At 44.3% G+C, this 71,804-nt stretch overlaps 2 protein-coding genes across 3 annotated transcripts; both read right to left on the bottom strand.

Annotated features, from left to right (window-relative positions):
- Positions 1 to 13,815: 13,815 nt before the first annotated feature.
- LOC100737730 (integrator complex subunit 4-like) lies at positions 13,816 to 31,668 on the bottom strand. Its single transcript, XM_003482571.4, has 5 exons — positions 31,392 to 31,668; positions 28,534 to 28,728; positions 21,117 to 21,234; positions 14,465 to 14,571; positions 13,816 to 14,242 (listed from the first exon to the last, which is right to left on the bottom strand). The coding sequence occupies exons 1-5, from the start codon at positions 31,443 to 31,445 to the stop codon at positions 14,186 to 14,188; spliced, it is 531 nt and encodes a 176-aa protein (XP_003482619.1). The 5' UTR covers positions 31,446 to 31,668; the 3' UTR covers positions 13,816 to 14,185.
- Positions 31,669 to 42,019: 10,351 nt separating this feature from the next.
- LOC100512181 (BTB/POZ domain-containing protein KCTD14) lies at positions 42,020 to 51,677 on the bottom strand. Of its 2 annotated transcripts, none has more exons than XM_005667166.3 (2): positions 50,897 to 51,677; positions 42,020 to 45,821 (listed from the first exon to the last, which is right to left on the bottom strand). In XM_005667166.3, exons 1-2 carry the CDS (start codon positions 50,966 to 50,968, stop codon positions 45,168 to 45,170), a joined length of 726 nt encoding a protein of 241 aa, XP_005667223.1. In that variant the 5' UTR covers positions 50,969 to 51,677; the 3' UTR covers positions 42,020 to 45,167. The 2 variants fall into 2 exon arrangements, with proteins under 2 accessions (XP_005667223.1, XP_020937435.1); XM_021081776.1 differs by lacking the exon at positions 50,897 to 51,677 and adding an exon at positions 50,119 to 50,889.
- Positions 51,678 to 71,804: the final 20,127 nt, after the last annotated feature.

Raw genomic sequence — 71,804 nt, 5'->3', positions numbered from 1 at the left:
TAAATACTACAGGAGTTCCCATCATGGCACAGTGGTTAACGAATCTGACTAGGAACCATGAGGTTACGGGTTCGATCCCTGGCCCTTGCTAGCGGGTTAAGGATCCAGCATTGCCGTGAGCTGTGGTGTAGGTTGCAGATGCAGTTCGGATCCCACATTATTGTGGCTCTGGCGTAGGCTAGTGGCTACAACTCCAATTAGACCCCTAGCCTGGGAACCTCCATACACTGCAGGAGCGGCCCTAGAAAAGCCAAAACAAATAACAAACAAACAAACAAACAAAAACCTACAGTACTACACAGTTCACGGCCAGTTGAATCTTCAGAGGTAGAAGCATGGCTATGGAAGACCGGGTATACAAAGGAATTGCATGTACAGAGGGTCAACTATAAATTAAACGTAAGTTTTGAGTGAGCAAAGGGTCACTGTGTCTAACCTGCAAGCTTTTTTTTTTTTTTTTCTTATGGCCACACCTGCAGCATATGTAAGTTTCCAGCCAGGGGCTGAATGATAGCTGCAGCTGAAACCTACGCCATAGCCACAGAAACACTAGATCTAAGCAATATCTGCAACCTACACCACAGCTACGGCAATGCAGATCCTTACCCACTGGCCAAGCCAGAGATCGAACCCACATCCTCAAAGGAATAATGTCACGTCCTTAACCAGCTGAGCCACAACAGGAATTCCCCAACCTGTAAGTTATTAAAGGAGCAAATGCAGAAAAAGTCAAAAGGACCTGAAAGCCAGCTTCCACTTGGCCAAATCAGAGATATGAACATCAAGAAAAATAATGATAGAGTAATTATAATCCACTGAATAAACAAGAACCTTAGTCCCAAACTTACATAAATAAATATCTGAAAGTCTAAGGACAGACTATTTACAGAGTTTCAAAATAAAGAGACCATCCCACAAAATACTTAATCATTTTAAGGAAAGAGTAACTTCACAGTGAAGAAATCTGACAAACACTAACTTAACCAAATGATCAAAGTAACAGCATCAGTAAAGGGACAAATCAAAACAGCGTACCACCTCAGAGGATGCATTAGAAGAGAATACATCACGTCACGACATTCTTGCCAAAGGTGAGTAACTTGAATCTAATTATAAGACAATATCAGACAAACCAAGCTCAGGGATATTCTACAAAATTATTGTCCTATAATTTTCAAAAGTATCAAGTTCATAAAATGAAGGACTAAAGAATTATTCAAAATTGAAGAAGGCTGATGAGATACGGCAACTAAAATGCAAGGTGGGATGAGGCGCTGGATCCTTTTCCTATAAAGACATGACTGGGATAATACTGAAAGTTGAATGAGGTTTGAGGATTAAATGGTAATAATATGATGATGTTCGTGTCCAGATTTTGATGGCAGGAAATACAAACTGAAGTACTGAAGAGGAATGGGGCACCGTATTAGTAACTCACTCGGAAATGGTTCACAAGAAAGAAAGTTCTTTATTATCGTACTTGCAATTTTTCTTCAAGTTTTGAGATTTTCAGAAAATAAAGTCTAAATACACACCAAAAACCATACTGTTTCATAACCATTAGACTAAGTGTACTTTAAGATCATAAAAGAGGCAGCTAGAGCAGACTCACACCCACACAGGTGCACAGAATGCCTCCAGGAGATGTAGAAGGCTTTGTGAAGAAAGAGGATTTCATAAAGCGTTTCCCCTCTTGTTTGAAAGGCAAAGTAGCACAGTGGAATGAGCAGACACTGGAATCTGACAAACCTAGGTTTGATTGCTGGCGCCACCACTTAATATCCATGTCACCTCCACCAAGTCCCTTAAGTTTTTAGAAATCCTTACTTTGTAAAAATAGGAATACTATCTCCTACCATGAAGTTTTATGGTGAGTGAATTCATTTAATAATTATTGCATGTAGGAGTTCCTGTCGTGGCTCAGTAGTTAACAAATCTGACTAGGAACCAGGAGTTGTGGGTTCGATCCCTGGCCTTGCTCAGTGGGTTAAGGATCCAGTGTTGCCATGAGCTGTGTGTAGATCGCAGACGCAGCTCGGATGGGGCCTTGCTGTGGCTGTGGTGTAGGCCGGCAGCTGCAGTTCCGATTAGACCCCTAGCCTGGAAACCTCCATATGCCACAGGTACAGCCCTAGAAAAGACAACAACAACAAAAAAACAGAAAACAGAGGAGTTCCCATCATGGCTCAGTGGAAGCGAATCTGACTTGTATCCATGAGAACACAGGCTCGATCCCTGGCCTCGCTCAGTGGGTTAAGAATCCAGCGCTGCCATGAGCTGTGGTGTAGGTCGCAGACACAGCTTGGATCTGGCATTGCTGTGGCTGTGATGTAGGCTTGGCAGCTGCAGCTCCAATTAGACCCCTAGCCTGGGAACCTGCATATGCTGCGGGTGCAGCCCTAAAAAAGACCCCAAAAAACCACCAAAAACAAACCAAAAAGCAAAACAGAGAAGGGTCAGAGGTAGAAGTGGACCACCTGGACGAAAGAGGCCTGCTCATCTGGAACAAACAAGCATGAGCTTTCTAATGACAGCTGTCTAACACGAGAGCAGTCTGTCATAAAAGGTACTGAGCACTTGTTAATGGTTCATATCAAAACGCTCCAGAGGGAAGCTTCTGAACTAAATGGGAGCTAGATTTTCCATGAGAAGCTATGTCCTATGCAAAGGCGGCTGGGCAGGCAGGCTTGCTTAGATGAGAGGACAGAGGAGACCTATCGAGAAAGCTCAGGTACAGAGGGTGGGGGCTCTCAGAGAGGGTATGTCTCATAAAAAAATGTCTCAAACATTTTAGATCAGAGTTAATTCGTGCCTCTAAGTTACTCAGGCTACAGAACTGTGAAATATATACTTTTAAGTATTCCTAATGCCTTAGGTATAATAAGGGCTCAAATTGTCCAGGAAATGATACAATGAAACCGAGAAGTTAAGAGAAACTTCGAGATATGAGGTTGACAATGACTATGTCACAGTTAAAGAGCAGGGTTTTTTCTTTTTTTAAATTTTCTGTTTGTTTGCTTGCTTTTTAGGGCTGCACCGGCAGCATATGGAGGTTCCCGGGCTAGGGGTCAAATCAGAGCTGCAGCTGCCAGTCTACACCACATTCATAGCAACACGGGATCCAAGCCGCATCTGCAACCTACACCACAGCTCATGGCAACGCTGGATCCTTAACCCACTGAGCAAGGCCAGGGATCGAACCCATGTCCTCATGGATACTGGTCGGGTTTGTTACTGCTAAGCCACAATGGAACTCCCTTTTCTTTTTTAATAAATTATTTTTTAGTATGAAAGCATCATTTGTCATAACTAAACTGTTAACTGAACCATCAGTCCCCGGAAGGTTGCTACCACTGTTATTCATTTGATTTTCAAACAACAAACTAAAACCTTCTAGTTTCTATAAAGGTAACCAAGGCAACAGTGACGCATCACTGGCCTATTACTGCACCAAACGTTAAAGCAAAAGAGATCGTACGTCTAAATCATACCCTCGGGGCAGCAATTACAGTTTTATGATGTCCTTCCCTACAGGTCACTACTTACATCACAGCCATCATCACTGACAGCTGCCTAGTGCTCTGCAGACGATGCTATTTCGGTGTTACCGTCAGGCCATTCAGGTGCCATCATTTCTATATTAATGAAGTGAGTAAGCAAACCACATCCCCTATAATAAGAGCAATCCACGTCAAAAATAAAATAAGCTAAACCCACCCATTTAGAACTATCGTTATAGAAAAAAAAAATCAATGACTAAGTATATGAAGAAAATCCGAGAATGAGGTTAAGAAAGACAAAAATAACTTACTCATTCAGTTTCAACAGAGACTGTTTTTAAGCACCAATAAAAATTCAGTGTATTTATTTAGCATGGAAATGATTCTAACAAATAACCTCTCTTAACAAACAACATACAATATCTGTCTGGGTAGTATATGACAAAATGTTAAAATGCTGTATGTTTCTATCTGTGGCTTTAAGAGCTTAATGTACTTTTGCCACAGGATTAAAGCAACAGAAAAGAAACAGAGGGACTGGAAGAGAAGTGAGATGGAGAGAGAGAAACGAAGAAGAATTAAACTAGGCTCTAAGAGAGCCATGAAAGCAAAAATGACAAGATATTTACTCTTCTAGAAAAATCTTCATAAATGGGAAAGAAAGCAGAAGACCTCCAATTGCAGTTGTGCAGATTCTACACGAGAAAAGACCATTTATTTCCTGGCTAAATCTAAATCATTTCATCTCTCAAATGAGGATTAACTATATAATATACCTCAAAGGATTACTGACAGGACAAAATAAGATGAATTTTTGAAAGTTAAGAGTACCCAAAAGCATGACTTTCTTCCTACTGTGAAGCAAAAGGTATGACAGATTCACATCTTTTATTTTAAAAATACAAACAGGAAGAATTGGAACTTCAAAAAATAATAATGATAGGAATAGATCATAGTATTTTGAATAAAATAAGAAACAGAAAGAGGAAGGAAGGAGAGAGGGAGGGTAAACTTTCTTTGCAATAGAATGCCAACTAATAAACACAGAGGGAATAACAACATTAAGGTATCACCAAACTGCAACAATCAGAGAAATAAATGACTCAGCAATATTTATTTATAGTAGCTAAAATAATGAGGAAAAGTTCGATAGGGAAACGGATACTGTCATAATCTCAATGTACCTCCCCACAAATTACTTATTAATCACAGGGGGAAAGAGCAACTCTACAATGAAAAATGCAGCAGACACCGCCCTAACCAAGTATCAATGTTAATATCATTAATAAGTCAAACCTCATCTGTGCCGCCTCATTATATGAAGCCCTGAGAAGGGCACAATTTTATTTATGCACAAAAATGCATAACTTAAATCTAAACAGGAAATATCAGATAAGTCCAGATTAAAAGACATTCTATAAAGTAAAGAGCCTATACGCTTCAAGTCAAGGTCATGAAAGACAAAGGCTGAGAGACCTTTCCAGATTAAAGAAGAAAAGAGACACAAAAATTAAATGCAATACCTGATCCTGGAGCAGAAAAGAAGAAGTTATATCAGGAGTTCCCATTGTGGCACAGCGGAAATGAATCTGACTAGGAACGATGAGGTTGTGGGTTCGATCCCTGGACTCGCTCAGCGGGTCAAGGATCTGGCATTGCCATGAGCTGTGGTGTAGGCTGCAGATGCGGCTCGGATCCCACGTTGCTGTGGCTGTGGTGCAGGCCGGTGGCTACAGCTCTGATTTGACCCCTAGCCTGGGAACCTCCATATGCCACAGGCACGGCCCTAAAAAGACCAAAAAAAAAAAAGCTATATTAAGGATAATATTGGGGGGAAAAAGATAATATTGGGACAATAGGCAGAATTTGAATAAAGGCTACAGATTAGTATTAGTATTTTATCAAAAAGTATTACATCCTGATTTTGAGAATTGGGTTTATAAAAACGATCTCCTTCTTAAGAAATATACACTTAAGTATTTAGTGGAAAAGAAGCATAATGTCTGTAATTTACTCTTAAATGGTTCAGGAAAATATACAGAAAGAGAGAATGATAAAGCAAATGTGGGAAAACGTTAACTATTGGTGAAACAGAAAAAAGGGTATATGGAAATTTTCTTTTTCTTTTTTTTTTGTCTTTTTGCCTTTTCTAGGGCTGCTCCCGCGGCATATGGAGGTTCCCAGGCTAGGGGTCGAATCGGAGCTGTAGCCACCGGCCTACGCCAGAGCCACAGCAACATGGGATCCGAGCCACATCTGCAACCTACACCACAGCTCACGGCAACGCCAGATCCTTAACCCACTGAGCAAGGCCAGGGATGGAACCTGTAACCTCATGGTTCCTAGTTGGATTCACTAACCACTGAGCCACGACGGGAACTCCTGGAAATTTTTTATACTATGATTTTTTTAGTAAGTTAGAAATTGGTTTTTAGATATTGTCCCACACCCAACCAAATGCATTCCCAGAATTCTCATTCTGAGTGAAAGGCACCACCATCTAATCTGGTGCATAAATCAGAAACCTAGGAAACATCCTCAATGACTCCTTTACCCCTGCCCCATGCTTAATCGCTAAGTCCTGTCAGTTGTACTTTCTAAATATTTTTCAAATCTATCCATATTTTTTCGTCTTTCCATCACTTTAATCCAGACTACTATAATTTCTCAAGTAGGCTACTACAATAACATCCTAAGTGGCCTCTTCTACAATCAGTTCTCTAGAACAAAATTATAATCTTTACGAAATGCAAATCTGATATCACCTGTCTACCCAAAACACTTCAATGGCTTCTCAACAAGCCCTACAAGACCTTGCACCCAGCCTAATGGTTGTTATGTGGTTTTTGGTCTCAGGATTCCTTGACATTCTTAAAAACCATTAGGGACTCCTCCCTTAAGAGCTTCTGTTTATATGAGTTACATCTATTGATATTCACTATATTAGAAATTAAGACAGGAGTTCCCATCGTGGAGTAACTGTTAACGAATCCGACTAGGAACCATGAGGTTTCAGGTTCGATCCCTGGCCTTGCTCAGTGGGTTAAGGATCCAGCATTGCCATGAGCTGTGGTATAGGTCGCAGACGTGGCTTGGATCCCGTGTTGCCGTGGCTCTGGCATAGGCTGGTGGCCACAGCTCCGATTCGACCCCTAGCCTGGGAACCTCCACATGCCAAGAGAGCAGCCCTAGAAAAGGCAAAAAGACAAAACAAACAAACAAAAAAAAAGAGAAATTAAGACAAAGTTAAAAATATTTCCTTATTAATTCCTTTACAATAATTACTCATATCTGCTTCAATAATCTGTAACACAACAATATATTGTTTTGTCAGCAGTATATGAGGAAAATCTCGTTTCTTAGAGATAGAGAGTTGAAAAGGCAGGACCGCACAGACCCCCCCAAAGAGGGCCTGTGATCCCTAAGGGTTCTCAGACCACCCTCTGAAAACCACAATCCCAGAGTTACTGCCATTTTTAATTCTTCTAAAAAGTGTGCTCCTCTCTACCACTGGATCTTTGCATATGCTGTTCCCTTTGCCTAGAATACCTTTCCCACCCACTCCATCCATTCCCTTCGCTTAATTCTTACTACGACTTAAGATCTTAAAGTCTAAGCTCAACTATCATTTCTTCTAGAAAATTCTGATTTCTCAGTTAAACTAAGCCCAACCCCCCCACAAACATTATCTTCCTTTTCTGGAGCAATTAAAATACTTTTAATTAAGAAACCCTGCTCTGGAGTTCCCGTTGTAGCTTAGTGCTTAACGAATCTAACTAGCAACCATGAGGACGCAGGTTCGATCCCTGGCCTCGCTCAGTGGGTTAAGGATCCAGTCTTGCCATGAGCTGTGGTGTAGGTCACAGACACGCCTCGGAGATACTTATTCCAGAATGCTCCCCTTAATGCTTCTTCCACACCAAAAATGTTTGGCACTCCTTCCTCTGAACAACTTTTATACCTCATAGTTACTTCTGTTATTACAAGAAATATACTGTAATATACTGTATATCTTTTATAAGCCTGACTACTGGAGCATGAGTTCCTTAAAAGTTGGAATCTCATTTCAAAGAAGATATGCAAATAGCCAATAAGCACATGAAAAGATACTTAACATGACTAATCACCAAGCATTACAAAAGAGCAAATCAAAACCGCAATGAGATACCACTTCAGGAGTCCCTGTTGTGGCTCAGTGGGTTAAGAATCCAACATAGGAGTTCCCGTCGTGGCGCAGTGGTTAACGAATCCGACTAGGAACCATGAGGTTGCGGGTTCGGTCCCTGCCCTTGCTCAGTGGTTAACGATCCAGCGTTGCCGTGAGCTGTGGTGTAGGTTGCAGACGCGGCTCGGATCCTGCGTTGCTGTGGCTCTGGCGTAGGCCGGTGGCTACAGCTCCGATTCAACCCCTAGCCTGGGAACCTCCATATGCCGCAGGAGCAGCCCAAGAAATAGCAGCAACAACAACAAAAAGACAAAAAGACAAAAAAAAAAAAAAAAAAAAAAAAGAATCCAACATAGTATATCCATGAGGATGCAGGTTCCATCCCTGGTCTTGCTCAGTCAGTTAAGGATCCAGCGTTGCCATGGCTGTGGTGTAGACCTGCAGCTACAGCTCCAACTCAACCCCTAGCCTGGGAACCTCCACGTGATGTGGGTATGGCCTTAAAAAGACAAAAGACCAAAAAAAAAAAGAAAAAAGAAAAAAAAGAGAGAGAGAGGTACCACTTCATACCCATAAGGATGGTTACTGTCAAAAAAAGAAAATAAGGGGAGTTCCCGTCATGGCGCAGAGGTTAACGAATCCGACTAGGAACCATGAGCTTGCGGGTTCGGTCCCTGCCCTTGCTCAGTGGGTTAACGATCCGGCGTTGCCATGAGCTGTGGTGTAGGCTGTACACTTTAAAATAGTTACGATAGCAAATTTTTCTTTTTTTTTTGGCTACACCCACCGCATTCATAAATTACCAGGCCGAGGACTGAACCATGCCACAGCAGCAACCCAAAGCCAATCCAGTGACAATGCTGGACCCTTAACCCATTACACCACAAGGGAACTCCATAAATTTTGTTATCTATATTTTACTGCAACTTTAAAACCTTTTTTTTCTTTTCAGGCCCACAACTGCAGCATTATCAAAGTTTCCAGGCTAGGGGTTGAATCAGAGCTACAGCTGCCCACCTACGCCACAGCAACAGCAATGCCTGATTCGATCCTCATCTGCAACCTATACCACAGCTCATGGCAACGCTGGATCCTTAACCCACTGAGGGAGGCGAGGGGTCGAAACCGCATCCTCATGGATGTACTGTCAGGTTCGTAACACATTAAGCCACAATGGGAACACCCTAAAACGTTTTTTTAAAACAAAACAAAAACAAAGGTTAGGGTACTGGTATGAGATCTTTCTTCTTTTTCACTATCGGCACTAATCACTATGAATTTCCTTCTAAGCATGCTTTAGTACAGCCTTTAAGTTTTGGGATGCTGTACCTCTGTTTTCACTCATGTGAAAGTATTTTCTAGTTTCTCTTTTGATTTCTTCCTTGACCCATTGGTTAAACAGGAATATGTGGTTTAATCTCTACGTGTTTGTGGTCTTCCTAATATTTTTCTGTTAATAATCTAACTTCATTCCAATGTGGTTGGAAAACATACTTTGTATTATTTCTATCAAAAGGGTGAGTGTTACTGAATGCGAATCATATCTCAAGACAAGCTGTACGGCAAAAATCACAGACAAAATAGCATTAGGCATTAGAAACAGTAATTATAGTTATGAATCACAGATAGTCTTATTTACTTGAGTTTGCAAAAGGTTGTGACAAATCTGCCATTTCCAGATGGTTCAAATGTCTACCCTATAAGCCTCTACAAGTGGTGAAGAAACACACTAAAACTCCATGTGAGAAATTGCAAAAAACCATGAAAAGTTCATGAAAAGAATAAGAGAGGACACACAAACGAGGAACAAATATGCAGTCTCATTAGTAATCTAAAAGAAGAGTTGAGCTGCAGCGTTCCGTTGATTTCTTCCGTACAGCAGAGTAGCCCAGTCTACATACATACACAGTCTCTCACTATCTTTCACCATGTTCTGTCCCAAGAGATTGGATACAGTCCCCTGTGCAGTACAGTAGGACCTCATTTCTTACCATTCTAAATGCAATAGTTTACATCTATCAACTCCACACTCCCCGTCCATTCCACTCCCTTCCCCTTCTCCCTTGGCAACTACAAATCTAGAGTGGGATCACTGAATCATATGGTAGTTCTATGTTCAGTTTTCTGAGGCACCTCCATACTGTTTTCCATAGTGGTTGTACCAATTTACATTCCCATCAACAGTGTGGACGGGTTCTCCTTTTCTCCACACCCTTTCCAGCATTTGTTATTTGTAGACTTCTTAATGATGGCCATTCTGACTCATGTGAGGTGATACCTCATTGTAGTTTTGATTTGCATTTCTGTAATAATTAGTGATGCTGAGCATCTTTTCATGTGCCTCTTAGCTATCTGTATGTCTTCTTTGGAGAAATGTCTATTTAGGTCTTCTGCCCATCTGTCCATTTTTCAGTTGGGCTGTTTGTTTTTTCTTGTTGAGCTATATGAATTGTTTGTATATTTTGGAGACAGGCCCTTGTTGGTTGCATAGTTTGCAAAGATGTTCCACCATTCTGTGGGTTGTCTTTTCTTTTTTTTCTTTTTTTTTTTTTATGGTTTCCTTTGCTGCGCAAAAGCTTGGAGTTTAATTAGGCCCCGTTGGTTTGTTTTTGTTTTTATTGTCATTATTCTAGAAGATGGATCAAATAAGATGTTGCTGCAGTTTATGTCAAAATGTTCTGCCTATGTTTTCCTCTAGGAGTTTTCTACTACCTGGCCTTATGTTTAGGTCTTCTTTTTTTGTTGTGTTGTTGTCTTTTTAGGGCCACGCCCATGGTGTATGGAAGTTCTCAAGCTAGGATCAAATTGGAGCTGCAGCTGCTGGCCTACACCACAGCCACAGCAATGCCAGATCTGAGCTGTATCTGCAGCCTACACTGCAGCTCACAGCATCACAGGATCCTTAATCCACTGAGCGAGGCCAGAGATCAAACCTGTGTCCTCATGAATACTAGTCCAGTTCGTTACCTCTGAGGCACAACAGGAACTCTGTTTAGGTCTCTAATCCATTTTGAGTTTATTTTGGTATGTGGTGTTAAACAATGTTCTAATTCTATTCTTTTACATGTAGCTGTCGAGTTTCCCCAATTACTGAAGAGACTGTCTTTTCTTCACTGCATATTCTTGCCTCCTTTGTCATAGACTGGTTGACCATTGATGCTTGGGTTTAATTCCAGGCTTTCTATCCTATTCCATTGATTTATATTTCTGTTTTTGTGTCAGTACCATACTGTTTTGATGAGTGTGGCTTTGTAGTACAGTCTGAAGTCAGGGAACCTGATTCCTACAGTTTCATTTTTCTTTTTCAATACTGCTGTGGCTATTCAGGGCCTTATGTGTTTCCATACAAATTTTAAAATATTTTGCTCTAGTTCTGTGAAAAATGTCATTGGTAATTTGATAGGGATCGCTAGTAATCTTTTAAGAAGGAAATTTAAAAAAATAAAACACTATTTTCCTCCTGCCAAATTAACAACTTCACCTATTGTTTTTAAAAATTAATAATCAATGCTAGAGTGATACAGTAAATTAGGCACTCTCATATATTTTTTTTTGGCTACACCCATAGCATGTGGAAGTTCCTAGGCCAGGGATCAAACACACAAACAGCAGCAATGCAAACCACAGCAGTGACACCACCAGATCCTTAACCTGCTCAGTCACAAGTGGACTCCTCATTCACTGCTGATGGGCACATAAACTGGAACACTTTGGAAAATAATTTGGCCAAAAGTATCAAGATCCTTAAAAAAAAAAACAAAAACCTCTAAATGCTTTCATCCAGTAATTCTACTTGTGACAATCTAAGCTTAGGAAATAACCCTAAATACAGAAAGTATTTTATACTAACCATGTTCACTGCAGTATTACTTAACAATTTTTAAACAATGGCTACAATATCAATGTCCAATAACAAAATGGATAGGACAAACTACGATTTAATTATTGGGCAAAATATGCATCCATTAAAAATATTTATAAAACATTTATAAGATAAGGAAAATTCTTTTGTTATAATGTTAGTGAAAAAGTAAAATGCAAACCTGAACACGGAATTTGACTACAGTTGTTTTTTGGGGTTTATTTTTTTGTCTTTTGAGGGCCATACCCATAGCATATGGAGGTTCCCAGGGTAGGGGTCAAATGAATTGAAGCCACAGCTGTCGGCCTGTGCCACAAGCACAGCAATGTGGGATCCAAGCCACTTCTGCTACCTACACCACAGCTCCTGGCAACTCCAGATCCTTAATCCACTAAGCAAGGCCGGGGATTGAACCTGAGTCCTCATGGATAATGGTCAGGTTCCTTAACCACTGAGCCACGAATGGAACCTTGATAACAGTTTTGTGTGTAAAAAGAAAAGTAGGAGTTCCCATCATGGCTCAGTGGTTAATGAATCCAACTAGGAACCATGAGGTTGCGGGTTTGATCCCTGGTGTTGCTCACTGGGTCAAGGATCCGGCGTTGCCATGAGCTGTGGTGCAGGTTGCAGACACGGCTCGGATCCCACGTTGCTGTGGCTCTGGCGTAGGCTGGCGGGTGCAGCTCCGATTCGACCCCTAGCCTGGGAACCTCCACATGCTGTGGGAGCAGCCCAAGAAATGGCAAAAAAAAAAAAAAAAAAAAAAAAAAAAAAAGACACACACACAAAAAAAAAAAGAAAAAGGAAAGTAAACAATCTGTATACCAGAAAAAAATCAGAATACAGACATCAAAAGGCTAACAATAATGGCTGCCTTTAGCTAATGAATAATGAGTGTAATTCTCTCTTTATACTTTTTAGTATCTTTCCAAATTTCCATTTTTAAAATTTTTAAATAAAAGATTTAAAATAAATTTAAGAAATCGTTACTTCCAACAGATGTTATAAATTCATTGAATAAAAAAAAAAAAAAAGAAATCGTTACTTCAAGGGGAACAACCCCCTGAGTACCATACCTCTCTCACAAGCACAGCCTCACAGACACATACATTCTTTCACATGGGAGAGTCACTTACTCTTTCAGACAAATGATCCCTAGTTTTTTCCACTTAAGCATTTAATATTTTCAAAGTGTTTTGGACTTGTTTGCTGCTGTTATTAAGATAAATGATACACTCTTTCGTGGAGTTCAGAAATAGCTTTCTTTTTTTTTAATTTTTATTATTTATTTATTTATTCATTTATTCTGCTTTTTAGGGCCGCACCCATGGCATATGGAAGTTCCCAGGCTAGGGGTCGAATTGGAGCTATAGCTGCTGGCCTACACCAGGGCCAAAGCAACGCCAGATCCGAGCGCATCTTCAACCTACACCACAGCTCACAGCAACACCAGATCCTTAACCCTCGATCTCTTCGAGGCTAGAGATCGAACCCACAACCTCATGGTTCCTAGTCGGATTCGTTTCGGCTGCATCATGACAGGAACTCCAGAAATAGCTTTCTAATTCCATGAATATAAGCCTTCCACAATTGAAACATACTTGTCTTCTTATATTCTCAAAATAAATTTATCAAGGAAGATAACATAAGAAAAGGAATGTATATCTATGTATGACTGAGTCACTTTGTTGAACAGCAGAAATTGGCACAATACTGTAAATCAACTATACTCTAATAAAAATTTTAAAATTTTAAAAAATAAATTGGAGTTCCAGTTGTGGCTCAATTGGTTAAGAACCCAACACAGTGTCCATGACAATGTGTGTTTGATCACTGGCTTCACCCAGTGGGTTAAGGATCCAGCATTGCCACAAGCTGCAGCACAGGTCACAGATGCAGCTAGGAGCTATGGCTGTGGAATAGGCCTGCAGCTGCAGCTCCAATTCAACACCTAGCCTGGGAACTCACATATGCTGCAGTTGCAGCTGTAAAAAGAAAAAAAAAAAAGTTTTTTAATAAATTAAATTACTGATGAATAAATAAATAAATAAATAAATCTATCAAAAAGATTAACAGACCAATTCCACACGATTTAGGAGCTGGTGTTATGCACAAAAGACAGCGAAAGTTTCAAGTGAGATCAAAAGACACAACTAATGTGCATGCATTTTTTTATAACTTATATATAATATTTATTATTATAATTTTATAATACAAAATTTCCCAAACCCTTGAGTCCACTTGGTCTGTTTATTGCAGCAGAAAAGTATAATAAAAAGAATATGGGCTTTGGAATCAGAAAAAACATAGTTTATTCCCTGGTTCTTCAACTTCCTAATTGTGAAAACTTGAGCAAATTAAACTCCCTGAAACTCAATTCCCACCTTAGTAAAAGAGGACAACAGTACTTCCCTAAAGGACTATGAGAAACAAATGAAAAAATAGGTATAAATTACCATAATAAACAGAGTGCATATATTAGGTACAGAATGCAAGGTAGCTCCTATAATTATTTTCATTACATATCTTTTGGGAAGAGGATGAGGAAGTTCATTTTATAACAAGTTATTCAACTTTATTACTAATTAAACATCAAGAAACAAAAAAATGAGGCAACTGTTAAAACCATTAAGAGTCCTTGGCATTTCTGTTACAGATTCAGGATGGAGGTAAGCCGATCTTATAGCTCATATCACCTCTCCAAATAATGTAGAACTGTTAAAGAAAGCAACAATTCGAAAATAAAGAAAAATTATAAAAAAAAATAATAATAAAAATGGGGGAAAAATGTAATTGTAATGTGTACATGTAAGGATAACCTGACCCCCTTGCTGTACAGTGGGAAAATAAAAAAAATTATAAAAAATAAAAAATAAAAAAAAAAAAAAAAAGAAAGAAAGAAAGCAACAATCCTGTGTCTAAACGTTACAGTCTTACCTTGCAGGCTACATCAACTAATCGCATCTGGACAGCTTGATTCTCTGGGAGTTTAGTACCAATTGCAAGCAAAGTGTCCAAGAGTTGAGCTAGGACTTGATGAGACTCTAGAAAGGAAGACGCAAAGTTGGGTTGTAGAATTTCAAAAAGAGTTCATTGCAGAAACTACATTTACTTGAGTAAAGAATAAAGATTTTTGTCAGCTGGTTTCTAATCTTTCATCTCTGAGTCCTCTTACCTAAAAGTTACATTCCTAAAGGGATCATGTCTAAAACTTTGAGCCCTCCACAGGACGGGGCATAGCGCTTGATCAATTCAAGGGTTTTCCCTGCCTTCAAAAGAAAGTCTAAATTCCTTAGTGAAGCACACATACATACACACCAGTCCATGAGGTCTAGCCCTGGCTATCTTTCTAGCCTCATCTCTTTCATGTCTCCTCCAGCACCTTTTTTTCCCAACTATATATGATTTTATGTCCCCCTATCTCTGCTCAGGCCAATTTCTCTACTTAGTATGTCTATATCCAACTCCTCAATCCCACTCCCCGGAGAGCACCTACTAATCCTGAAGCGTTGCCTCTGTATGGTGCTTTTTCCTTCTTCCCCAGAAGAACTGTTTCCTCCTTTATGCTTCCACTGCAGCCTCTACATCAGCTGTAACACCTTCCTACACTTATTTTCATATCAGACTAAACTAGGAGACTAAAAGGCTTTTAAGCAAGGACTGTTTTATTCACCTGTGTATTCTCGGAATCTAGCATGACTCATTACATGCTCAGTGAATGCTTAGTAAATGGGCAAACAACAAATTCTAAATAAATCACTATCACCCATTTTAGCCAGATTCTCTTTATCACCTAAATTCTCTTCCTTGTTCCAAAATATAGTTCTTGTAATGCTAATGGCATACAAGAGGATTTAGGCAGCATTCAGAAAATCATTTTTATATTAGTAACCACGTACAGGCATACTTTGTTTTATTGTACTTCACTTTATTGCACCTTGCAGATACTGTGTTTTTTTACAAATTGAAGCTTTCACAGCAAATGTAATACTCAATGGGGAAAAACTGAAAGCCTTCTCACTCAAATTTGGAACAAGACAGGGATGTCCACTCTCACCACTGCTCTTCAACATAGTTTTGGAAGTCCTAGCCACAGCAATTAGACAAACAAGAGAAATAAAAGGCATCCATATAGGAAGAGAAGAGATAAAACTGTTACTGTATGCAGACGACATGATACTATACATAGAAAACCCTAAGGACTCAACCCAAAAACTGCTTGAACTGATTAATAAATTCAGCAAAGTAGCAGGATTTAAGATTAACATTCAGAAGTCAGTTGCATTTCTACCAGCAATGAAATATTAGAAAAGAAATACAAAAATACGATACCTTTTAAAATTGCACCTCACAAAATCAAATACCTCGGAATACACCTGACCAAAGAGATAAAGGACCTATATGCCGAGAACTATAAAACTTTAATCAAAGAAATCAAAGATGTAAAGAAATGGAAAGATATTCCATGTTTCTGGATTGGAAAAATCAATACTGTAAAAATGGCCATACTACCCAAAGCAATCTACAGATTCAATGCAATCCCTATCAAATTACCTATGACATTTTCACAAAATGAGAACAAACAGTCCAAAAATTGATATGGAACAACAAAACACCCAGAATTGCCAAAGCAATCCTGAGGAACAAAAACCAAGCAGGAGGCGTAACTCTCCCACACTTCAGGCAATATTACAAAGCCAAAGCCACAGTCATCAAAACAGTGTGGTACTGGTCCCAAAACAGACAGACAGACCAATGGAACAGAATAGAGAACCCGGAAATAAATCCAGACACCTACACTCAATTAATCTTTGACAAAGGAGGCAAGAACATAAAATGGGAAAAAGACAGTCTTTTCAGTAGGTACTGCTGGGAAACCCAGACAGCTGCATGCAAATCAGTGAAACTAGAACACACCCTCACACCATGCACAAAAATAAACTCAAAATGGCTGAGAGACTTAAATATAAGACAAGACACCATCAAACTCCTGGAAGAGAACATGGGGAAAACATTCTCTGACATCAACCTTACAAATTGTTTTCTCAGGTCAGTCTCCAAAAGCAACAGAAATAAAAGCAACAATTAACCAATGGGACCTAATCAAACCGACAAGCTTTTGCACAGCAAAGGAAACCAAAAAGAAACCAAAAAGACAACTTACAGAATGGGAGAAAATTCTTTCAAATGATGCAATGGACAAGGGCTTAATCTCTCAAATATATAAACAACTTATACAACTCAACAGCAACAAAGCCAACAACCCAATTGAAAAACAGGCAAAAGACCTGAATAGACATTTCTCCAAGGAAGATATACAGATGGCCAACAAGCACATGAAAAGATGCTCAATATCACTGATTATTAGAGAAATGCAAATCAAAACTACCATAAGATACCACCTCACGCCAGTCAGAATGGCCATCATTAGTAAGTCCACAAATAACAAATATTGGAGGGGGTGTGGAGAAAAGGGAACCCTCCTGCGCTGTTAGTGGGAATGTAAGCTGGTACAACCACTGTGGAGAACAGTATGGAGTTACCTTAGAAAACGATACACGGAGTTCCCGTCGTGGCACAGTGGTTAATGAATCCAATTAGGAACCATGAGGTTGCGGGTTTGGTCCCCGCCCTTGCTCAGTGGGTTAACGATCCGGCATTGCCGTGAGCTGTGGTGTGCCGTGAGCTGTGGTGTAGGTTGCAGACGCAGCTCGGATCCCGAGTTGCTGTGGCTCTGGTGTAGGCCGGTGGCTACAGCTCTGATTCGACCCCTAGCCTGAGAACCTCCATATGCCACGGGAGCGGCCCAAGAAATAACAAAAAGACAAAAAAAAAAAAAAAAAAAAAAAAGAAAACTATACATAGAACTACTATATGACCCAGCAGTCCCACTCTTGGGAATATATCCGGACAAAGCACGCCTTGAAAAAGACACATGCACCCGCAGGTTCACTGCAGCACTATTCACAACAGCCAAGACATGGAAACAACCTAAATGTCCATCGACAGATGACTGGATTAAGAAGATGTCGTATATATGCACAATGGAATACTACTCAGCCATAAGAAAGAATAAAATAATGCCATTTGTAGCAACATGGATGGAACTAGAGACTCTCATACTAAGTAAGTCAGAAAGAGAAAGACAAAAACCATATGATATCACTTATACCTGGAATCTAATATATGGCACAAATGAACCTTTCCACAGAAAAGAAAATCCTGGACTTGGAGAATAGACTTGTGGTTGCCAGGGAGGGGCGGGGAGTTGGGGAACTTGGGGTTCATAGATATAGACTATTGCCTTTGTAATGGATAAGCAATGAGATCCTGCTGTGTAGCCCTGAGAACTATATCTAGTCATTTATGATGGAGCATGCTAATGTGAGAAAAAAGAATCTATACATGTATGTGTAAGTGGGTCACCATGCTATACAGTAGAAAATTGACAGAACACTGTAAACCAGCTATAATGAAAAAAAAAATACAAAACATTATTAAAAAAAAAAAGACAGAGAGAGAGAGACAATCAACATACAACATACTGAAAATGAGACTCCCTCCCTCTTTTCAGCCCCTTTAAGCTAAGGCCAAAAAACTTGGCAGCCAGCCTCTGTCTTCCTAGCAGGAGAGTCATAAACTTCTAACTGGAAAAGCTGATGGGTCCCACAGAAAAACAGCAAAGGACACTAACCTTGAAAAGTCCTCCAGAGACATGGAGGATCATATAGAGTGGAAGATACTAGTTGACAAGCCCCATCCATTCACAGAGAACTACCAATCGCCTTTGTAGTGCCTCATCTTAAATTTAAATGCAAAGCCAAGGGTCATCAAGAAAAGTCTCCAATAGAAGCCACAAAAAGAGAAAACAGAAGAGAGGTGAAAAAATCTCCAACAATACCACTTGCCCTGTAATTTATTTCTTCAAAATAATGATTCTGTATTACTACCATGAAAAGCTAGCTAAACATCTTTGAACTTAACTTGCCTCAGATAAATCACGAATCCAATCTAAATCTTAAACCCTGGTATCTCTCCTGAGCTCCAGACTACGTTATTACCACACTGGAGGGACACTGCCACATGAATAAAGGAATCCTCAACACCTCTTCTCTATATCACCCAGTTCGTCAAAGCCAATTCACGCAACAAAATTATCATTCTAATATAGACTTGATCATTTCATGCCTTGTTCAAAACAACTTCACATGGTTCCACTGCCCACAAAATAACATTTAAATCCTCAGCAATCAAGACTACTTACACTTGGCTTCAAAACATTTCACCTATGTTTTTCTTCCAAAAGTCCCTTATCTCCTTCTGACCTCTCATGAAACAATTCAGTTCTTCAAACATATCTCACACTTTCCAAGTCCTCCTTTATCATAATGTCCTTCTTCTTGGCAGTACTATTCTCCTCCAAATTTGGAGGATTTGGACTTTGCAAGTCTACCTCTCCACTAAGCTTTTCTAGAGCCCACCAGTCAGCACCGATCCCATTCTCTTCTCCACTCCCACAGTATTTTAATTATACCACCTCTAAAACAAGCTGTGTTATGATTAGCAGTATAATATGTACTGAAGAAGCAGATAAATTTAACACTCTGAAAGTGCCCAGCAAGCACCAAGGATTTATAAAACCCATACCTTCGATGAAGTGAAATGAAAGATTTCTGGTCAAAAGTGTGGACCACACTCTTGAATTTGGAAATGGATACTACACTAATAATTGGGAAACTCTTAATTCTAAGCCACAAATACAGAGTGACTTTAGCAGTAATTTACTTCCCCGGAGTTCATGTTCCTAAGCTCTGAAAAAAGGGGCTTGAACTATCTACTAATGGCCCCTTCCAGTTCTAGCTTCTGTGAACCTAGGTAGGCCAGGAACAGGAAACCATGAAGAGACCTAGGTCAAATCTCTTAGAGACAATTAAGTAAGAAACATGAAAATTCTTAACAAAAAGTAAAACATCTATTTTCAGGATTATTGTGTAATTTGGCTAGGATGAGGTTTGAATCAAAGTTAACTCTCTCCCTCTCTTGTAATATTTCTATTTTAGAGGTAAAGCGTTTTTCGTTAAACAATGATCTATAAGAAAGAGCACTGCACTAAGTTCTCAGTCCCACTGTTACTTAGCTGAATGAACTCACTTCAGCTCAGGCAATCTCTCTGGATCTGTCATCGGCAAAATGAAGGAATTAGACAATTTTATAAAACTTACAGAAGTAAAAGGTAATATGTAAAACATATTGTTTTATAGTAGTAGGAATATTTTTAAAATTTCTTTTTTATGTCATTACATTGGCATTTCATTAAAAAAGATTCCTCTCTCAAAAAAAAATTTTTAAGATATTTCTATTGTTTCCTATGAATTAAAAGTTTGGGGTCAAAACTGAACACAAGCAAAATTTTAATGTGAAGTTCTTTCTAACAAAATAAAAAGTTCTCTTCAACCAATGGACCACACATATAAGGTATCTGCTATCATTAAACAGTTGTACAAGTGAATTTAGATTGTTTCTTTTCTTTCTTTTTTTTTTTTCTGTCTTTTTGTCTTTTCTAGGGCTGCACCCATGGCATATGGAGGTTCCCAGGCTAGGGGTCAAATCGGAGCTGTAGCCACCAGCCTACACCACAGCCATAATCCAAGCTGCGTCTGCAACCTACACTACAGCTCATGGCAACACCAGATCCTTAAACCACTGAGAAAGGCCAGGAACTGAACCTGCAACCTCATGGTTCCTGGTTGGATTCGTTAACCACTGAGCCACGATGGGAACTCCTAGATTGTCTCTTGAGTTCATTGGCCCTTTATTACTCTTACAGCCTCTTAAATTTATAGTCTAAACGTTGTCCAATATTTAAATAATAATTTTTTAAAAATGTATACCCTAAATGAAATAAAACTTCTTTGAAACTACAACCAATTCAAACAAAATTACAATACTTTCAGACACACAGCAAAGGATTTCTTTTTATTTTAGAATAATATCAAGGCAACTGAGGCACTAACTCTACAAAAGAATCTTGTACATAAAACGAGATAAATAATAAAAAAAAAATTTAAGGGGGAACAGTTTTCCTTTTTACCTAAACACTGAGAATTATTTTAGTGGGCATCAACAAGGAATAAACAGAAAAGGCAACAACCTGTGAGACCTGGGAGATGTCTCTTTCATGGGAACTAAATGGTGAGGGGCCCCAGGACCAGTGCAGCGTCTCTCAGAGTTTCTCTGAGTTAGTAGTAGGCACAGTCAACAAAACCACTCTGTCACATATCACATAACCCTGAACAAGTTAGTTAACGTCTGTAAGCTTCATCTGCCCCACCTATAAAACAGGGAGAACAGTATCTATTTTACATCATATATAAACTGCCTTAGGTAGACAGCACTCGGTAGAGTCAATAAATGATATCTAGAGACCAACCTCTATTTTAACTCTAATGTAAATATATACACAAGGTTTTGTTGAATCATCCTCAAATTCCTTTTCAGCAACTACCAACACAAAATTTTGTTCTAAATTCTATATAAGAGGAACGAAAGATTTCTCTTCTGACTACACAGCTTTTAAATCGCAACTTACTTTCATTCTGCAAAATGTTTATGGCATCATCCATAATGCAGTCTGGTGAAAATCCTGCAGTCTTTGACAGTAAACCCAACAGTGACGCAATTTTCAGTCGTACAGATGGATCATTCTCCTGAAACAGAAAAAGCTGTTACCTTTTTTTTTTTAATTGGAGTACAGTTGACTTACAATGTATTAGTTTCAGGTGTACAGCAAAGTGAATCAGTTGTATATATCCACTCTTTTTTTCCCACATAGGTTATTACAAACTATTGAGTGGATTTCCCTGAGCTAACCAGTAGGCTCTTGTTAATTACCTATTTAATATATTATCTACTCTCATCCTCCCAATTCCTCTCCCCCGACCCAGGGTTTCCCCTATGGTAACCATAAGATTGGTTTTGAAATCTGAAGTTGTTGATACTGTATTTTTATTTATTTATTTGCTTTTTAGGGCCACACTCATGGCATATAGACGTTCCCAGGCTAGGGGTCAAATCAGAGCTACAGCTGCCAGCCAACGTCACAACCACAGAAATGCCAGATCTGAGCCACGTCTGCAACCTACACCACAGCTCACGGCAACACTGGATCCCTAACTCACTGAGTGAAGCCAGGGATCGAACCCGCATTTCATGGATACTAGTCAGATTCATTTCCACTGAGCCACAATGGGAATTCCTAAAGCTGAGCATACTTCAGATGCTCTATTCTCAGTTAATCAACAAAGAGGAACATGGGAAACTAACATCTCAAAAAAGATTCAATGATCCAAGTATTCTAAAGCTTTATTTCTGAAAAATTAACTTTACATGCTTTGGGAAGAAAGTTTTTCTCAATCTGTATGTTACACCCAAATACTGCAAAGTGAAGAGAAGTATTTTTACGCCTTCTTGATGTCGTTAACTTCTAACCAAGTGTGAGCTTTGGGGCTTAAAAATACCTTCCCTCCGCTGTGCAGTCACATTAGACATGAGTTGCAGCAACTTGCATCACCAACATTGCTGTCAGCACCATGGCTTCTGGAGGCCCTGAAAACTGGGTACTGCAGCCACCGATGCTTTCACCAGAAAGAAGTTTTTACTCTACCTGTTTTGGATCACCAGATCCTGATTAGTAGTCTGGCAGAGGTGAGTCTCATTGGCTGAGTCTAGGGCCTGTGCCTGAGCCTGGGGCCCTGGTGCAAGAAAGACTAAGAAGAGTCTGGCCCTTTTAGTTTCAATATTAGAAGGTGGTCTCTAATTTGAACCAAGATTCCTATGGTGAGAAATTTCCCCCAAAGACACAAATGAACATGCCATTTTCTTTTTTTAGGGCTGCACCCGCCACATATGGAAATTCTTGGGCTAGGGTCAAATAAGAGCTGCGGCTGCTGGCCTACACAACAGCCACAGCAATGCAGGATCCAAGCTGCATCTTCGACCTGCACTGCACTTCTCAGCAATGCCAGATCCTTAACCCACACAGAGAGGCCAGGAATCGAACCTGCATTCTCAAGGATACCAGTCGGATTCATTTCTGCTGCACCATGATGGGAACTCCTTTTTTTGTTTGTTGTTTTGGTTTTGTTTTGTTTTGTTTTTCACAAGCTATTTAAAAATTTATAAAGAGGAGTTCCCGTTCTGGCTCCGAGGGTTAAGGATCTGACTAATATCCATGAGAATGGGGGTTTGATCCCTGGCCTCAATCAGTGGGTTAAGGATCTGGCATTGCTGTGAGCCATGGTGTAGTCACAGATGTGGCTCGGATCCCAGGTTGCTGTGGCTCTGGCATAGGCCAGCAGCAACAGCTCCAATTAGACACCCAGCCTGGGAACTTCCATATGCCGCAGGTGCGGCCCTAAAAAGACAAAAAATCAATAAATAAATAAACAAAAAAATTTATAAAGAAATTAAAAGACCAAGAATAGTTAAGATAGGAGTTCCCATTGTGGCTCAATGGTAACAAACCCAACTAGTATCCATGAGGATGAGGGATTGATCCCTGGCCTTGCTCAGTGGATTAAGGATCTGGCATTGCTCTGACCTGTTGTGCAGGTCACAGACATGGCTCAGATTCAGCACTCTGTGGCTGTGGCATAGGCCGGCAGCTGCAGCTCCAATTTGATACCTAGCTGGGGAACCTCCATATGCCGAGGGTGCAGCCCTAAAAAGCCAAAGAAAAGATGCATACAGTATTCTCTAATTGTATGAAGCTGAAAGGAGGGAGGGAGGCAGTCAGGGAGAGTAAGTAGGTTGTATTAGTACAAGTTTAAAGAGTAAAAAAAAAAAAAAAAAAAAAAAAAAAAGGAAGTTATTACTCTAAAAGTCAGGAGAGTGGTGGTTATCTTTGGGAAATGGGGTAAAAATAATTAGAAGGAGTTTTGAGAAGTCCTATGGGAAGCTGATTATATTCCATTTCTTGATCTGGATGGTAGTTATATACTGATCATTAATCAACAGGTTATATCAGGATTTTCTATGTATTCGTCTTTATATATTACAGTGCACAATAAAGGTTTTTTGTTTGTTTTTGCTTTTTAGGACCAGACCCACAGTATATGGTGGTTCCCAAGCTAGGAGTCTAATCGGAGCTACAGCATTTGGCCTACGCCACAGCTACATCAGATCTGAGCCGCACCTGCAACCTACACCTCAGTTCATGGCAACGCTGGATCCTTAACCCCTAGAGTGAGGCCAGGGATCAAACCTGCAACCTCATGGTTCCTTGTCAGATTTGTTTCCACTGCAGCACAACGGGAACTCCCAAGTGTTTTAAATAGTTACTTATATTACTGGGGTAATAACAGAAACAAAGATGGACTCATAAGTTATTTATAAGGCAAAATCAGTAAGATTTAATGAGGAAAGGAATATGGAGAGAGGAAAGGATAAGGGTGGTATAAAGGATCTTCCTTGGGTTTTTGGAGTTCCCATCGTGGCTCAACAGTTAACGAATCTGACTAGGAACCATGAGGTTGCAGGTTCGATCCCTGACCTTGCTCAGTAGGTTAAGGATCTGGTGTTGCCGTGAGCTGTGGTGTAGGTCAAAGACGCGGCTCAGATCCCGTGTGCTGTGGCTGTGGCTGTGGCTGTGGCCAGGAGCTGCAGCTCCAATTCAATCCCTAGCCTGGGAACCTCCATATGCCACAGGAGCAGCCCTAGAAAAGGCAAAAAAAAAAAAAAAAAAGGATCTTCCTTGGGTTTCTGATTTAAGGGTGTATAATGACAGTTGTACACTTCCTGATATAAAGCAGACTGAAGAATGAAGGGAGACACCAAGTTCGGTTATGAATATAAATAAAAGCCAATTCTTAATGGACTTAAGTCACTGAGATAGCATCATGGAATGAAGTAATTGTCTTTCAAAGACAGAAGACTAGTCAAATATCCTAATTTTGCAGTAAGAGAGGATAAGAAAAGAGCTATATGGCCTTTCAATGGTCTGGAATGGAGTTACATATCTCCAAACACAAGGAAGTTGAAGAGAAAGCAAAAGTACTAAGTCTAGCACCTATGAGGGAGGCAAGAATGGATCAAAAAAGAATAAGAGAGTATCTGACCTAACGGCATTCTTTCTCCATCTGGATACCTTACTCAAATTCTTCTACTTTCTAGACAAAATATAAAATAAAATAAAAACACAGGGAGTTCCCATCGTGGTGCAGCAGAAACAAATCCGACTAGGAACCATGAGGTTGCAGGTTTGATCCCTGGCCTTGCTCAGTGGGTTAAGGATCTGGCGTCACCATGACATGTGGTGTAGGTTGCAGACGCGGCTCGGATCCTTCATTGCTGTGGCTCTGGCGTAGGCCAGTGGCTACTGCTCCTATTGGACCCCTAGCCTAGGAACCTCCACATGCAGCAGGTGCAGCCCTAGAAATACAAAAAGGAAAAAAAAAAAAAGGTAGTTTATAGAAAGAAGAGAGATTAAAGGCAAAAAAAGAAGAAGAAAGATGGGACTTCAAGACATGCCTCCTGATGGATGCATGATGAAGTACATATCACAGTCTATAAAGATCCTTAAAATTGGAGTTCCCATGGTGGCGCAGTGGTTAACGAATCTGACTAGGAACCATGAGGTTGCGGGTTTGGTCCCTGCCCTTGCTCAGTGGGTTAACGATCCGGCATTGCCGTGAGCTGTGGTGTAGGTTGCAGACGCGGCTCGGATCCCGCGTTGCTGTGGCTGTGGTGTAGGCCGGCAGCTACAGCTCCGATTCGACCACTAGCCTGGGAACCTCCATATGCCGCAGGAACGGCCCAAGAAATAGCAAAAAGGACAAAAAAAAAAAAAAAAAAAAATCCTTAAAATTCTCAAAAATATGCTTACCTGCAATCTAACAAAGTCTACAGATCTAACTTCCAGTTCACAGTAAATACAGGAGATAAAGAAGCAAGTTAACCAAGGAACTAAACAAATTCAGAAAACAAGACATTTTACAAAACAAGCAACCAAGGAGTTCCCGTCGTGGCGCAGTGGTTATCGAATCCAACTAGGAACCATGAGGTTGTGGGTTCGATCCCTGCCCTTGCTCAGTGGGTTAACGAGATCCAGCGTTGCCGTGAGCTGTGGTATAGGTCCCAGACTCGGCTCGGATCCCACGTTGCTGTGGCTCTGGCGTAGGCTGGCAGCTACAGCTCCGATTTGACCCTAGCCTGGGAACCTCCATATGCCGTGGGAGCGGCCCAAGAAGTGGCAAAAAGACAAAAAATAAATAAATAAATAAATAAAACAAGCGACCAAGTTCGCTCACCAGGTCAATGTCACCAAGATAATTAAAGCTGTTCTAAAATTTTTTTTTTTTTTTGGTCTTTTGTCTTTTCCAGGGCCACACTTGCAGCATATGGGGGTTCCCAGGCTAGGGGGTCTAATCGGAGATGTAGCTTCCGGCCTACGCCAGAGCCGCCAGAGCCTAAGTCAGATTCATTTCCACTGCGCCACGATGGGAATTCCAAGTTGTTCTAAATTTTAAAAAAAGCAAATACGGAGTTCCCACTGTGGTGCAGTGGGTTAAGAATCAGACCTTGTCTCTGTGGCTTTAAGAATCCAGTATGGAGTTCCCGCCGTGGCGCAGTGGTTAACGAATCCAACTAGGAACCATCAGGTTGCGGGTTCGATCCCTGCTCTTGCTCAGTGGGTTAACGATCCGGCGTTGCCGTGAGCTGTGGTGTAGGCTGCAGACGCGGCTCGGATATCACGTTGCTGTGGCTCTGGCGTAGGCCGGTGGCTAAGCTCCGATTCGACCCCTAGCCTGGGAACCTCCACATGCCGTGGGAGCGGCCCAAAGAAATAGCAAAAAGACCAAAAAAAAAAAAAAAAAGAATCCAGTATTTTTGCAGCTATGGCAAAGGGTGATGGTGCAGCGCAGATTCAATCCTTAGCCTGGAAACTTCCATATGCCAAAAATGCAGCCCAAATAAATAAATAAACAAAAAGAGCAAATGCCATGTGTGGACACTGTTTGCATTATGATGTGAACAAATAAACTATAACAAGATATTTTTGGAACAATTAGAGAAATCCAAATATCGACTATTTGTTAGATTACATTAAGGAATAACTTAATTGTATTTGAAGTGGTTAAATGGTTTATGTTTTAAAAAGTCCCTTAAGATGTATTTATTAAAAAGAACAAAATAATGCCATTTGCAGCAATATGAATGGAACTAAAGACTCTCATACTGAGTGAAATTAAGTCAGAAAGAGAAAGACAAATACCATATGATGTCACTTATACCTGGAATCTAACATACGGCACAAATGAAACTTTCCACGGAAAAGAAAATCATGGACTTGGAGAACAGGCTTGTGGCTGCCGAGGGCGACGGGGAGGGAGCGGGATGGATTGGGAGCTTGGGGTTAATAGATGCAGACTATTGCCTTTGCAATAGATAAGCAAGGAGATCCTGCTGTATAGCACTGGGAATTATGTCTGGTCACTTATGATGGAGCATGATAATGTGAGAAAAAAGAATGTATAACTGGGTCACCTTGCTGTACAGTAGAAAACTGAGAGAACACTGTAAACCAACTATAATGGAAAAAATAAGGGGTTCCCGTCGTGGCTCAGTGGTTGGCGAGTCCCAACTAGGAACCATGGGGTTGCTCATTTGATCCCTGGCCTTACTCAGTGGGTTAAGGATCTGGCATTGACATGAGCTGTGGTGTGGGTCGAAGATGAGGTTTGGATCCCATGTTGCTGTGGCTCTGGCGTAGGCCAGCAGCTATAGCTCCGACTGGATCCCTAGCTTGGGAACCTCCATATGCCGCAAGTGTGGCTCTAGAAAAGACAAATAAATAAATAAATAAATAAAAACCACTATAAAATTAAAAAAAAAGAAAGTTGTATTTACTGAACTATTTAGAGAAAAATATCATGATACTTTCTAAAAACTTCAGGAAAACAGAGTAAATTTGACAAAATTTAATTTAATAACTGCTTCATCCCAAGAATGGGTATCTGGTAGTTGATTATTTTCTAAAAGATTAATAACTTTCATACTAAAGTTTATTTACTTATTTATTTATTGGTCTTTTTTTGCCAATACTAAAGTTTAAAAGTTTAAAACTCCAATTCATCTGTGATTCAAATATTTGAAAATTATTTCTTGTCTCTTTGCTTCAAATCTCACAAATAAAAACTGAAAAAACATATTTTGTGAATTTCATTTTGTTTGAAATATTTCCTATATTTATTCATGCATGAATTGATGTTTTCTTCTAACCCATGAAAATAGAGAAATAAAATGCCACTTAGCTAAAAGAAAGTAAGTTTAAAAAAAAAGACAGAGAGAGCTATTGCAGTTAGATATGAGGGCCTTGAATTAAAGCCGTAACAGCAGGAGAGACAAATCTGGTTACAGAAGGACCGCGGTAGAAGTTAATTCCTCCTCTGTGCTCCACTGCACTCTCCGTATCCTCAGCAATTTCATGCACTTTATCATTCACATCTGTTTCTATTTAAATACTGAAAGCTTCTGAGGACAGGACCTTTCTGGATCTTTTTTAGCTCTGTATCCACAGTGTCTAGCACAGAGAAGACACTCAGTAATAAGACTGCTAAATGGGAGTTCCCATCATCGCGCAGCAGAATTGAATGTGACTAGGAACCACCAGGTTTCAGGTTCGATCCCTGGCCTCACTCAGTGGGTTAAGGATCCAGCGCTGCCATGAACTGTGGTGTAGGTCACAGATGAGGCTCAGATTTGGCATTGCTACGGCTCTGGCATAGGCCAGCAGCAACAGCTCTGATGAGACTCCTAGCCTGGGAACTTCTTGTGCCGAAAGTGTGGCCCTAGAAAGACAAAACAAACAAACAAACAAACAAACAAACAAAAACCACTGCTAAATGAACACCGTCTTAATTATTCTGAAATATTAATTCATTCTCAGACGTGATACAACTCTTACACATATTCCCATACATCCTCACAGCAGGACCTCAAGAACTTACCTTGTAATAATGTTCCAAGAGAATCCTGACCACTCCTTCCACGCTTTCTGCCTCAACAGGCTTCCTGGCAAACTGAAGCAGGTACTGCAAAGCATCTGCTGGGGAGGTAGCCTTACACAAATCTATGTGGAGTGCTGCAGATTTACTTGGCTTTGTCAGTCGGAGTTTCTTAGTAGCAATTTCCTCCTGTTGTTGCTGCAAGACGGCAGGGAAGATAAGACATGAAAACCTAAAAACCTAACTGAAAACACAGAGACTGCAAATTTAACTTTGCCCCATCTGATGGAAATAGTTTTCCCTATAGCAAATAATGTATTTAGGTGACAGACCTAGCCTAAACAAAAAGCAGTGCTATGAATCAGGAAAAAAGCCACCTGGAGACAAAGCGATGGTTCTCAGTTTTATCATCTGTAAAATAGGAATGATGACCTACTACCAGTCTTTCTCAGTCAGGGATCCTCGTGTGAACCACAGAAAACATACAATTAGCTAAGTGACTATTTTCTCAATTCTCCCAAGGATGATGCATAATTAGAACCAATCTAGATATATTTGATGCATGGAATGAGTGCCCAAAAGTCCACGTGAAAGGGAACCTGTCACTCCAGGGATTATGTAAGGCCCTGGTGGGTAGATATAAAAAAGATCACAACGTAAGAGAAATGTTATAGGAGTTCTCTTGTGGTGCAGCAGCACGGGTTGCAGCTGCAGCTGGGATTCAATCCCTGGCCCAGGAACTCCCATAGGCCTCAGGTGCAGCCAGAAAAAGAGAGAGAAACAACAGATACAAAAGTTTGGAGAGGTGCAAACACTAGCCATGTTGGAGGAGGGGTGAGTAGTCTTGGTAAGTGGGAACAACAGAATGTTTGGAAGAAAGGAAGTGACACTGCACAATAAAGTGAATGCACTTAATGCCACTGAACTGTACAATTAAAAATGGTTAAAACGGTAAATTTTGGTATGTATATTTTGCCACAATTTTTTTAAGGGCGCCCAAGGAAACAGAGTTAGGAAATCCTAAAAGCCATAGAAGGAGCTCTGAAGTCAAAAAGCTTTCCTGAATCCTGACTCATTCTAAAAGTTCAGGAAAACTAATTTCACATAAAAGTGGAGTCAACCGGAGTTTCCCTTGTGGTGCAGTAGAACCGCATCAGACTAGTAACCATGAGGTTGTGGGTTTGATCCCTGGCCTCGTTCAGTGGGTTAAGGATCTGGCATTGCCATGAGATGTGGTGTAGGTCAAAGATTCGGCTCGGAGCCTGTGTGGCTGTGGCTGTAGCTCTGATTCGACACCTAGCCTGGGAACCTCCATATGTCGCAGGTGTGGCCCTAAAAAACAAGCAAAAAAAAAGAGTCAACAAAAACGTGTCAGGTTTTTTAAGAAAAAACAAGAATAAGAAGTTAGTCAATTCCCTACACACAATGGGAATATGCCACAAAGTGTCCACAAAACAAAAAAAGGCAGTGATACAGCTGGAAGGAACATTGTCCAATAATAAAGGCTAGGGAGTTTCTATAAAGAGTAGTTGCAAAAGAGAGAGGCAGATTTGATTTGTTCATGCAATCACCTCTTGGCACTATAACCACAGACATACTGTTCCCTATCTCCCACCAGCCTGTGAGCTCCTAAAGAACATGGAACTTAATGTGCACTGAACTTTGTAGCTCAGCACCTTTCCATTTACCTAATACACAGTAACAACTTTTTTTTTTTTTTTTTTTTTTTTTTTTTTAGGGCTGCACCTGCAGCACATGGAGGTTCCCAGGCTAGGGGTCAAACCAGAGCTGCAGGCCTATGCACCAATGCAGGATCCTAGCAACATCTGCGACCTACACCACAGCTCATGGCAACGCGGGATCCTTACTTAACCCACTGGGCGAGGTCAGGGATGGAACCTGTGTCTCATGGATGCTAGTTGGGTTCGTTTCTGCCGAGCCACAACGGGAACTCTCACAATAACAACTCTTTTACTCAATAAACTTTTGCTGAAGGAAAAAATTAAATGCTTAAGGATCAGTGTCCTGCTGCATGGTCTAAATCTTGCTACTCTACAAGCCTATGCCTCTAAGGATGCATCAAATGGGGGCTCGTCAGAAATTCAGACTATTGCCTCGCCTCCCCCGCCCGATTTACTTAGTGAGTAGAACCTACAGTTTAACAAGACCCCCAGATGATTTGTATACACAAAGCCTGAGAAGCACATGAGGTATGACTTGATATCGAACTCTACTTTAGGAATATCAATGAGGAAATACACGGAGAATCACTGGCTGCTGACAGGGGCTTGGCCCACCAGTCCGTGAACAACTCCAAACGAAAAAGGTATTGCCCTCCTTCCTTGATGAACTGTTCCATCAACAGAAAGTTCTATCCCTATAAAGCCTGTGACCCTCGCCTGATCTGAGTCTCGAGGACTTTAAACTCCTCTTCCAATCTCTTGGAGTTTCGCATACAGCTACCTTGTCCTTAAGCGCGCTTTTTTTTTTTTTTTTTTTTTTTTTTTGTAACGGGAGTCGGGAGAGAATCTGCCACTAATTGGCTGTGTCCACGCACCCCTCCAGAAGCCTCAAAGTCCTCATTTGTAAAATGAAGATGCTGATGTACTACGAATAAAATTAGATTATGAATAATATATTTTTGTAAACTGTAAATTTTCTGTAGTGTCAGACTGCACATGTTAGTTAATAATGACAAGCAGCAGAGGCGAACGAACACGCCCACTAAAGTGTAGTCCAGTCTATCAAAGCAGTCCGCACTCAGCCCAGCTTTGTGGCGCTCGTTCTGGCAAAGTGCCTGGGGCGTGGATAATCTTCCTCTACCCCAAATGGGTTCCGGGACTTTTCCCTCCAGGGCTTACCTGAACCACCTTAGTGAATTCCTCGTACACCCGCTTCTTCAGGTGCGCCGCCATGGCTGCCCACGGACCCTCTCAGCTTCCGTACAGACGAGGAGGCGGGGCGGAGGAATTCGGGAAAACCGGCCCAGACCGGAGGAACCAGCCACGATCCCACAAGGCAGTGGGGTTCCCGGAAAGAGAGGCCGCTTCCTGCTGCTCTACTGCTCTGCCTCGGCCAGGCTGTATTCGGCCGCCTACGCCGCGTTCGCCGAGGAAGGAGAGCGAGATCGCAGCGTGGGGGCGGGGCTTCTGGCTGGAGGAGCCAATGGGAGCGTCCTGGGGCATGCGGTCGGTCTCGGCGTCGGAGAGACTGGCGGGACCGCCACGGGAGGGAGACGGGGGAGGAAGTACTACAGGGTGAAAGGGCAGAGGCGGAGCTATCTTGAGGTAGAGGCAAAACCTGGAGCTGCTTTAAGCTGTTGCCTCTGGAATTGAGGGAGCGAGGGCAAGCTGACCTTCCCATCAGCCTTTGCTGTTGACACTGTCGGCTGTCTGTGTGTCCCTTGCACTCCTATTGGTCAAGCTGTTACTCGAAAACTGGGTTCGCCCCTTGGTGGGTGTGGAGCCAGAAGATACAGCCGAGCCGAAGAGGGGAAGAAGGAAGGATTTATTACTTGGAGCAAATAAGAATGCCAGGGATCTTTACCAAAGTGGTGTCTCTTTGAATAGCAAAACTGAGGAAGTCTTAAGCTAAGGAGCGTGCACATTCATACTCATGAAGGCACTTGAGCAGAGGAGAATTCAGCACAGAATTGGGGCGAAGGTCTACAGAGTTCAAGCTTTAGTTGACTTAAGAGGGTCAACATCAATATTCTGTCCTCCACCTGGGTGGGGCACTAACTACAAAACTCAAAAGATTTGTGTCAGGTTGTTAGGTATGTCCCATGAAGAGGAACTAGGACTTTTTTATGACTGAACTGTCTTGACTGCCCTTCCTTTGTTCCTGTGAGGCTGGAGATAGATGGGGTCCAGGCTGAGCAACTGGAATCTGTCCCCTGCGGACAAATACTTCAAGATAAGAATTATGATAAGAGTAGCTCCCATTGTGGCTCAGCAGGTTAAGGACTCACCCTTTTCTCTGTGAGGATGCAGGTTCAATCCCAGACCTCACTCAGTGGGTTAAGGATCCAGAATTACTTCAAGCTGTGGCTTAGGTGCAGGTGCAGTTCAGATCCAGTGTTGCTGTGGCTGTGACATAGAGCACAGCTGCAGTTCCCATTAGACCCTTAGCCTGGGAACTTCCATATGCCACAGGCGCAGCTGTAAAAAGAAATATATATATATATATGGCAGGAGCAAGGACTCCTTCTTGGATAAAAGATAAAGAGACCTCATGGAGTTCCCTGGTGGCCTAGTGGTTAAGGATCCTCTGTTGTCACTGCTATGGCTTGGGTTCAGTCCCTGTCCTGGAAACTCCCACATGCCATGGGTGTGGCCAAATAAAAACAAAACACAAGAGACCATATAGTTCTCATTCTTGAAGTGAATGAAAGCTCCCAGACTACACATGCTCAGAAAGATTCCTCAGTTGTCAGAGAAGGGGGTGGGGGCACCAGACCGTAGTATATCCTGTCAACTTCCCAGAAACCCTTGCAGTAGACTCTACCTTGGCTAAAAGATGCTCTCACACACCAGGAGGGCCCTGAGTCAGGCCAAATATGGACTCAAAGCCAGATAAAACAAGATGATTGGTCAGAGGAAACCTGCAAGAGCTGCTCCCATATAATTGATTTAAACCACTCCAAAGTGCGTGGCTTGCTCGCTCTGTCTGTCTTTCCCTCACCTGTGCTTTCTCTGCAAATATCTTCTCACCTAATAAACAGTTCACTTGCCTCACTATTCTCAGCCTCTTTACCAAACTTTTTTCTCCAAAAACAGACTGGGGACCTACATCAAGGCTGCTGGCCCGTGTGGCCTAGTGGTTAGGACTTAGTACTGTCACTCCACAGCCACCCAAGATCATCACCCAAGCCATGCCTCGTTCTTTGTCCAGGGACCCCGTATCCTATCTGCTTACAAAGCTGTACACCACCTCTCCCTTGGCCTAAGGCACTTTTTCCTGCCTTTTACTTCAGTTGTTCAAAAGCTCCCTACCCTTTAAGGAATCAACCCCTCCTCTGATAGCTACTGCAGAGCAGAGAATTCTGAGGCCAAGGGTGAAGCAACAGAGCTTCAGACTAGGACTGGCACTTAATGAACAAGTAGCCTCAACTACAATTGCACTAACACTTAACCTGACAAAAGATTTAGTGACAATGGAATGCGATAACACAAAAACATTTTGCTAAAGTTCATGTGCTAATGTGAATAAATCCAAAATCAAATTTTACACGCTGCATTAAACTTTAGCTGTTTTTGTTTAATTCATTGAAACAAGTTAATGAAGGATGCTTAGAAAAAGGGACAGTAGTTCCCATCGTGGCTCAGGGGTTAACAAACCCAAAGAGTATCCATGAGAACAAGGGTTTGATCCCTGGCCTCTCTCAGTGGGTTAAGGATCCTGTGTTGCCATGAGCTATGGTGTAGGCCGCAGATGTGGCTCAGATATGGCGTTGCTGTGGCTGTGGTGTAGTCTAGTGGCTACAGCTCCAATTTGACCCCTAGGCTGGGACCCTCCATATGCTGCAGGTGTGGCCCTAAAAAAAAAAAAAGAAAAAAAAAAAAAAAAAGAAAGAAAAGAAAAGAAAAAAGGAAGACTGTGGTAGGTACAGAAGACCCAAAAAGTGGAAAATATGGTCTCTACCATCAAGGTCCTACAACCGAACTGGGAAGAGAGACACTCAAACGGATCATTAGGAGGCAGTGTGTGCTGTAACAGAGCAAAGTGGTTCCAAAAAACCTAACTTCAGGATGCCTCCAGGAAGTTTTACAAAGAAAGCAATTTTTATTTATTTATTTATTTATTTTTGTCTTTTTGCTATTTCTTTGGGCCGCTCCCGCGGCATATGGAGGTTCCCAGGCTAGGGGTCCAATCAGAGCTGTAGCCACCGGCCTGCACCAGAGCCACAGCAATGCGGGATCCGAGCCGGGTCTGCAATCTACACCACAGCTCACGGCAACGCCAGATCGTAGACCCACTGAGCAAGGGCAGGGACCGAACCTGCAACCTCATGGTTCCTAGTCGGATTCGTTAACCACTGCGCCATGACGGGAACTCCGAAAGCAATTTTTAATCTGGCCTTAAAATAGTGAATTTTCCAGAAAGAAAAAAAGTCATCCCAGACCAGAGACTACTGCCTATACAGATATGTCCAGTGAAATAAAAGGCAGTTAGCAAACAGTGCTTTTAATAAATTTTAGCAGCCGGAGTATCTGTTGTGGTTCAATGGGTTAAGAACCTGACTAGTATCCATGAGGATGCAGGTCGGATCCCCGGCCTCACTCAGTGGGTTAAGAGTCCAGCATTACTGTGGCTGTGATGTAGGCTGGCAGTTGCAACTCTGATTCACCCCCTAGCCTGGGAACCTCCCTATACCACAAGTGCGGCCCTAAGAATAAATAAATAAATAAATTTTAGCAGTTATTATTATTGTTACCATATTTTATCAAAATAAGGTGCAGCGATTATGAAACAAGCCATTTTTATGTAAAATATTATGAAAATGATAAAATTAAAAACTGGTTTCTTATTGCTTAGATTTATGTATACTTACTAAAAAAAGCTCATTTGAACTTATTTAGAAAAAGATTTGGGGAGTTCCCGTCATGGCGCAGTAGTTAACGAATCCGACTAGGAAACATGAAGTTGCAGGTTCGATCCCTGCCCTTCCTCAGTGGGTTAACGATCCCGCGTTGCCGTGAGCTGTGGTGTAGGTTGCAGACGCGGCTCGGATCCTGCGTTGCTGTGGCTATAGCGTAGGCGGGTGGCTCCAGCTCCGATTTGACCCCCTAGCCTGGGAACCTCCATATGCCACGGGAGCGGCCCAAGAAAAGGCAAAAAAAAAAGAGGAGTTCCTGTGGTGGCGTAGTGGTTTACGAATCCGACTAGAAACCATGAGGTTGCGGGTTCGGTCCCTGCCCTTGCTCAGTGGGTTAACGATCTGGCGTTGCCGTGAGCTGTGGTGTAGGCTGCAGACGCGGCTCGGATCCCGAGTTGCTGTGGCTCTGGCTAGGCCGGCAGCTACAGCTCCGATTCGACCCCTAGCCTGGGAACCTCCATATGCCGCAGGAGCGGCCCAGGAAATAGCAAAAAGGACAAAAAAAAAAAAGAACGAAAAAGATTTGTACCCTATGTCATACTGCTTTTTCCTCATACCTTTCTGTGTGTATAAGAACTTTTTGTTTCAATTTTAATTATAAGGAAATCTCATTAAAGATACTTTGCTTGTTTATTTTTCTTTTTCCAATGCACCTGGGCATATGCAAGTTCCTGGGCCAGGGATTGAATCTGAGCCAGAGCTGTGACCTATGCCACAGCTGCAGCAGCACCAGGTCCTTAACCCACTGTGTAGGACTGGGGATTGAACCAGCTCTGCTAAAAAAAAGTCAGATCAGGAGTTCCCGTCGTGGCGCAGTGGTTAACGAATCCGACTAGAAACCATGAGGTTGCGGGTTCGATCCCTGCACTTGCTCAGTGGGTTAACGATCCGGCGTTGCTGTGAGCTGTGGTGTAGGTTGCAGACGCGGCTCGGATCTCAAGTTGCTGTGGCTCTGGCGTAGGCTGGAGACTACAGATCCGATTGGACCCCTAGCCTGGGAACCTCCATATGCCGCCGGAGCGGCCCAAGAAATAGCAAAAAAAAGCCAAAAAAAAAAAAGCCAGATCAGTAACCCATTGCCCCACAGTGGGAACTCCTTTTTTTTTCTTTTTGTCTGTTTAGGGCCACAGCATATGGAAGTTCCCAGGCTATAGGGGTCTAATCAGAACTACAGCCGCCAAGCTAAGCCACAGCCATAGTAACTGGGGATCCAAGCCGCATCTGTGACCTATGCCACAGCTCTTGGCAATGCCAGATCCTTTAACCCACCAAGCAAGGCCAGGGATTGAGCCCACATCCTCGTGGATACTAGATTCTTAACCCACTGAACCACAAGAGGAACTCCCCACAGTGGGGACTCCCCTCGACAGTAGGAACTCCCCACAGTGAGAAGTCCAAAGGTACTTTTTTTTTTTTTTTTTCTGTCTTTTTGCCTTTTCTAGGGCCGCTCCTGCGGCATATGAAGGTTCCCAGGCTAGGAGTCTAATCAGAGCTGTTGCTGCCGGCCTACACCACAGCCACAGCAAGGAGGGATCCGAGCCGCATCTGCGACCTACACCACAGCTCATGGCAATGCTAGACCTAAAGGTACTTTAAATGACAGTTAAAGATAACACATTCACAGAACTCAAAGTGATGAAAACATAAATTGCTCATTATGTCTCAGCAGTAACGAACCCGACTAGAATCCATTGAGGACATGGCTTTGATCCCTGGCCTCACTCAGTGGGTTAAGCATCGGGCATTGTAGTGAGTTGTGGAGTAAGTAGGTCACAGTCATGGCTCGGATCCTGTATTGCTGTAGCTGTGGCATAGGTCAGCAGCTGCAGCTCAGATTTGACCCCAGCCTGCAAACTTCCATATGCCGCAGGTGCAGCCCTAAAAAATAAAAAAATTAAAAAATGAAATTCAGGAATTCTTCATATTGAGAGTTAAGTGCATACAGGGAAGAGAGAGAAATGATAAAAGTTGAGAAGCCGAGGCCAGACTGCTATAGAAACAAGAATATTCCGCTTTCTTTAATTTTGAAATGAAAAACTTTTATTGGATTGATGACATTTCCCTTTGACCTGTGTTATTGTACATTACATAGGAATACAAAGAGGTGCCTCAGTGAATCCCTTGGCTTTTTTTTTTTTTTTTTTTTTTTGGTCTTTTTAGGGCCGCACCTGCAGCATATGGAGGTTCCCCGGCTAGGGATCCAATCCCAGCCTATGCCACAGCCACAGCGCCATCAGATCCAAGCCAAATCTGTGGCCTACACCAGAGCTCACAGCTGTGCTGGATCCTTAAACCACTGAGTGAGGCTAAGGATTGAACCTGCGTTCTCATGGATACTAGTCAGATTCATTTCCACCAAGCCACAACAGGAACTCTGCCCTTGGCTTTTTTTTTTTTTTTTTTTTTTTTTTTTTTTTCCTTTTTATGACTGCACTGCAGCGCATGGAAGTTCCTGGGCTCAGGACTGAATCACAGCTGCAGCTGGAAATTGGGGTCAATCACTCAGACTGGTATAGTAATCCCTTACCTGCCTGTTGACTCAGCAAGAAGAGCCCAAAATGACCACGGGCAGTCTCATCACATGTTCCAGTGTAATGGAACACCAAATGTGCTCTTTAGTGGCCCTACTCCTCCCTGGGGAACACGTCCTCCAAACCCACTGAACCCTATAATTCATTTTTTAAATTATGCAATGAGTTTTATCACACTTATAGTTGTACAATGATCAAGAACCCAAAAATTCATAAAGGAGTTATTACCTGTAAAAGCGACAAGAACCACTCCTATCTTTTAGTTCCCAGAAGCATGTGTTCTAACTGTCGAAGAAACAGTACATGTTTTAGTTGTGGATATGAGGCACGCACCACAAATGCACAAGATTGCACCCCAAACTTACAATGTGTGGCCTCTCAGCTCCCACCATAACTGAGTCTGCAAAAGTTCATTACACTGCTTTTTTTTTTTTTTAATCAGAGCATCTACATTTGAGTGATGGTATACCTGGCAAGACCAAGAAGTTTCCCTGTTATAATTTTTTCACCATAACATAAACTCCTTAGTCAGAAGCCATGTGCAAAACACCACAAAAATGAATAAGGTATCCACGAATGGTAGGGCTGTCAGAAATACTGCAGTTGGGTGTTATTTATCAGCATTCTTCAGGAAAACAGACTACTATGATAGAATACCAGAGACTGAGAGACAGCTTATAAACAACAGACAGTTACTTCTCACAGTTCTGGAGGCTGGCAAGTCCAAGATCAAGGTGCTGGCAGATTCAACGTCTGGTGAGAGCTCACGTCTCGGTTCATAGGCAGCTCACGTGGTGGAAGAGGCGAAGGAGTTCTCTGAGATCCCTTTTATAAGGACACCAATCCGATTCGTGAGGATTCCTTCCTCCAGACCGAATCACCTCCCTAAGGCCCCACCTCCTAATGTCATCACATTGAGGATCAGGATGTCAACATAAAAATTGGGGGATGAGGAGGACACAGATATTCAGTCTATAGCAGTAGGAAAGTCAAAGCTGAATCTGGGATATGTATCTATTCCCGTGTGGATAAATCACCACTGCCTCCCTGATGGAAAAGATCCAGCATGTGGTAGAGTGATTTAAAAAAATAAGATTTCCCTGGTGGCCTAGTGGATTAAGGATCTGGCTTTGTCACACCAGTGGCTCCAGTTACTGCTCTGGCTAGGGTTTTAACTCTGGCAGGGGATATTCCACATGCTGAGGGTGCAGCCAAAAAAAAAGGCCCCCAGTACTCCTCCTCCTCATACAGACACCTTGAAGTGCAACTTCAAAACTGTTGCCATTAAGAGATGGCATCTATGTAACCACTCTTAGAATTGGGCTGGCCTTTGCCAGGTTAGCAGAATACAGCAGAAGTAAGAGTGTGCTAGTTTTGTTTTGCCTTTTAGGGCAGCATTCGTGGCATATGGAAGTTCCCAGGCTAGGGGTCAAATCAGAGCTACAGCTTCCAGCCTATGCCACAGCCACAGCAATGTGGGATCCGAGCCACATCCATGACCCACACCACAGCTCATGGCAACATAGGATCCTTAACCTACTGAGCGAGGCCAGGGTTTGAATCCACAACCTCATGGTTCCTAGTCGGATTCATTTCCACTGAGCCACTAGGGCAATGCCAAGAGTGTGCTAGTTTTTAACCTAAGCCTCAAGGTCCATCCACATAGCAGTCCTTCAGGACTTTTGCTTGATTTTGGAGCCCTACCATACCGTGAGAATAAGTCTAAACTAGGCTGCTGTAAAGTGAGTGACCACATGGAACAAAGGCAAGTTGACCCAACCGAAGCCATTTTAAATCAGCCCACTCCAGCTGACCCACCACCTGACCACAGAGGCATGAGTGAGACCAAATAAGACCAGAAGAACTGCCCGATCTATCGGCCATGAGAAATAATTAATGGTTGGAGGCTTAAGGTATTAAGTTTGGAGGTCAGGAGGTTGTCATGTGGTTAGACAGTCCCTAAGCTGCTAATCTCTATAAATTCAGCTGGTAAGGAGACAATAAGCCCAAATGGATTTAGATAGCTTATCATTCACAGCAGAGCAGGCAGCACGAGCTTTGTGTTTGTATTGGTTCTCTGTGCCCCCAAACACCATGGGGCTGATGCAGGTGAAGAACACAGCTTGGGAAACCCTCAACCTTAAAAGAGGAATGCTGGCAAAACTGCCCTCTGGAGAGAGGCAACATCTTTTTCGCCCCCCTCCACCCCACATTATCTTTATTATACTGGTCAGAAAACAAATTTATCTTCCAACACAGTGGGAGACATTTTTTTTTTTTATCACCCTTTGCAAACGTCCTCTCAGGTGTCAATGCCATTTGCTTAGAAATGCCAGCATTTCTCCCAACAGTTTCTTACAGAGCAGCACAGCCTACCAATTTACACCACAATCAGTCTACCACCAAGAAGCGTCTAGTCTCCAGGTGAGTCCCCATACCAGGTATGCGGGTTGGTCTCTGCTCTTGGACATCCATCATTGACCAAATCAGCTTTGGTGAGAGGGAGTCTATACCATGGAACCCATAGACTCCATGCCTGCTGTCATGGCCACCTTTCTCATGACTGGGTAGAGCTGGGGAAAGAGGCTGACTGGCATCCACAAGTTGGATCAGTGTGTCCATTTATTTTTTGAAAGCCTCTTCTAGAATGGGTGCCCTCTGGTGGGCATTTATAGGAAGCACAAATTATTTTCACCACTCCAAGACATTCCAGGCCTTCTTGTCCCCAATCTTCCTCTCTTGCACTTCCCAGTCTTTGACCAACCAGGAATGGCTTGGGCATGCACAACCTAGGGACACTGAGCACAGCAGAAAAAGGAAAAGAATGGGTGGAGAGGGGCGCAGGGAAGACAGGGAAAACAAGGAGAAGGGGAAAAAAAGAGGTACTCTATGGAGTTCCCATCGTGGCTCAGTGGTTAATGAATCCGACCAGGAACCATGAGGGTGCGGGTTCGATCCCTGGCCTCGCTCAGTGGGTTAACGATCCGGCGGTGCCGTGAGCTGTGGTGTAGTTTACAGATGTGGCTCAGATCTGGTGTGGCTGTGGCTGTGGCTGTGGTGTAGGCCAGCAGCTGCAGCTCCAATTTGACCCCTAGCCTGGGAACCTCCATGTGCCGCGGGAGCAGCCCTAGAAAAGACAAAAAAAAAAAAAAGTTGCTTTAAGAAAACAATGAGGCCTAAAATGGAGCCGGTGCTATGATGAACTAAACTAGGGTGTCTCAATGAGTGCAGTCCCAAAGGGATGTGTGTGTGTTTTAGCATTTGGTTTTAAATTTTTCTCCTCTGACTGTAGAATTTTTTTTTCTTTTTGTTTTGTGTTGTGTCAAACTGGATCCTTAACACACTGAGACACCAAGGAACTCCAAAGAATCCCAAAGAATCCTTTGAGATTTTCTTTTTTTCCTTTTTTTAAAATTTTTTTTTTTTTTGGCTGCCCCATGGCATATGGAAGTTCCTTAGCCAGGAATTTGAATCCAAGCCACAGCTGTGAACTACACTACAGCTGTGGCAACACTGGGTCCTTTAACCCACTGTGCCAGGCCAGGGATCAAACCTGTTTCCTGGCACTGAAGAGATGCCATGGAGCCCATCGCGCCACAGAAGGAACTCTACCTTTTTTTTTTTTTTTTTTTTTGATGCACCCACGGCATGAAAAATTTCCGGGGCCAGGGATCAAACCCTCACCACAGCAGCAACCCAAGCCACTGCATTGACAACATAAGACCCTTAACCCTCTGAGGATTAAGGGTCCAGAGAACTCCTCTATAATTTTCTTTAGTTAATCCTAACAGATTTTTTAAATTTCACAAATGAACAGAGGTGGCGATTATGTTTTGTTTTTATTGAGGTATAGTTGATTTACAATATTACATTATTTTCAGGTATACGGTATAGTGAGTCAATACTTTTATTGATTATACTCCATTTAAACTTATTATAATGGCTATATTTCCCAGTTACACAAGATATCCTTGTTATTTATTTTATACATAGTAGATTGCATCTCTTAATCCCATATTCCCATTTTGCCCCTCCCACCTCTTCTCCCTACTTGTAACCACTAGCTTGTTCTTTATGTCTTGGAATCTGTTTGTTTTGTTATATACATTTGTTGTTGTCTTTTAGATTCCACATGTAACTTATAACAGAGTATTTGTCATTTGACTTCACTAAGCATTAACTCCCTCTAGGTCCATCCACATTGTTGTAAATGGCAGAATTTCATTCTTTTTATGGCTAAGTAGTACTACAGTGTGTGTGTGTGTGTGTGTACATACATCCTCTTTATCCATTCCTCTGTTGATGGTCATTTAGGTTGCTTCCATACCTCGGCTACTGTAAATAATGCTGCTATGAATACTGAGGTGCATGTATCTTTTGTTTTCATCAGATATATACCACGGCATGGGATTGCTGGATCCTATGGTAGTTCCGTTTTTCGTTTTTTAAGGAACCTCCATACTATCTTCCATAGTGGTTGCACCAATTTACATTCCCACCAACAGTGTACAAGGGTTCCCTTTTCTCTACCTTCTTGCCAACATTTGTTATTTGCGGCCTTTTGATGACAGTATTCTGACATGTGCGAGGGGATATCTCATTATGGTTTTGATTTTCATTACCCGAACAATTAGGGATGATGAGTATCTTTTCATGTGCCTGTGGACCATCCGTTTCTCTTCTTTGGAAAAATGTCTATTCAGGTCTCCTGCTATTTTTAATAGGGTTGCTCAGAGATGGTGTTTTGGACATTATTAATGAGCCTTACTTACTTTGCTTTTTCAGAGGGGGAGAGGCGATAGTATTATTGGGTAGGCAATCAAAACTGTCCACTTCATGTATTTTTAACTTATATCTTTTTGGATATTCCTTTTTTCCATTGCCTTTAAGCCCAACCATCTTAAATCCTTCTTAGAGTGAAGATTTAATTAAATTGTACTGAATTAATCTCCTTCCCAATAATTGTAAGCTATCTATAATTCTAATTACTATATAACATTGCATTATATAGGTGTAATGTAACTAAGTTGACTTATGTCCAATTGTTTTGCTATTCTAGGTTGGGATATAAACATGTTATCTTCATTGTATTATGGATTGGGAGTCGAGGGGATATTGGAATTGCCTTTGTTTAATAAAAGAGTTTGGTAAATTGCTAAGGAGGAGAATCAGATCCTAAGGAATGCAGGCTGCAGCCAGAGCAATAAAAGAGGTAGTTAAACTGACACAAAGTCTTTTGGCAAATGATAAGAACACAAGGGAGCTGGTAGAAACCTGGCATTCCTCAAAAGCCTCACCTTGAAACTGGCATACTGTCATTTCCACATCTATTCCATTGGCCAGATTAAGAACTCAGAGGGCAGGAAAGATCAATTCCACCTACCCTCCTACCTGCATGGCAGGAAAAGGAAGGGAAAAAAGAATAGGAAACAAACATGATCCACCAGGGAAAAGCCCCTAGTGATGGAGGTGACTAAGACATTTTTAAGAACAGTTATGTCCAATGTTCACTTTGAAGCTGTTTGCACTTCTGTGCTGTAAACTCCCTTCTCTTTGCCTGTAGTTGCCACAGTCTGCGATGTGCACAAATAGTGGCATTTGTAAAAATTAAGAAAAAGGTCTGAGTGTTAAATCTGGGTAAGCACCATGTAAAACAGCAACTACAGGGTTAAGACAGCTAGCTGATCCCCATGCTGAATGAATCTTGCAGGAGCAGAGAACCAGAGCCCCAGAAGATTAGCCTCCTGGGAATGCGCAAGCAACCTGGAGAGGACATTAGCCTTTCCATAACTGTCACGAAATTGAGATTTAAGATTTTTAAATATGCAAATCGAGATATTTAGATCTTATGGGGAAGGGTATCTTCCTGGAAGCAGATCTCAGACGTGTAATTATTAATCAAAGGGTATGAACTTTTTCTTCAGGCTCTTGAGGAGTAATGTTGAATTGCTTCATGATATTAGGTTCAAACAGACATTCAGGATTTCTCCACTTTAATTTTCCAAAAAAAGAAAACATAGAACAAGCTTTGAAAATAAGGAAAAAAAATATACATATAAGTAGATGCAATTACTGAATTAAAACACTCATTGAAAACGACTTCGTTGCCTGCAATTTGACGTTTAAATGTGAAATTCCCTGATTCAGTACTAATTCCTCAAAGACTGACATTTATACCTCACCTTCAGTCCCAGCGAGCCCAGAATAGCTGGTCATCCTACTAGGCGGGGAAGGGGGCCATGTACCCCAAACCTGAATTTAGGAAAGATGAACGTATCATCCTTAGAGTTGCTTCATGTCTTTGCTTGAGAAGCAGAACCTGAGAGTCTCTTGTTTACGTGGTTTATGGAGGACACGTGTGTTCTCAGAGGAAGGGGAGTGAGGGAAGCCGGGGAAGCAGAGGAAGACCATTAAGTAAGAACGACGTGTTCAATGAAGACTCACTTTGACTTCAGCCTAACCCCACAAGGAGGTCTAGACAGAAACTGTATCAGCTGGTTCCTCCTTGAGACAATAAGAGCTTAGTCTTCTGTATTTCCACACAAGTGACACGGTCATGCGTTTCTAGAGCAGGTCTCAAAATTAAAGAGCATCAGAATTAGGAGGCTTGGGAGTTCCCGTCGTGGCGCAGTGGTTAACGAATCCAACTAGGAGCCATGAGGTTGCGGGTTCGGTCCCTGCCCTTGCTCAGTGGGTTGAGGATCCCGTGTTGCTGTGAGCTGTGGTGTAGGTTGCAGACACAGCTCGGATCCCACGTTGCTGTGGCTCTGGTGTAGGCTGGTGGCTGCAGCTCTGATTCGACTCCTAGCCTGGGAACCTCTGTATGCCGCGGGAGAGGCCCAAGAAATGGCAAAAAGATAAAAAAAAAAAAAAAAATTAGGAGGCTTTGTTAAAACAGACCGCGGGGCCAGCTCCCAGAGTTTCTGATTCCCTAAGTCTGAGGCAGGGGCTAGAAATTTGTATTTCTAACAAGTTCCCACCTGTTGAGGATGCTGATGGTCTTGGGACCACACTTGGAGAACTGCTGCTCTAGATAAGATGCTTTAGCATCCAGCACTGACAGCATCAGGGAAAGGAGACCTGAGCGGCATCTACTCCAGACATAACGTGGCAGTTTTCCTCAGAAAGGCACACACCAGGGCTAGAAGACTGGACCACAAGCGGCAGCTGGTTAAATTACATTTTTAGGTCTGACTCTAGATTCACGGCATCCTGTTATTTTCCTGTTGTCAAACTGCATCTCCAGCCGTGGCATTGTTCAGACAGTCCGATCATCTCCACCTGGCCACTGGCCTTCGAGGGAAGGGTCTGGCAGGGACGTGAGGCTTTAAAGAGGGAATAATAGAGTCAACAGCAATGAGTGAAAAGTCTTTAAAGCAGAAATGAATATTCAGGGGCGAGACGCAAGTAGACCACGTTGGAAGTTTCCGATGTTTGTTTTTGAAATTAAAGAATGATGGCTGTCGAGGGCCACTAGAGCCCATACAGACAGCCCCCTCTCCTGGGGATCACCACCAGGTGAAGCAGAAGGTATAGAAGTAATTGGCCGGCAATCCAAGGTGCTTTGAACACTGTACCTGGTACCCTTGGGCCTTAATATCCATCTTCACACAGTCCAGGAGGTGATCAATGGTCGGGGCTGCCTTCCAAGGCCCAAACTTGACCACCGACCTCTTGTCCGCTTCCAGGAGGCGAAGGGTGTCCACACAGTTTGCATCATCCTTTTCGTTGTGCACCACGCACACCAGCACTTCCGAATAGCGTGCCGCCACGGCCTCCGCACGTGCCAGGCGTACCATAAGCTGCAGGTTCTCGCTATAGCCTGGCACCCGCAGCAAGAACTGCTTCCGAGCCACCTGCTCACCAAAAATCTGTGGCATGTCCTCCAGGAGTTTGACCAAAGGCTCGATTTCGTAGTACTGAGCCTCACGGTACACCTCGGGGATATGCTGCCTGGGCAGCTGCCCGCTGCGCAGATATTCCAGGATGGGTCCAAAATAGGTGCCAGGGTGATCGATGAAGAAGCGTCCCTCTGCGTCTGTGCAGGCCTTGGCTGAGCTGGAGAACATCTCCGCCAGCTTTGAGCCCGGGATTTTTCTCAGGGTGCCCAAGGTGGTGGTATAGAACTCACCCCCGACATTGAGCTCCACCACAGGAGATTCCTGAGGGCACAAGAGGCAGAGTGAACCAACAGCGCCAACTCCAGGGAACTCATGATTGATTGATTGATTGATTGTCTTTTTGTCCTTTTAGGGCCACACCCAAGGCATATGGAGGTTCCCAGGTTAGGGGTCGAATCAGAGCTGTAGCCACTGGCCTACACCACAGCCACAGCTACGCAGGATCCGAGCAGCACCTGTGACCTACACCACAACTCATGGCAACACCAGATCCTTAACCCACTGGGCGAGACCAGGGATCGAACCAGCAACCTCATAGTTCCTAGTTGGATTCGTTTCCGCTGCACCACGATGGGAACGCCTTATGATTTATTTTAAAGAATATCCTACAGGAGTTCCCGTCGTGGCGCAGTGGTTAACGAATCCGACTAGGAACCATGAGGTTGCGGGTTCGGTCCCTGCCCTTGCTCGGTGGGTTAACGATCCGGCGTTGCCGTGAGCTGTGGTGTAGGTTGCAGACGCGGCTCAGATCCCATGTTGCTGTGGCTCTGGCGTAGGCCGGTGGCTACAGCTCCGATTCGACCCCTAGCCTGGGAACCTCCATATGCCGCGGGAGCGGCCCAAGAAATAGCAACAACAACAACAACAAAACAACAACAAAAAAGACAAAAAGACAAAAAAAAAAAAAAAAAAAAAAAAAAGAATATCCTACAGAAATTAGGGGAGCCGTAATGATGGGTTTCTGCTATTGAAATGTCCCTCTTACTTAAAGGGGTTGTGTTTATATGTATAGCTCCAGAGAGTGATCATTTTAAGGAAGAAAATATTTCACTGTGCATTTTAAGGAAGAACGTATTTCACATAAAAGAATACCCATTCTAGCCTTTGAATTTTCTCACGAGGTCAGAGACTATTTATTCGTAGAGGAGGCTGCTGTGGAAGGGACAATACATCTAAAGTGGGTGGCCTGGAGTCCCCGTCATGGCACAGCAGAAACAAATCCACTAGGAACCATGAGGTTGCGGGTTTGATCCCTGGCCTCAATCAGTGGGTTAAGGATCCAGTGTTGGCGTGAGCTGTGGTGTAGGTCACAGACACGGCTCATGTCTAGAACTGCTGTGGTTGTGGTGTAGTCCAGCAACTGTAGCTCCAATCAGACCCCTATCCTGGAAACCTCCATATGCCATGGGTTCGGCCCCAAAAAGCAAAAAAAAAAAAAAGTAAATAAAGTGCGTGGCCTGTGGCAAAGCATTTTCCCTCCTTAGTCCTCAGTTTCCTTATTTATAAAATGGGGATATGGAGCTATTGTGAAGAGTTCCCGAAAGAGATGCTTAGATCTACGATAGAGTTTTTTTAAGAAAAGAGAGAGGGGAGTAGGTATTAGGGGTCAAAACAGTTTCAACCTTTCAGGAAGTCTAAAGAAACCACAAGTGTATTTATTCAGTAATTATTTCCTGAATACTTACTGTGTATCTACATCCTGTGCTGGAAATGGGGGTAAAAATTCTTATTGCAGGAGTTTCCGTCATGGCACAACAGAAACAAATCCGACTAGGAACCATGAGGTTTCAGGTTCAATCCCTGGCCTTGCTCAGTGGGTTAAGGATCTGGCATTGCTGTGGCTGTGGCTGGCAGCTACAGCTTCGATTAGACCCCTGGCCCGGGAACCTCCATATGCCGCTGGTTCAGCCCTAAAAAGCCAAAAAAAAAAAAAATCTTATCTTGCATAGATCAGAGGTTCTGATTAGCAGTTGACTTGACTTTGATTAATAACTGGAATTTGTTTGATGGGTGTTTTTTTTTTTTTTTAAGATATGGGCCCATGGGATTAAATAACAGGAATAACGTTGGTGGTGACAAGGTCAATAACACCCATACACAACAGGTATAAAACTGCCTCATAAATGGGATGGTGCAAATGTAAGTTAGATTTAGCTGTTCATCAGGTTTTTTTTTTTTTTTTTTTAGTCTTTTTGGGGCTGCATCTGCAGCATATGGAGGTTCCCAGGCTAGGGGTCTAATCGGAGCTCCAGGTGCTGCCCACATCACAGCCACAGCAATGCCAGATCCAAGCTGCGTCTGCAATCTACACCACAGCTCATGGCAACACTGGATCCTTAACCCACTGAGCAAGGCCAGGGATCGAACCCGCAACCTCACAGTTCCTAGTTGGATTCGTTAACCACTAAGCCACGACAGGAACTCCAGGGATTGGCTCTTTTGTGGATGGTGTGTTGGAGGTTGTCCAGGAAGGTTTCCTAGGGAATGTGACGGCTGCTGCTATGGAAGCGACCTGTAGCGTTGGAGGGAGGTTGGATTTCCTACTATCTTGCAGTGCCAAGGACAGGGACAGGACTCAGAAGTGTCCTTCAGTCTGATTTAGGAGTGACTTCTTTTACAATTTGTCCGTGGGCTCTACCTCTCTGATTAAAGGACTGGAATTAAGAGAGCTCAAAACAGCCAAACTGCTGGGAAGAATGGAGTCACCATGGCAACAGCTTCTACCAAGGGACAGTTCTGCTGGCTGGAGTGAAGGGAGAGGAGAGGATGCACCTGACAGCAACCAAACAATACAGCCTGGAGAAAAATAAGCCCAGAACCTGTGACTCCCTCTTTCTCCCGTAAACCTCAAGGCTTCTTGGCAAGGCTGTGTGGTCCACCCTAAGGTGGCTTCATAAAGCAGACAGTTAAATGTGAAAGTGTAGCCTTTAATCCCTGAATGGATGAGCTCTCATCACTCCGTACCACTGAAAGCTCACAGGTGCTCTCAACATCCCCACAGTACAGGTGAGGAAAGCTCAGAAAGAAGGATCCTACAGCTGGGAAGCGAGGAAGTCAGAGCTGGGATCAGCATCAGTCTGACTCTAGTACAATATGGAGTCAGATGTCCTCCCCCAGCCTCCAAACATCCAGTCCCACCCCTGCCAGCGCTTAGCTGTGCTCCTGGGCATCACAGTTCCTCCTCTGGGCATAAGCTTAGTCGTCTACAAAATAGAGAGGCAAAGCAGATGAAGAGCCCTCTGTCTCTCCAGCTCGGAAGGTTTAAGGAATACAATCACTTCAAATGTTGTTTCCGAAGCTTATTTCCATTTCTAAACAAAACAGTTCTCGCCCCGGTTCTTTAACAACCACGACCTGGGCCCCGTTCCCAAGCTTCTTAATTCTGTCTCTTTGCCCTCCTTGTTTTCTTTCCTTTTTGTTTTTTAGGGCCGCACCTGTGGCATAGGGAAGTTCCCAGGCTAAGGGTCAAATTGGAGCTGGAGCTGCCGGCCTACACCACAGCAACAAGGGATCTGAGCCAGGTCTTCAAACACAGCTCACGACAACACTGGATCTTTAACCCACTCAACGAGGCCAGGGATCGAACCTGCATCCTCTTGGATACTAGTTGGGTTCATAACCCTATGAGCCACAACTGAAACTCCTTCCTCTTTTTTTTTTTTTTTTTCCCTAAAAATTCCAAATCTCTTTGGAAATCCCAGACCTACCTCATCAATAAATAACACTGCATGTATTTCTAGCAGATAAAGACTTTTTTCCATTCCTCTTTTGGACCACCTGCCCTTCCTCATGGCCCCTCTTCCTCACCTGTTCTACCAGTGTCCCATCTGAAGCATTTCTAGGGGGGCAAGCCTGACCCAGGCCCTGTGTGCATGAGCAGGGAAATGTGGTCTTGAGAAGCCTCTGCAGGGAGCCAGGCTAATGCTGGCCACAAGGACGCAGGGATGAATCAGACAGGCCCAGCTCTCACCCCACCGAAGAGTCCTCCATTTTCTCAGGTCACCTTTAGTCTAGTCCATTCATATGTCCCCCAAGGTCCAAGCTCTCTCCCCACATCACGACTTTGTACCCTCTTAGCTGTCTGAGCCAGAAACTTAGACTGTAATCTTGCAGTCCCATCTCCAACCTCCTCACACACAAATAATGAGTCGCCAGGTCCTGGCGATTCTAAATGCCTGGTCTGTTCCATGGCTCCCGCCTCTCTCAATCCAATCTCGACTCTGAAACCAGAGTAGTTTCTCTAAAGTTCAAATCTGATCTGGACCCCACCTGCATTAAACACTGCGGTGACTCTACATTCCCTTACGCCCTTACAGATTAATTCTAGACTCCTTTTTTGGGGGGGGCGGGGGGAGGCAGCAGAAGTTACAGCAGAAGTTCCCAGGGCCAGTAATCAAACCTGTAACACAGCAATGACATGATCCTTAACCCACTGAGCCACATGGGAACTCCCCAGATTAATCTTTTGTTACCAGTACCTACTGCAGGGCTCAGCACACCAGAGATGCTCAATAAGTTGTCTTTTTTTGAACACGGCTTACCCTCAGCACTGACTTACAGGAGCGCCTGGGATTCTGATAAAGGCCAATCTTGTGATACTTGGCATCACCCACGGTGCTGGGTTTCTCCCTTGGCGGGTAATTAAGTCAGATATTTATTGCGCACCTTGGGCAGCCCCGCCTCTGAGCAGGTGACTTTGTCAATAGCCAACAACAATAAGGTTATCATCACCCTGTTGGAAGGAGCCACAGCCCCCCCACTGCTGGATCCGCCTTCCCTCCCTAAAGTCTAGCGGGGGAGGGATTAGAATGTTCTGATCCCAGATTGCTTTGGACCTTTTCCAGATCCTCCCCACCTGCTCCCCTGCCCAAGGTGTGGCAGGGGCAGGCAAGCAGGAGGACTCGGCTAGAGGGCAGGGGCAGGCTGGAGAGAGGTGGGGGTCCAGGCGGTGAGGTAATGACATTCCGGCCAGGGAAGTAGGAGGAGGGGCAGCGGAAGATCGGTGGAACGGGACAAGCCAGAGGACTGAAAAGATGAGTCCCAAGCGAAAGGGAGGGCGCAAAGGTAGCCGAGCAGGAAAGAAGGCAAAGGGGAGAGGCTGGACGGAGCCGGAACCGGAACCGAGGCCGTGGCGCGAAAAGAGAGACCAAAACGGCGAGAATAAATAGCAAAGGAGAAGAGAGCATCCAGCGGCGGGCCGGGACCGCGCGCGAGAAGCAGAGGGACTGAGACCCCCGGGGACGGAAGGACGGGGGACACTGGAAGGCATGAAAGATGGCAGAGGCACGGGGCTGGAGCCGGCCTGTCCCTTCGCCCGCCCGGGGCTTCGCACTCACCCTCCGCGGACCCGCTGGGGGCGCCGCCCGGCCAAGTGGCCGGGAGCCGGGCGCCGAGACCAGGCTCATCATCCCTGCCCCGCGGGAGCTGCCTCTGCGCGGCACGGCTGCCCCTCGCCAGCCCCGCCCTGTCTGCCACGCGCCAGGTCCTTGGAGCTGGCGGAAGTGCACCTGCCTTTCGCCCCGGGGTGTGGGCGGAATCCGCACCCAGGTGTGGTTGGAACTCCGACTGGCCTGGCGTTGGCAGGCTTCCGGTGAAACCCCACTAGTCACTACCCATCTCTGGCCAGGCGGGGGAGGCAGAGGCAACTGACTTTGACCTTGAGACTCTCCACTCGCTACAGTCCTAGGGGGTAAAGGATGAGCAGCAACGCCCACTTAACAGGTAAGAAAAATGAGGCTCCAGGAGATAGGTGGCCAGTGTAGCTTATTTATCGAGCTCAGATCAGCTGCTGAAAGGGCAAAGCCTGACCAGTGAAGAGCTAGGTACCTGTTGTGTGAGTTATTTTGCTTGTTAAAACACAGTCCTTAGAAGGAGGGCATAACTCTCTTTAAGTACGGGCCTGCATGGTGACCTTCCAAAGAGGGCAGTATGTAAGGAGCAGGGGTAATAAGATTTACTGTGCGCTGGAGAAAATGACAAACACTGCTTTAACCACGTGATCAAGGTCAACATGAAAAGTGGTAAATCGGGAGTTCCGGTCATGCCTCAACGGAAACGAATCTGACTGGTATCCATGAGGGCGCAGGTTCCATCCCTGGCTTCACTCAGTGGGTTAAGGATCCAGAGTTGACATGAGCTGTGGTGTAGGTCAAAGATGCAACTTAGGTCCCGTGTTGCTGTGGCTGTGGTGTAGGCCAGCAACCTCAGTTTGATTTGACCCCTAGCCTGAGAACCACCATATGCTGTGGGTGTGTCCCCCAAAAGACAAAATAGAATAAACAAACAAAAAATAAATAAATCAGAGTTCCTTTGTGACTCAGTGGGCTAAGGGCCTGGCATTGTCATAGCAGTGGCTTGGGTCTTCCTCATGCTGCAGAGCCGAAGAAAAAAAGAAAAAAAAAAAAGCCATAAACCACGATGATAGTATGTATCTTTAATACTATGTGATGAAACTGACACTAGGCCTCTGTGATCACCCTCCCCAAAACCCATAACCCCAGCATAAATCATGGGAAAAACATCAAATTCCAACAGGAGGGCTTCCTATGGTATACCTGACCAGCCGTCCTCAAAATTGTCAAGATCACGAAACAAGGAAATCTGAGAGACAGTCACAGCCAAGAGTAGCCTAAGGAGACATGAGGACTTAATGCAATGTGGTATGAGATCCTCGAACAGAAAATAGACGTTAGGTAAACACTAAGGAGGTACCTTCCTCCACTGCTGGTGGGAATGTAAATTGGTACAACCACTATGGAAAACAGTATGGCGGTACTGAGGCAGAGTAATGAATGATGATTTAGGTAGTTAGTGATTAATATTTCGATGTATTCTTTGCTATAGCTGTTGATTAGTATCTATGATTTGGGAGGTCCAGGAAATAACACTCTCACAGGCCTTATTTTCTATAGAAAATACATCCTGATTTAAGTCGAGGGGGATTCAATCTCTAACTCACCCCTTGACTGATGGGGAAGGAATGAGAGGAACAGTGACTCCCAGTCTAAGGGAAAGAAGAACAAAGTAGCCTTAAAACTTATAGGGGGAGTTCCCGTTGTGGCACAATGGAAACAAACCCAACTAGGAACCACGAGGTTTCGGGTTCAATCCCTGGCCTCGCTCAGTGGGTTAAGGATCCGGCATTGCTGTGAGCTGTGGTGTAGGTTGCAGATGTGGCTCGTATCTGGCGTTGCTGTGGCTGTGGCTGGCAGCTGTAGCTCTAATTAGACCCCTAGCCTGGGAACCTCCATGTGCCGCGGGTGCGGCCCTAAAAAAAAGACAAAAGACAAAAAAAAAAAAAAAACTTATGGGGTATATCCATCTCTAAGACCCCTATTGGATAAGGCCTGATATAGGTGACTAGACAAGGCCAATGGGAAAAAGGGATGGTGTCTAGACCCCACGCTGGTAGCCCCACCCTTAAGAAGTAAAAACTTTCATAGAACAAGAGAAAGTGGGACTCTTCTCCTCCCTCCCAGTGTCTGTGCTGGGAGCTATTTGCTTTCCTGTAATAAAGTCTTTTGCTTGCTGCCTGTGTGTGTTCGAAAAGTTCATTCTTCAGCTCTGTGAACGAGAACCTGGATTCCGGGACCAGTACCTCGGAAAACTAAATATAGAACTACCATGTGATCTAGCAATCCCACTTCTGGACATATATCTGAACAAAACATTCACTCAAAAACATACATTCATTCAGGAGTTCCTGTGGTGGCTCAGTGGTTAACAAACCTGACTAGGATCCATGAGGATGTAGGTTCAATCCCTGGCCTCGATCAAAGGGTTAAGGATCTGGCACTGCCATGAGCTGTAGTGTAGGTCGAAGATGCGGCTTGGATCCTGCGTTGCTGTGGCTGTGACATAGGCTGGCAGCTACAGCTCCAATTAGACCCCTAGCCTGAGAACCTCCCTATGCTGCAAGGTGCAGCCCCAAAAAGACCAAAAAAAAAAAATTCACCCCTATGTTCACTGCAGCACTATTCACAAAAGCCAAGACATGGAAACAACCTAAATGTCCATTGACATAGGAATGGATTGAGATGTGATACATGTATACAATGGAATACTACTCAGCTGTAAAAAAGACAAACTAATGCCATTTGCAGCAACATGAATAGAACTAGAGATTCTCACACTAAGTGAAGTAAGTCAGAAATACCATATGATATCACTTATTTGTGGAATCTGAAATATGGCACAGATGATCCTAACTACAAAACAGAATGTCCAAGGAGAGCAGACTTGTGGTTCTGGGGGCATAGTGGGATGCATGGGCAGTTTGGGGCCAACTGTTCTATCTGGAATGGATGGGCAATGGGGCCCTACTGCACAGCACAGGGAACTGTGTGTGATTGGGTCACTTTGCTGTGCAACAGAAATTGAAGAAACATTGTAAATTAACTATACTTAAACAAATAAATAAATAAGGAAATGTGGAGTTTCCATTGTGGCTCAGTGGGTTAAGAACCTGACTAGTATCTATGAGGATGCGGGTTTGGTCCCTGCCCTCGCTCAGTGGCAGAAAAATTATTATATGATCCAGCAATTCCACTTCTGGTTATATATCCAAAAGAATTAAAAGCAGGATCTCAAAGACTATTTGCACTGTATTTGCACACTCATTTTCATAACAGCATTACTCACAGTAGCCAAAAGGTGGCAGCAACCCAAATATCCATCAATGGAGGAATGCATAAACACAAGTGGGATATATGTACGATGGAATGTTATTCAGCCTTAAAAAGGAAGGAAATCCTAGATGGATCCTGAAGACATTAAGTGAAATAAGCCAGTAACAAAAAGACAAATACTGCATGATTCCACTTATAAGCATTATCTAAAGTAATCAGTAGAGGAGTTCCCATTGTGTCTCAGTGGTTCACAAATCCAACTAGGAACCATGAGGTTGCGGGTTCGATCCCTGAACTTGCTCAGTGGGTTAAAGATCCAGCGTTGCCGTGAGCTGTGGTGTAGGTTGCAGACGTGGCTCAGATCCGCGTTGCTGTGGTTCTGGCATAGGCCGGTGGCTAGAGCTCTGATTCGACCCCTAACCTGGGAACCTCCATATGCTGTGGAAGCAGCCCAAGAAATGGCGAAAAGACAAAAATAAAATAAAATAAAGTAGTCAGTAGAAAGAGTAAAGGTGGTTATTACCATTGCACTAGAATGGGGCTAGGGCAGGGGGAAAAGGGGAATTGTTTAATGGGTATAGGGTTTCAGTTTTGCATGTTGAGAAAGTTCTGTAGATCTGTTTCACAACATAAAAATATTTAATACTACTGAACTGTACCCTTAAGAATGGTTAAGACGGTAGAGTTCCCTTCATGGCTCAGTGGTTAATGAACCCAACTAGGATCCATGAGGATTCAAGTTTGATCCCTGGCCTCACTCAGTGGGTTAATGATCCGGCGTTGCCATGAGCTCTGGTGTAAGTTGCAGATGTGGCTCGGATCTGGCATTGCTGTGGCTGTGGCGTAGGCCGGCAGCAAAAGCTCTGATTCAACTCCTAGCCTGGGAACCTACGTATGCTGTGGGTGTGGCCCTAAAAAAAAAAAAAGCTTGTTGAACATTATTCCAGAACTCCATCTCCAGTGAACAAACTACCAAGGAAGAGCCTGGGAACCTGCCTATTTAACAGGATTTAACAAGCATCATGTCATCTTGGATATGTGGGAAAAACTAGAATGATGCATTTACCAGCATAGGAGGAATGTGGCTCAGTGAATATCAGTGCCCTCCCCCCGCCCCGCTCCCAACACTGTGACACTACCTTTCCAGTCGTGGATACCCTTCCAGTCCCCTCTCCCTCCTTGCCATGGGGTTGTCACTTCACGTATTCACCCAAGAGTTACTGATACTGATCTTGCGTGGGGGTTGGGGGCTGGGGACACAGGTGCCGAGATGTGACTTTGTTCTGAAGATATGGGCACAAATGACTTCAGTGAAAGAGTAAATGAACATATGGAAAATATGCTGGACTTCTGTTTCTACTAAGGAAGACTAGCTATTCTGAAATCCTACTAAAAAGCATCTCAAAATATTGAAAATATTGAATACTTGTACATTTGTATGTCTGAGCCCCCAAGAAAGTCAAGGAATTGCTCTGAGGTGCCCTGAGATCACTGAGCACCAACTCCACGGACTTCCCTGGGGTTATCGCCAACCCTGGGGGACCTAGAACTTTTATTTTCAGGGGGGAGTTAGGGTTAGGATGAAGTATGGGCCACTCACAGGGGAGGATGTCAGATCAGAGATTATAAAAGGGTAAATTATTAAAAATCTGCCACTTGGAGCTCCCTGGAACCCTAGCAGTTAAGGATCTGGTGCTGTCACTGTTGTGGCTTGGGTCATTGCTGTGGTGCAGGTTCAGTCCCTGACCTGGGAACTTTTGCACACTGCTGGTGTGGCCCGTCCCCCCCCAAAAAAAAATCTGCCACTCAATTGTAAAATTTTTCTGTATTTGCTATAATCTGAATGTTTGTGTTCCCCCAAATTCACGTTGAAACCTAATCATATATGTGATGACGTTAGGAGGTGGGGCTTTGGGCTGTGATTACGCACGACGGTAGGGCCCTCAAGAATGGGATTAGTGCCTGTAAAAGAGACCCCCAGAGAGATTTTTAGCCCCTTCCTTCTACCTTCTGAGGACACAGGAAGAAACCTATCTCTGGGAGTTCCCGTTGTGGCTCAGTGGTTAACGAATCTGACTAGAAGTCATGAGGTTGTGGGTTCGATCCCCTTCCTCGCTCAGTGGGTTAAGGATCTGGCGTTGCCATGAGTTCTGGTGTAGGTCGCAGATGCGGCTCCAATGCTGTGTTGCTGCAGCTGTGGTGTAGGCCAGCGGCAAAAGCAAAAAAAAAAAAAAAAAAGAAAGAAAGAAAAGAAAAAGAAAGCTATTTCTGAACCAGGAAGCAGGCTGTCATCAGACTCTGAACCTAACGGCACCATGATAGCGCACTTTTTCTTTTTAGGATCACACTTGCAGCATATGGAAATTCCCGGGCTAGGAGTTGAATTGAAGCTGCTGCTGCTGGCCTACACCACAGCTACAGCAACATCAGATCTGAGCCACATCTGTGACCTACACCAATGCTTGTGGCAATGTCAGAACCTTAACCCACTCAGTAAAGCCGGAGATCGAACCCGTATCCTCATGGATACTAGTCAGGTTCTTAACCTGCTGAGCCACAGGGGGAACTCCTCCTTGGCTTTTTTAAAATGCTATTTTTGTGCTCAGAATACCTTTCCCCACCAGCTCCTTCCCTCTGGGAAATTTCTACACTGCTTTTAAGACCCAAGTCAAATGGTCTTCTTCTTCCTTTTCTATCCATCAGCCCTTTTTTGGGGGAGGGGGGGTTGAGGCCGCAGCATGCAGAAGTTCCCGGGGCGAGGGATCAAATCTGCACCATAGCAGTGACAAGGCCAGATCCTCACCCTGCTGAGCCACCAGCGGGGAACTCCTCCATTAGCACATTTGATCCTCACCTTTCAGAACAGGAATTAGCACCTCTATTTTATGTGTGAGGGCCTCCAGAGTCCAAATATGAGGTACCTCTCTCAGAGTCCTTCAGCTCTGCGAGGCAAGAGACCAGGGTTCCAGTTCTGGCTCTGCCATGCATGTGTGATCTTGGGCAAGTCCCTCGCCCTCTCTCGGCCTCCGTTCTCCACCTGTACCACGGTTGGTTGGTGTGGGGTTATTGTTTGAGATGGTCTCTGCCATCCTATCTTGCTTGATGCTATGGCAACAAAAGAATTCAAACAGCCCCGGGGTGTTGCCTAAGACTGGATCTTGTTTCTCTTTGGCCCTAATCCAAGAGCTAGCACTGCTTCCCTCTGCCCCCCTCCCGCTCACTCCACTCTTTGTTCTTCTGCTGAGACAAAGCCGCCAGCCCCTCTCTCCTCTCCAGGCTGCTGGGCTGTGGGCCAGCCAGCCAAGTGGCAGCTGGGACTCAGATGAAAGGGCCCTCAGAGGGCCGCCTGTGGCAGAGTGCCCAGCCCAGCCCTGGGCCCAGCTGTCCCACAAAGCATCCTGCCACCACTCCCACACAAGGCTCCCTTTGTGAGTCCCACGGCGGGGGTGGGGGGCGACCCCTGCCAACCCACAAGCACCCTCTTCCCTTCCCTCTGCTCCATGACCGCTTGAGAAACATCCAGGTCTTCAGAGAATGGTCAGGGACTGAACCAGACTGTTCTGACTTTGGGCCAGGCGCTTTGGAGAGCTTTGTTCCCTTTCATCTTGAGAACAAACAGCAGGTAGTGCTAATCCCCTTTAGAGCAGGGACACAGATATCTGAGGACCTACTATGTGCTAATTACGCGTCAGGCACTGGGAAAAGAGATGAACAGGGGTTTTTCTTCCTTCCTCCTCCCTAGTTAGCATTTCTTCCTTCCTCAAACACTCTGTAGGGGAGTTTCTCATTTCTTTTCTTTTTTTTTTGCATTTTTGTTTGTTTGTTTTTTAGGGCCATACCCACAGCACATGGAGGTTCCCAGGCTAGAGGTCAAATCAGAGTTACAGCTGCCGGCCTACACCACAGCCCCAGAAATGCCAGATCCAAGCCACATCTGTGACCTACACCACAGCTCACGGCAACACACTGGATCCTTAACCCACTGGTTGAGGCCAGGAATCGAACCTGCAACCTCATGGTTCTTAGTCGGATTTGTTTCTGCTGCGCCACAATAGGAACTCCCAAAACATTTTGAAATGGCACTTTGATTTATTTAGTTGACTGCTGAAACGTAGGAATTTGTGGTTGAAAACCATCAAATCTCTGCCGAGTTTAAATACATGAATACTGGAGCTCCCATCGTGGCACAGCAGAAACGAATCTAACTAGGAACCAAGAGGTTGCGGGCTCGATTCCTGGCCTCGCTCAGTGAGTTAAGGAACCGGCATTGCCATGAGCTGTGGTGTAGGTTGCAGACACAGCTCGGATCTGTCCTTGCTGTGGCTGTGGTGTAGGCTGGCAGCTGTAACTCCCATTAGACCCCTAGTCTGGGAACCTCCATATGCTGCGAGTGCAGCCCTAAAAAGCAAAAAGAAAAAAAGAAAAAAAAAAAACCCTAAATACATGAATACAAAGTATTGTACTCAGGAGAGCCGTGGGCTGCAGGCAGGAAGTCTGGGTTCTGGTCTGTGTTGGCACCGACAAGCTATTCCTGTCCCTGGAGCCACTGCTCCTGGTAATACAAGGGGCTTAATTGCTTTAAAGACTATATGTAGGAATTCCCATTGAGGCTCAGTGGAAATGAATCTAACATCCATGAGGACACAGGTTCAATCCCTGGCCTCACCCAGAGAGGCTGTGATCAGAGTCATTACTCCCTGGCTTTCTCCCTGCCCAGTCCCTATAAGCCAGCTGGTCCCTCAGGCACCCTCTCCACAGAGCTGTTCACTCTGGTTCTAGGAACCGGTCTTTCCCGCCCTTTCAGGCCCACACAGCTACCCCAAGGGACCACAGTATTCCTCATGCACATCTCCTGGGTGTCCCAGCTGGGCTTGTTCCCCAGTGTCCCTGTGCGCCTCACACAGAAGCTCACGGTGGAGGAAGAAGAGGAGGGGCTGATGGGGGCAACTCACATGAGTCATTCCTGGACAAACAGAAACTGCAGGGAACCAAGAGTGCCTGCTGCGGCCACTGCTCTAGGACCAACCACAGCCACGCTCTCAGACCAAGAGAGCAAATTTCCTCTCTGTTTGCCCTCAGGCTCTTGGCCCAACCCTACGTGGTCTGTGACCTTCTCCAAACACACTAGTCCTTGCCTTTCCTTGGAGGGCTGCCTGCTACCAATAACCTGCTCACCAAGTTCCCAAGAGCTGGCCCTGAATACCGGGTACCCGGTGTGTGGTGTGTCTGGGAGCCTGGCAGGCAGACCAGTCCGCCACCAGTGCTAATAAAGTTGGGGGCCTTGGAGTTCCCACGGTGGCTCAGCCTTGATGAACCCAACTAGTATCCATGAGGATTCGGGTTCAGTCCCTGGCCTCGCTCAGTGAGTTAGTGATCCGGTGTTGCTGTGAGCTATGGTATAGGCCGGCAGCAGCTGCAGCTCCGATTCCACCTCTAGCCTGGGAACTTCCATATGCCCCACATGTGGCCCTAAAAAGCAAACAAAAAGAGGGGGGGGACGGGGCCCTTCCTGAGTTTCCAGGACCACTGTCAGTCAGCTGGCATCTGGAGGATCTTTTTCTTCCTTCCCCCTTTGCTCTCAGACCTGTCCACCTTCCTCTTTAAAACCACTGCCGCCCATAATGAACATATTTACAAAACAAACCACAGACTCGTAGACAATAAAAAACAGCTTATTGTTAAGAGGGTGGGGGAGGGATAAATTAGGAGATTGGGATTAGCAGATACAAACTGCGATATGTAAAACAGATAAACGACGAGCTCCTACTGTCTAGCACAGGGAACTATATTCTATAGCCTGTAATAAACAATAATGAGGGAGTTCCCGTCGTGGCGCAGTGGTTAACGAATCCGACTAGGAACCATGAGGTCTCGGGTTCGGTCCCTGCCCTTGCTCAGTGGGTTAACGATCCGGCGTTGCCGTGAGCTGTGGTGTAGGTTGCTGACGCGGCTCGGATCCCGCGTTGCTGTGGCTCTGGCGTAGGCTGGTGGCTCCAGCTCCGATTCGACCCCTAGCCTGGGAACCTCCATATGCCGAGGGAGCGGCCCAAGAAATAGCAACAACAACAACAACAAAAGACAAAAAAAAAAAAAAAAAAAAAAAAAAAGTGAAAAAATATATATATACATATGTATACATACACATATATAACTGAATCCCTTCACTGTATGGGAGAAACTAATACAACATTGTAAATCAACTATATTTCAAAAAAAAATTAACAAAATAATAGTTGCCACCCAAGTGGGGGTCTTCTGAGATGCGGAGTAAAGCTCTTTGTCTTGGACTGGGTAATAGTTACACAGGTATGTTTATTTTGGGGATAATTACTTGGGTGTATTCCTCTATAGAGCTTATACTTCAATAAAAAGTAAAAAAAAAAAAAAAAAATTGCTACCCACTTTTGCTCCTGGCTCCTCCTACCAGACCAGCTGTGGAATGGGCATCACGTTTCCAGCTACTCTCCCGCAAGAGTCCTCAAAGCATATCCAGAAAAGTGATCCTTTTCATCTAAGGGTTGTGGACTGAATCCTGCCCAGCAAAGACAGTGTAGGTCAACGCAGTGGACATGGGTGGTGCCCCCAAGTCCTGGGACCTCTAGAGTCCTTGGGTTCCTGCTCCTGGTGGGCGGCTCCTCCCTCCCTCTCTGAGCCAAAGGCCTCTCTCTGGTCCAGTCTGAGTGAGGGCATGCTGCAGCCATGGACTTGCAGGGCCAGTTTTTAGGTGCCCCGGCACCAGGTGGGGGGCAGTAACTCTTCACCACTGTCACTGAGAGGAACACTTCCCATGACCTGCACTCAGGACTCTGCCAGTTCATCCTCCTTTGGTTCCTCGAGAGAAATGAACTGCATCCTGCATCCCATCCAGCTGCTCATTCACAGTGTGCGGGCCCCAGCTGATCACCCCAGACAGACACCTTCCCCCACAGCCCCAGGGCATCCTAACCCAAGGAAGGGAGGTCCCTACCCACCTGGTGGGTGAGGTAGCAGAACCCTCTGCAGCTGAACACTCCTTAAACCAAAAGGAAATTTCTTTGAAGGCTATCATTGTTCACAGAGGATGGACACTAGGAGCTCAGGGGACCCGGTGGCAGGAGCCTACTAGGATCACGCTATGGAAGAGAGTGGCTCCTGCTGCTGCGGTCACAAGTAGGCCTCTGGCTACCCCAGGGGCAGGTAGAAGAATCCAATCATGTGGGCATCTGCAATGAGCCAGGGACTAGCAATGACCACCACCACTCCACCCCCGGCAGGATTTTAATGGGAATTTCTCCAAAAGAGAGAGCATGGGACTAGTAGGGAGGGGGTAGAGTCTAGACATGAGATTGCCAAAACAAAAACAAAAACAAAAGCAAAACAACTGTCTCTTTGCACAGGGCTGAACGGAACTAAACTTGGAGAAGACTTTGGGTCAGGACAGTAGTTCTACCCCCATGACACACACATCCACTAACGAAATTTGAATTATATTATTTTAAAGATTGATTGGTACTTATTTCCATATAATATTGTGGGGATTTCCCCCATTTTATTAAGGCCTCCCTTTTTTTCCGGCTGCTCCGTGGCATATGGAGTTCCTGGGCCAGGGATCAGATCCAAGCTACAGCTGCAGCCTCTGCCACAGCTGCCACAACGTCGGATCCTTTAAGCCGCTGCACCAGGCCAGGCATCAAACCAATGGGACTCCATGGGTTCTTCCATAACCACCATTTGTTTTTGCCTTTTCTAGGGATGCACTGGCGGCATATGGAGGTTCCCAGGCTAGGGGTTGAATCAGAGCTGAGCCGCCAGCCTACACCAGAGCCACAGAAACGCCAGATCAGAGCCATGTCTGCGACCTACACCACAGCTCATGGCAACACTGGATCCTTAACTTACTGAGCAAGGCCAGGGATCGAACCCCAAACCTCATGGTTCCTAGTCGGATTCATTAACCACTGAGCCATAATGGGAACTCCCTGTAACTACCATTTGTAGCGGCTACATTCAGGTGTGAGGGATGATTACATCACACATCTATCAAGCCAATTTAACTTCTACCTTCCGTCTTTTTTCTGCTTAACTATAAACAGCACCACAAAGAGCATCCTTTATAGGTAAGACACTGTGCAAGGAGAAGGAAATTTGTGAGACTCTATTCCTTGTTGCCAAATGACTAGGAAGGCCGGGCCCGCCATCTGAGCACACAGGGCATGACTGCCCCTGAGTATATTTTTGCCCCCTTTTCAGAGTCAGACCCACTCCCACCACAGGGCTGCCAGGCTGCAGGCAGGGCCCGAGAACCAAGCCAGGCCACCTCTACCACCCATATCCTCCTGATATCTGATGAGCTATTTTTTTCTCTGGACGAATCCAAACTACCGCTTAAGGAGCTCATCCTGCAGCACGAGCTCCTTTCTCCCGTCTCCTCTTCCTTCTCGCGCCCCGCTCCCTTTTCTTCTCTCTCTTGCCTTTCTGCGTTTCCCCTCTAACTCTGCTTTTCTGTCTATCTCTCTGCTTTGTCTTCCTCTCTACCCTTTTTCCTTCGCCTTTCATTTTTTCCCCCCCTGGAATACAGCCTTGGTTCTGTCTCTCTTCCCTTCCCCTCTCTGTCCTCCACCCACCACTCCTGGTGTGTGAGTCATAATTTTCCCAGGAAGATAAGGCCGCCTTTTCCTTGGTGGGTCTTGTTTTGAATGAGGGGTGAGTTTCCCTCCCACAAAGGGCAAAGCTAACAGCCCAGAGAATTGGGAGCTGCCTTATTTACCAGCGTGACTCAGGGGTTCCAGGGTGGGAGACACACACTCCATCAAGATTCCCCTAGAGGCTTTGTCACCCCAGGGGCCAGCAGGCTGTGCCCAGTGACTCACCAGGGCAAACTTGGCATGGTGGCAGCAGGCGATGGGTAAGGGCACCGCAGTTTATGACATTGCTCCAGGGAAAAATCCCACTCTCTGAGGGCGGATGCTGGGGACCCAGAACACAGTAGGTCCAGGCCCCACGGCTGTGTTTCTCATTCTGTGTTCTCGCCTTATAATGATCAGGTAGGATGTTTATAAAAATTCAGGTTGCAATGAAAAGACAACCCACAGATTGGGAGAAGATCTTTGCCAACTATGCAACTGACAAGGACCTAATCTCCAAAATCTACAAAAACTCACGCAACTCAACAACAATGACAAAATAACCCAATTGAAAAATGGGCAGCATGGAGTTCCCTTCACGGCTCAGGGGTTAACGAACCCGACTAGGATCCATGAGGATTCGGATTCCATCCTTGACCTCCCTCAGTGGGTTAAGGATCCTGCACTGCTGTGAGCTGTGGTGTAGGTCACAGATGTGGCACAGATCTGGCGTTGCTGTGGCTGTGGCCAGCGCTGTAGCTCTAATTAGACCCCTAGACTGGGAACTTCTATATGCCACAGGTGTGGCCCTAAAAATAAAAAATAAAATATGGAACAGATGATCCTATCTAGAAAAAAAAAAAAACAAAAACACATCATGGCCAAGAAGAGCAGACTTGGGGTTCCAGGGAGGTGGGGAAGGGGAGAGAGTGGGATGGATGGGCATTTTGGGGGGCTTTTGGGGATGCAAACTTTTATATTTGGAGTGGATGGGCAATGGGGCCCTACTGTATAGCACAGGGAAATGTGTGTGATTGGGTCACTTTGCTGTACGACAGAACTTAAAGAAACATTGTAAATTAACTATACTTTAATAATAATAATAATTTTTTTAATTCTCAAAAAAGAAAAAGTAAAAAAATAAAAATAAAAATTCAGGTTGTTCAGCCCCAGGGCTTGCTTATTAAACCACAATATCTGGGAATGGAGTCAGAAAAGTTTCCGCAAAAGGCGATGCACAGGCTGATGAGTATCTGTTAGATTTTTGTTGCTGTTGTTGTTGTTTAGGGCCACACCTGCAGCATATAGAAGTTCCCAGACTAGGGGTTAGATCAGAGCTACAGCTGCCAGCCTATGCCACAGTCAGGGCCATGACAGATCCAAGCCGCATCTGTGACCTACACCATGGCTCATGGCAACGCCAGATTCTCAACCCAGTGAGCAGGGCCAGGGATCGAACCTGCATCTTCAAGGATACTAGATGGATTCATTACTGCTGAGCCACACGGGAACTTCCAGATTTTTGAATGCTCCCACCCTGTGTCTCAGCAACCAACTCCTCAACTTTCTTTTTGTTGCAGCATACTTTGTTTTATCAAAAACTTGGAAACACCCTAAATGTCTATTAGCAGAGAATGGTTAAATAGATGATATTGTCTCCTACTGTGGAATAATATTCAGTCACTTTTTTTTTGGTCGTCTTTTTGCCTTTTCTAGGGCCGCTCCCACAGCATATGGAGGTTCCCAGGCTAGGGGTTGAATCGGAGCTGTAGCCACTGACCTATGCCAGAGCCACAGCAACGCGGGATCTAAGCCGCATCTGCAACCTACACCACAGCTCACAGCAACACCAGATCCTTAACCCACTGAGCAAGGCCAGGGATGGAACCCACAACCTCATGGTTCCTAGTCGGATTCGTTAACCACTGCGCCACCACGGGAACTCCTTCAGTCACTTTTTAAAAATGAGGCATTCATAAAGAGAGAAAGCAGACTAGAGTTTACCTGGGGTTATCGGGGGAGGGGAGGGGAGTATGGAGGCTTTTGCTTAATAACACAGAGTTTCTGTTTGAGGTGATGAAAAAAATTGGAAATAGATAGTGGTGATGGTTGTACAATATTGTGAAAATAATAAATGCCACCAAATTGTGTACTTCAAAATGGCTCAGCAGTTCTCCTCGTGGCTCAGTGGTTAATGAACCCGACTAGTATCCAGGAGGACTTGGGTTCAATCCCTGGCCTCGCTAAGTGGGTTAAGGATCCGGCATTGCCGTGAGCTGTGGTGTAGGTCACAGACATGGCTTGGATCTGGTGTGGCTGTTGCCATGGGCCACACCACAGTTCCGATTCAACCCCTAGCCTAGGAACCTCCACATGTCACGGATGCACCCTAAAAAGCAAAAGCAAAAAAAAGAAAAAGGCAAATTTCCTGTTATATATTTATATATAAAAATTTTAAAAAGAATGAGGTAGGAGTTCCCTGGTGGCCTAACAGGGCAAGGATCTGGTGTTGTCACTGCTGTGCCTCGGGTCACAGTGCTCTGCTGGGGCGAGTTTTCAATCCTTGGCCCAGGAGCTTCTGCATACCATGGGTGCAGCCAAAAAAAAAAAGAAAAAAAAAAGAAGAAAGAGTGAGGTAGAATCAAATGCAGTAATACGGAAAAATACTCAAGATAGACTGTTAAGTCAAAATAGAAATTGCAGACCAAGATGATAGTAAAAATTATAAAATTGTGTGTATGTGTGCCAGGAAAAGGCAGTAAAGAATAATATGACACTTTCAAAAATATTTGTCACTGGATGGAGTTCCCGTCGTGGCTCAGTGGTTAACGAATTCAACTAGGAACCATGAGGTTGAGGGTTTGATCCCTGGCCTCACTCAGTGGGTTAAAGATCCGGCGTTGCCATGAGCTGTGGTGTAGGTCACAGGTGCGGCTCAGATCCCATGTTGCTGTGGCTCTGGCGTAGGCCGGCGTCTACAGCTCCGATTCGACCCCTAGCCTGGGAACCTCCATATGCCGCGGGAATGGCCCTAGAAAAGGCAAAAAGACAAAAAGAAAAATATTTGTCACTGGATATAAGATTGGTGGGACACACAGGAGAAGGGATATGCTTTGTCTTTTCTGTGATATTAAACACAGGCCCTGGGATTGTAGGTGATTTTTACTTTCTTTTTGTTGTTTTTCATATAAACATTTAAACACACTCAATAAAACCAATACCATCCTTGCCCTCAAATTGCTCAAAATCAAATGAGCTAGGTACAGAGCGAGGTCATTATAACAAAACACTGTTTATGGCAAGGCCTGTGGAAGCACAGTGGAGGGGGTGTCAGGGAAGGCTTCCTAGAGGAGGTGACATTTTGACTCTGGTCTTCCATGAGGAGCTCCCACTGTGGCACAATGGGGAAAAGGATCAGATAAGTCACAGCTGCAGTTTTTGTTTTTTTGTCTTTTCAAGGCTGCACCCACAGCATATGGAGGTTCCCAAGCTAGGGGTTGAATCAAAGCTACAGCTGCCTGCTGATGCCACAGCCACAGCAAGGACAGATCCCAGCTGTATCTGCGACCTACACCACAGCTCACGGCAACGCCGCAACGCCGGATCCTTAACCCACTGAGCCGGCGCCACGGACCGAACCTGCAACCTCATGGTTCCTTGTCGGATTCATTTCCGCTGCGCCAGGACGGGAACTCCCAGCATAAGGGCTCTTAAGAGAAAGTGTCTGCATTTGGAGCCTGCCACGCTCAGGCAGGTAGCTGTGATTTCTAGCTGTGATGTCTCCCCCACCCCCAGCCCTGGAGGGGCAGGAGGAGCGAAAGGGTGAGACGAGGAAGGAGAGACGCTGTGTCCCAGGCAGCCAGAGATGGAACCCAGGCGGTTTTGTTGTAACGCTTGCCTGCACATAGATTACCAGACAATAAACAGGAAACTCTCCGAAAGCTAGGGGACCGGCCGACATTTCATCCGGAACAGTAAAGCAGAGTCCGCAGAATCGGTTCAAAAGGGCAGCGGCAGGAAAGAGAAATTGGTTCTGTGCTTTCCACCTGCTGAGTCAAACCGCTTTAATGAACAGCTACGAATCATTAATGACGCCTATCTGGTGACTGCGGTCTTGGAACAAGGAGATGATTTTTCCTCCCACTCTCTCCCCCATCCACCAAGCCTTTTCTATCAAAACGAGGCGGACAATTACCTCTTAGAAACTCGAGCGTTTCCGCAGGCGACGTGTCTGGGCGCGCCGGGCTGGGGCTCAGGGACCCTGGTTCTGGCCTGCCCAGCAGCGCCCCCTACTGGCAGGAGCCTCCCAACCCAGCTCTGGGGCTAGAACACACCCGATCTTCCTCTCAGTCTGCAGTCTTTGAGGCCAGGCATGCATTCAAGAATGAAAGGGTCAAATCAGAGGTGGGATGAGAGCCTGTCTGATAGAGGAGGGGGCTGATCTGGTCAGAAAGGGCAGCCGCGGCGGACGAGGCTGGCCAAAGAGGGAATGAAGAATTGGAAAAGCTACTGAGAAGTATGGGAGAGTGGGACATGCTGAAGAGTCATCCGTGTTCTTGCTGTTTCCTGTCCCTGGACATTTGCGCGAGCTGGTACCTCTGCCTGGAAAACATTTCCCACTTTTCTTTTTTTGGACGAAGTAGTGTATTCCAAAATATGAGTGAATGAATATGTAAACATCCATGTACCTGTCACTCAACTTGAGAAATAAGACCTCATAGAAGGTACCTGTGTATTCCTCTCTTTCCTCTTCCTTCCCAGAGAAGACTCCTTAAATCATGTTTTCATTTCCAGTTTTTACTTACTGTATATAAATATACATACAGTAAATAAATATGTAGATGCATATTATATTAGTAAATATAAATATATAGTAAATAATAAATAGATGCATGCAATCAAGAAAATTGTGCTTATATATACTAATATAGAGAGAGAATATGTATGCTATATATCTAACTTTAATATGTCACATAGGAGTTCCCGTCATGATGAAGCAGAAACGAATCCGACTAGGAACCATGAGGTTGGGGGTTCAATCCCTGGCCTCGATCAGTGGGTTGAGGATCTGGCGTTGCCGTGAGCTGTGGGGTAAGTTGCAGATATGGCTCGGATCCATCACTGCTGTGGCTGTGGCGTAGGCTGGTGGCTGCAGCTCCGATTTGACCCCTAGTCTTGGAACCTCCATGTGCTGCAGGTTTGGCCCTAAAAAGACAAAAAAAAATAATGATATGTCATATATGTTGTGGTATCGTACAGTGTATTTACATACATGTAGTATGTATTGCATATACTGTGTTATCATGAATATAGGTCTATAAAGAGACAAAGACTTTCCTCTTAGCATCCTGCATTTAAGATTATCTCCATCTTCCTCTGCCTTGCTAACTCCACACAGCTGTTACTACTGCAGGAAGCTTTGCCAGCAGCCTCTCCTCCCTTCTTGCTGTGCTCTTGTGATATTTACCCAGTTAGGTTGAAGTGGCCTGTTTAGTTGTCAGCCTTCCTCCCTCGTCAGGCTCTGAGCTGCCTGAGGGCTGGAACTGGGTGTCCTGGTGTCTCTCCTTCTCAGCCCAGATCCTGGCCCAGAGGAGGGGCTCAGGTTGGTTGACCTGAAAACAGAGAATAAGGCCAGAAAGTCTTGAATGCCAGGATAAGGCTTTGGATCTCATCTTTTTTTTTTTTTTTTTAATTCCTCTTTTGGCTACCCCATGGCAAATAGAGTTCCCAGGCCAGGGATCAAATCTGAGCCACACTTGAAACCTACTCTGAGGCTTTGGTAATGCCAGATCTTTAACCCACTGTTCTGGGCCAGGGAATTAAGTATGGAATTAAGATGGCTAATGAGATGTGGGAAGATTATCCTGGAAAATCCAGGGGGCCTAACATAATGACAAAATCCTTTTAACTGGAAGATAGAGAACCAGAGAGATTGCTGGATGAAAAGGTCTTGCTGACTCTGAAGATAAAAGAAGGGGACATACAGCTCTTGGGTGTATATCTGAAGAAACACAAACACTAATTAGAAAAAATATATGCTGAGTCCCCGTTGTGGCTCAGCAGAAACTAATCTGAATAGCATCCATGAGGGTGCAGGTTCAATCCTGGGCCTTGCTCAGTGGGTTAAGGATCCGGCATTACCATGAGTTGTGGTGTAGGTTGCAGACCCAGTTTGGATCCAGTGTTGCTGTGGCTGTGGTGTAGGCCAGCAGCTACAGCTCTGATTCAGTCTCTAGCCTTGGAACCTCCATATGCTGTGAGTGAGTCCCTAAAAAGACCAGAAAAAAAGAAAGAAAAAGATAAATGCACTTCAATGTTCATAGCAACATTATTCTCAACACCAAAATAGGGAAGCAATCCAAGTGTCTATCAACAGATGAATAAAGAAGGTGTGAGATAATACACACACACACACACACACACACACACACACACACACACACACACAGAGGAATACTACTCAGCCACAAAAAGAATAGAAATTTGCCGTTTCCAATAACAGGGATGGACTTGGAGGGTATTATGGATATATTTAGTGAAATAAGTCAAACAGAGAAAAACACATACTGTACGTTATTATTTATATGTGGAATCTAACAAATAAAACCAACACATGAATGTAACCAAACAGATTCACAAATACAGAGAACAAACCAGTGATTACTCGTGGGGAGAGGAAAGGGGAAGGGGCAAGACAGGTGTGGGGGATTAGAGATACAAATTACTATGTATAAAATAAATAAGCTACAAGTATATATTGTACAGCACAGGGAAGAGAGCCAATATTTTCTAATAACTTTAAATACTGTGTAACCTGGGAGTTCTCGTTGTGGCTCAGTGGTTAACAAACCCAATTAGTAACCATGAGGTTGTGGGTTTGATCCCTGGCCTCACTCAGTGGGTTAAGGATCCAGTGTTGCTGTCATAGGTCAGCAGCTACAGCTCCTGTTTTTTTTTTTTTTTTTACAGCTCCTGTTTGACCCCTAGCCTGGGAACCTCCATATGCTGCGGGTGCGGCCCTAAAAGGACAATAAATAAATAAATGGAGTGTAACCTATAACAATTTTTTTGCGTGTGTCTTTTTAGGGCCACATGGAGGCATATGGAAGTTCCCAGGTAACTGGGGTCTTGGAACGAGGAGAGTGAGAACAACACTCACTCATTTCTTGTTCTTGGGAAATGTGCCTCCTTGGGCCACCATGACCTTCCCTGAGTTCCTAGGGGCAGGTTCAGCCGCCTGCTGATCAAGGAAGGGAGGAACAGTCAAGCAACAATAATAGTACGGCCTTGGGGCAGAGTCCTGGTTCCCTCTCAAGGAATACACATAATAAATCAGGCATCTTAGACACCTAAGAGAAAAGTCGTATTTCTTATGAATCTTTAGAAATGAATACTTTAAAATTGAACAGCTTAGAGTCCTTCCTTGTCTTTCCCCCCGGACTTAATTGCACCCTAAGCACAATCACCCGTAAACTAAAGATTAGGCACCCTGAGCATAACTGCCTGTGGGTTAACGATAATTATTAGCACATGACGTTTTTCAGGAACTTTCCTAGTTTGTTCTAACCTCTGATCAATACGCCCTTTTCGCGAGTGCTGTTATTCTCTGCACCAACCCAGGAGACCACCATCGTGATCAGGCTGAGAGCCCCTGACTCCAGCTTGGATGACTAAGACTCCCCCACAGAAAGAAGAATGCAGGTTTGTCCCAATCCTGATTCCTATCTGAAAACCTCTTTTTCTCCTTTTTATCATAAAACTCCTCGCAATTCTTTCCAGTGGCGGTGGGGGGGCACAGTCTTTAAGACATTAGCCTGCTGTGACCCTGATTTGCCTGGTAAATAAAGCTATTTTTTTTTTCTCCTTTATCCCAAACTCTGTCTCCGTGTTTCAATTCGGCACCGGCAGACAGAGGCCGAATTCCTCCAACAGTCTGGTGATCTTCTTTCCACAATAAAGAATGCTTCATTGGAGTTCCCATAGTGGCTCAGTGGTTAACGAATCCCACTAAGAACCATGAGGTTGAGGGTTCGATCCCTGGCCTTGCTCAGTGGGTTAAGGATCCGGCGTTGCCGTGAGTTGTGGTGTGGGTTGCAGATGCAGCTCGGATCCTGTGTTGCTGTGGCTCTGGCGTAGGCCGGCGGCTACAGCTCCAGTTGGACCCCTAGCCTGGGAACCTCCATATGCTGCAGGTGCAGCCCTAGAAAAAGCAAAAAGGCAAAAACAAACAAACAAACAAAAAGAATGCTTCATTAACATCTTCCATTTGTTGGGGGTTTTAGTTCTGCAGAAGAACTCAAAAAGATATTGTTGTCTATATTCCTTGAGCAGAAACCAGGACCCTTCCCCCCCAGCTGCACTGTTGTTTCTCAATCGCTCCTCTCAGGCCTCTGCCTCCCCTCCCTTCCCAGATTAGCAACAGTTTGAACCTGCCCTTTGGTACCCAGGGAAAGTCCTGGAGGTTATTCCCTAAAAAAACAAGAAATGGGGGACACAGAAAGGCTTGTGTGCCCAGAAACCCACAGGGTCCTGCTTGGTTTCAATATTTTCGTATTTATCCTTGTATATGTTCATTGGAGCTTTCTTCTCACTGGATATAGACTGAGTGGGGCATCTTGCCTGCCTCATGCCCTGTTATATCCCCGGGTCCCACACAGCACAGACAGGGACAGAAGGGGTCAGGTTCTGGAGGTCAGGGAGCTTGCTCAATTGTGTTCTGACTCCTTGTGAAACAGCTGGTGGTGGAAGCCCACAGCGGGGCTCCGTGACTGCGCAGGGGCTGGAATGGCTCCTGACTCTTGACCCCCTGTGTTCCCCAGTAGGTCAGGACTGGCGTGACAAACAGCCTGAAGTCATTGGACATCAAGTGGGGTGTGTGTGTGTGTGTGTGTACGTCCATCCTTTTTAAAACTAGAAAACTTGTCGCAGTCTTGGTCTGAGTCCATTCTGTATCTGCCTGGGCTCAAGCCCGGCCAGGGTTACTTGGAGCCAGGCTGCCCCAGGGCACGACTCGA

The sequence above is a fragment of the Sus scrofa genome, unplaced genomic scaffold (genome assembly GCF_000003025.6).
Source record: "Sus scrofa isolate TJ Tabasco breed Duroc unplaced genomic scaffold, Sscrofa11.1 Contig2297, whole genome shotgun sequence".
Classification (NCBI taxonomy): domain Eukaryota; kingdom Metazoa; phylum Chordata; class Mammalia; order Artiodactyla; family Suidae; genus Sus; species Sus scrofa.
The sequence above is the reverse complement of the archived record's forward strand: the minus strand, read 5'-3'. Positions and strand labels throughout refer to the sequence as shown.

Bases quoted from the DNA above. Each gene is read 5' to 3' on its own strand.
- LOC100512181 (XM_005667166.3), bottom strand. From the start codon at position 50,968: ATGATGAGCCTGGTCTCGGCGCCCGGCTCCCGGCCACTTGGCCGGGCG. The intron at 45,822-50,896 runs GTGAGTGCGAAG...TTGTGCCCTCAG, and splicing joins CCCCAGCGGGTCCGCGGAGG to GAATCTCCTGTGGTGGAGCT.
- LOC100737730 (XM_003482571.4), bottom strand. From the start codon at position 31,445: ATGGCGGCGCACCTGAAGAAGCGGGTGTACGAGGAATTCACTAAGGTG. The intron at 28,729-31,391 runs GTAAGCCCTGGA...GCCGTCTTGCAG, and splicing joins AATTCACTAAGGTGGTTCAG to CAACAACAGGAGGAAATTGC. The intron at 14,572-21,116 runs GTAAGTTGCGAT...CTTCCTTTCTAG, and splicing joins AAACATTTTGCAGAATGAAA to AGTCTCATCAAGTCCTAGCT.